Genomic DNA, 72,089 nt, shown 5'->3' with positions numbered 1-72,089 from the left:
TCAAGCATTTTTCAAAATGAAAATGAAAACATATACTCCCTCCGTCCAAAAATATAAGACATTTTTTAAAGAGTTAGATATTAAAAAATATAATATATTTTTAGTCTTTTAAGGTATAATTATTGCATTTTTTTTTCAAAAATGCCCTTATTGATAATGACTTTATATTTATTGTAGAATGTTTAATATGGGTAAATATGAAAAGATAGAGTTAGTTTGAAAGTAGATAACTACTTTATTGAGGCTAAAATTTAGTTAAAAATGTCTTATATTTTTAAAGGGAGGGAGTAGGATAACCCAACAAAATTCAAAAACAAATAATTTTGCAAAATATCCTCACATATATAGAAAGAATCAATGAATATTCTTTCTCCTTTGTAATTTGCGTTGGATTGGCACTCTACAATGCCATCCGACGCAAATATTTTTTTTATAAATTAAAATTGTTTTGAAAAACTATTTTTAATAACATAAATTAAAATTAAAATTAAAATTATGTTTTATATTTTCAAAATTTAATATATACTCATCTATTTAAAAATATACGGTATTTTTTGAAAAATTAAAAGTTGAATATTAAATGTCAAAAAAATGTAAGACGTTTTTAATGTTTAAATGTATAATTAATATGCTTTTTTAAAAAATTCTTGTAATAAATAAATTATTTTATATTTATTTTAAAATAAAATACTTTATTAGATAAGGATTGATGAAAGTCATAATCTGTGCACCTGTACAGATTATGTATGAATGAATGTTAAGCCAAAGAAATTCGTGACTTTTTCATTGATTAAAACAATGTTTCCACTGTGATTATATATACACCAAAACACCATAACAGAGACCAAATACACGGTCAGGTGTGCTCAACAAACTAACTAACTAACTAACTAACTATATTTATTCTCAACACTCCCCCTCAAGTTTTGAACTATGCAAATCAATAGTTCTCAACTTGGAAAGAAACCTATTATGAGACCCTTTTCCTAAAGCCTTAGTTAATACATCTGCTTCCTGATCAATTGAACGTACATGATGTAGAGAAATCTTTCTTTGCTGTAATTTTTCTCTCACAAAATGACAATCTATCTCTATGTGCTTGGTTCTTTCATGAAACACTGGATTCTTGGCTATATGGATTGCTGCCCTACTGTCACAGAAAACTTGTACAGGAGCTAAACTATGCAATCCCAAGTCCTTCATCAGTCCCAACACCTATATTATCTCAGAAACAGCAACACTTAAGGCTCTATACTCAGCTTCAGCTGAAGATTTTGATACAATACTCTGCTTCTTTGTTTTCCAGGAGATTAAGGAGTCTCCTAGCTTTAATAAATAACCAAAAATTGATCTTCTTGTAGTGTTACATGCTGCCCAATCTGAATCACAGAAGCAGTTCAACTTTGAATTGCCTTAGGAACTCAAGAGTATTCCCAAGCCTGGATTGTTCTTTAAGTACCTCAGCACATTCTTTGCTGCTGCCATATGTATTTTCATAGGGGTTTGCATAAATTGAGTCAAGTGATGCACAGAAAAAGAAATGTCAGGACGTGTCATTGTCAAATAGATTAACTTACCAATAAGTCTTCTATATTCTCCTGGGTCCTTTAACAGTTCCTCTTTCTTGTTCCTTCCTTCCTCATATGCTGTTAACCTCATATTATGTGCCATAGGAACCGACAATGGCTTGCAGCCACTCATCCCTGTTTCAAACAACAAATCCAACACATACTTTCTTTGATTCATGACAATGCCCTTATGGGATCTTGCCACTTCAATTCCCAGAAAATATTTTAACAAGCCAAGATCTTTAATTTTAAATTTGTTATGCAAAAAATTCTTGGTTTGTGTAATTCTATTTTCTGAGCTACCAGTGATCACTAGATCATCCACATAAACAAGGACTAAAACCACACCATCATGAAGTTTCTTAACAAATAATGAGTAATCATGCATGCTTTGACTAAAACCTCCCTCTTTTAAGGCTAAGGTCAGTTTATAATTCCACTGTCATGAGGCTTACTTTAAGCCATACAATGACTTATTTAGTTTACAAACTTTGACTTTACTTTCCCCCTTCCCAAGAAGACCCTGAGGTATCATCATATACACTTCCTCATTTAAGTCTCCCTGTAAAAATGCATTGTAGACATCCATCTGATGCAAACTCCAATTTTATTAGGCAGCTAAACATAGACCAGATCTAACAGTAACCATCTTAATAACAGGGGAAAATGTTTCCTGATAGTCCACTCCTTTCCTTTGAGAGTAACCCTTTGCTACTAACCTAGCCTTGTACCGCTTAACACTGCCATCAGATTTATATTTAATTTTGTACACCCATCCACAACCAATAGGCTTCTTTCCCTTTGGTAAGTCAACTATTTTCCAAGTGTTATTATCTTCTAATTCTTTGAGTTCTACATTCATAGCCTCAACCTATTTGTTATGTTTCACAACCTCTTCATACGTTTTCGGCTCTATATCAGAATCAATAGAAGATAAAAAGCATTTATGAGATGTAGAAATAGATTTATAGGAAACTTGCTGTTGCATGGGGTACTTGACATTATATGTGTCATAAGCAGAACAAACATAATCTTTAGACCAAACTGGAGGTTTCTTATTTCTAACAGGTCTAATTCTATGTTCTTCTTGATTATCAGCCTCAATTATGTCATCAATCTCTAATTCATGCAGCTCCTCTAGGTCATTCATATTAGGTAAATCATTCCTAATAAGTTTAGTATTATTAGAGTCATCTTTCACCCTCATTTGTTCAGGTTCATGCCAAAAAATATTATCAAAGATTTTAATATTACTAATCTGGTTACTCACAGCATAATCTTTATAAGGAAATTTATGTTCAATAAATCTCACGTGTCTGCTAATAAATATTCTGTTAGTTTTCAGATCGAGCAATATAAAACCCTTTTGATTAATAGGGTAACCTAGGAAAACACAAGGAATGGATCTAGATTGGAATTTATCTGAGGTATTTAAATCTGTAGCAAAAGCCAGGGAACCAAATATTCTCAAATTATTGTAATCAGGCAGTTTTCCATAAATGATCTCGTAAGGCGTCTTAAATTGTAAGACTCTAGAAGGCGTTCTATTTATTAAGTAGGCTGCTATTTTTATACAATCCCCCCAATATTGAATAGGCAGACCAGATTGAACAAAAAGACACCTAGAGACCTGAACCAAACTCCTATGTTTACGCTCAACTACCCCATTTTGTTGAGGTGTATAAGGACATGTGGCTTCATGTATAATTCCTTTTTCCCTAAGAATACTTCTTAGTTCATTATTTAAAAATTCTGTACCATTATCAGTTCTAATCCTTTTAATGTAAACATCAAATTGATTCTGAACATATGCAATGAAACTCTTAATGTTGGTCATAGTTTCAGACTTGTGCTGTAATAAAAATATCCAAGTAGCTCTAGAAAAATCATCAACAATAGTTAAGAAATATTGATGGCCTTGATGCGTGGGTACCTTATAAGGTCCCCACACATCCATATGTAACAATTCGAAACAGAAAGTGGACTTTATAGAGCTAACAGGGAAAGGCATTTTAGTTTGTTTAGATTGAATACAAGTCTCATAAGTCTTATTTTCTATATTCAAATGAACACCCCTTTTAAGTGAAGGCAAATGCCTCATTACAGGAAAAGAAAGGTGACCTAGTCTACAGTGCCACAGCCAAAGTTCACTTGATTCCTTTATTACATCAGAATTTTCAGCAGTATTTACGGCATGATCATTATCAGTCAGAATGTAAAGGCCTTGCACAATTTTACCAGTCGCTTTCATCCTGCCACCCTGAAGGTCCTATACTAAATAGAGGTCAGGATAAAAGGCAACCATGCAATGTTCTTCTTTAGTTAGCCTAAGAACATATATCAGATTAAAGAAAAGTTTAGGTGCATATAACACATCTCTTAGAGTTATGCCTCCAGATAGACAAACATTCCCTATGTGCGTTACTAAGACTCGCTGCCCATTAGGAATTTTAATGTTCTTGACAGGACTAGTATACTTCTCATAGGAATGAAAAAAATGCAAATCACTAACCATATGTGTGGTAGCACCAGAATCAAGTATCCAACTAGTCCTAGTTTTAAAAGAAGAAGAATTACGCAAACCTGTACCAGTGAGTGCATAGATGGTTGGCTTAGAATCCTTCCTTAACAGTTGCAATATTTGTTTATACTGTTCTTGAGTAAAGGTTGGCGCCACAGTTTGCCCTTCATCCACTCCATTAGTAGCCTCACCTTTTCCTTGATTAGCTTTAATCTCTTGAGACTGCTTATTCTTATTACCTTTGAAGTCAGCTGGATAGCCAATGATTTTATAGCAATTTCTTTAACGTGCCCACGTTTATGACAGTGAGCACATTCGAGTGAAGAGTTGCCACGTCCACGTCCTCTACCTCGGCCTTGCCCTCTACCCACAGCCATAGCAGCTCCTTCTATAGGTGAAGACTTATTTGACCCTACGATGAGTTTCTGAGCCTCATCTTCCATAATCATATTGTAGGCTTGGTTGACAGATGGAAGGGGAGTCATCAAGAGTATCTGACTCCTTGCTTGACTATAGGATTCACAGAGTCCCATCAAAAATTGCAAAAGACGTTGCTGTTACATTAGATCGAAATAAACTTTTAAAGTCTCACACTTATATGTTGGCCCCGCGATCAAGGAGGATTGTTCTTCCCAAAGCTCTTTCAGCCTTGTGTAATAGCTTGACACCGTGAGAGATCCCTGAACATGAGAGTTAATCTCACGGTGTATAGCAAATATGCGAGATCCAATAACCTTATCAAACCTTTCCTTGAGATCTGCCTAGACAAGAGATGCAATATGAGCATATGCCATTCCATTGGCTAATTCCTTTGAAACAGAGCTCAGCAACCAGGAAAGCACGATGGCATTATACCATTCCCATTGAGCATGAAGAGACGGATCTTAAGCTTCCTTCTTACAAGATCCATCAATAAACCCGAGTTTGTGTTTTCCGAGCAACGTAATCCGCATCGATCGACTCCATATGGTGTAGTTTTCAGGACTAGCAAGAACATGAGGCACGAGGGCTGATGCTTACGTATCGGAAGGATGAAGATATAGCTCATGAGTGAAATTGATAGGAGCAACAGCATTTCTTTCATCGCCGGGCATATCGAATATCTCTGTGATCTGTGAGAAGAAGAATTTCGAGAGGAAGAGGACGAAATATCTGGAAAGATGATGAAAGTTGTAGAACCTAGGGTAAATGAGAAGGATCGAGAATCGGGTAGATCGTTTCCTTAAGAGCTCAAAACGCACAGTTTTCACCCATTCTGTGCAGTGCATCGGGTCAACATACCGATGGATTCGGATTCTTGTTTTTCGGGTCCATTTCTTGAACTAGACACAGGTTCTTGGGCGATAGAATATCGTCTGTTGGAGAAGCTTCTTTATAGGTTTGCATTCTTGCATTTTTCGACCCATTTCTTGAGCTTCAGTTGTTGCAGATGGCTTTTTTCTGGCTCAAAGAATGACCTGGCTCTATGATACCATGATGAAAGTCATAATCTGTGCACCTGTACAGATTTTGTATGAATGAATGTTAAGCTAAAGAAATTCGTGACTTTTTCATTGATTAAAACAATGTTTCCACTGTGATTATATATACACCAAAACACCATAACAGAGACCAAATACACGGTCAGGTGTGCTCAACAAACTAACTAACTAACTAACTATATTTATTCTCAATAAGGATAAATATGAAAAAAATGGTATTATATAATTGACTATTTTATTGAGAACAAGATTCAATTAAAAATACCTTACATTTTTAAAATAAAATATTATTAATATTTTAGGAATATTCTAAAATAAATTTTGTGAAAATATATAAATTATTATTTATATTTATATATTCTAATAGCTAAAAAAATTCTAATATTATACTAGGAATAAAAAATATAATTAATAGAAGTTATTAAAGAATTTGAAAACTATAGTTATTTTCTCTTGTCTTTTAAAAATTAATAAAATTCAACTTTTATCCTTCTCTTCTATTTTTCTTAAACAACGTAAATTAATGTTCCTGTGCCTCGGGTATAAAATCTAATTATGGGTCAAGTGCTTTGTCTTTGTATTTGTTATTGCTCTTTGTTAAAGTGTCTAATTAATAATTTCCTTTTTAAATATGTCCCTCATTAAGATTAATTTAGAACAATATTTTTGGGAAATATTTAGCCATATTTTTGGAAAGAAGTTAAAACCTTGATGGGCCTCTTCCAAGCCTCATTGGTATAATGTTAGGCAAAAATGATTGTTGGGCCTTTTCACATCGGCCTTACGTCAATAGGACAAGTGTTCAGTCCTTGTTCAATTAAAGTTGTTCAATAGTTATCCATTGTAATACATCACTTTACCAAAGAAAACATCCATCAAACCCCAAATAAAATAAAGTTTGAAAAATTGACGTCTCCAGGCCGGGGGAAAAAAATTGACGTCTCATAATCAATATTAACACTAAAACACTTTAACCTAAATTAAACCCCTACTTCTCATTCAAAAGGAAAAAGAAAGAAAGAAAATTGAAGTGAGTATAGTTTGCATAGCACTCTTCAAAGGATTATGATATCCACTACTCTTGCCCCAAATCTGAAAAAGAAATCATCAAGCCATATCAATTCAACAATATAGAATGATTTGGACCAAATAGTTAATTTCAAATAGCAAATAAAGATATAAATGAACGGTAACAACAAATTCAATATGGAAAATGAATCCTTACCCTCAAGTTCATGGCAGCATTATTGATTGTGAGTTGTTATTGTGAAGCTTTTGGATTAGAAGATAGTACTAGTATGGCACACATCAAAAATCTTTCTTGCACATAAGACGCCAACCACAATCGTTGATGCTAAACTCTTTTTCAACCTCAATTTGCAATTCAAGTTGGCGGCAATGTCGCCAAAACTTGTGAGTATTGATCAAAGGAAAAAATGCTATGTAAAGATGAGGGATTGAATATGCTTTTCCCACATAAAATACATGATGTGGTTCCTCCAAGCTTTTATCTTCTTCAAGAGCTCTGAATCTCCAATAAAATTTGGATCTTGAGCAGTAATATAAAGCCTTCTTGCTTTTTACCACCAGGCACACAGCAATTCCCCACAATTCACTCTCATAGGAAAAATTAGGGTTATCTACTATTATAGATACACTTGCTCCAAATGGATCAATGTGACATTGTTGCTCTTTAAACACTGTAATTGGGATCTTATCTCCTGAAATATGCAGAAAAATGACTCCATGTAGGAGAAGACTACATGTCTACAAAAAAGGAAAAGTGTAGTTAAACATTAAATATATTGATGATTAATTCAAGACAAACAAGGAGACATACAAGTAACTTATGGTGAAAAATGAATTGAAGTTAAGAGAATCCTTTTTGAAGAGGTCAGGTTAGTTTTCTCTCCCAATCTTTTAGTCTAGTTGAATCCACACGCATACAAAGTAAAATTACTTTGTATGCCTCTGCGCGGGATAAAATCATTAGATTAGGGATTGTCCGAACCGCTTTGAAATACCTTATGGTAAAGTTAGAGTGAGAAAGAAAAGAGAGGTTTGGGCCCTGCTCTTATGGTCCTGACACACTCAACATGGGATTCATCACGCTCCTATCTTTCTCTAACTTTATTCTTCTAAAATACTTCAAAGAAGTCATATTCAAAATGAAGAAAATGAGAGAGAAGATATAACTTGTCCAGATGGATATGCCTCACACTTCTCTCCGTTTCATACTTCTTCACTGTCCCTCCATCACTGAATGAGATTTAAATCTGATATTATAGATGCATATATAAAGATAGAGAGATGGTGACAAACCTTATAGATAAGTAGTGATTCCAAGAGATGTTGCATGTCCAATAAGGGTTCAATAGAAGGGCAGCAACCAGCATATACTCTAATTAAATTAGGTGGAAGCTGAGGGAATGACTGAAGCTGAACACAATTACTCAAGTCAAATTGCTCAAGGTTAACAAGATTGGAGATGCAGCCAACAGGTAAGGAAGTAAAATTGTTTCCCCTCAGATTAAAATCCATCAATGATGATAAGCCGCTTAAGTCATTAGGGATTGCTCCATCGTACAGATTGCTAAAACTCAAATCCAGTTTTCTTAATGAAGAAAGGCCCGAGAAAGAATTGGGAAGCTTCAATCCCTTGGATACTGGATTCCCCAGAAACCGACCTATCAAATGACCAAAGTAGCCAAAAAAACTCCATGAATTCCAAGCTTGCCAGTTGCATCCATGGAGATATAGCTCCTTAAGATTTGTCAAATGAACAATGGAAGAGGGAACTTTTCTTATGTTAGTTCCACTCAGATCAAAGATGGAGAGACAATTCATGTTTTCTCCAAATTCAGGAAGCTTTTCAAGCTTTGAGCAACCATAGAGAGAAAACTCCGCCAGAGAATTTAATTCCAATTTCCTGGGAAGGATCACAAGATTTTGGCAACCTCTCAAACTCAACTTAACGAGGTTCTTGAGCTTCCCGAGAGACCCATGAACCTTAACTAGTTTTATGCAGTGTTCAAGAAACAATCTTTCAAGGTTTGGAACTCCTTTGAAATCTGGAGTTTCAGTTAGCTCCTTGGAAAAACTCAAGTCCATGAACTTCAACATTCCTAAAAACTGATCATAGATCAACAAAAAGAGAATATATCAGCTTCATCCAAATTCAGTGGTAAATTAAAGTAACTGATCTTTAATCACATAAAAAAGTGTGGAATGGAAATTACCGGTCTTCCATTCCAAAGTTCCTTGATTCTACTACGATGTAAGGTAAGGTCCACAAGTTGATATAGTTGGTCAATATTGCGTGGTAGAGTTTCCAAAGGATATTTCTCCCATTTGAGAACTTTTAGTGTAGTAGGAAGAGAATCGAGACCATGCAAAAGATGAACATTACTTAAGCAGAATAATCTAAGATTACTCATCTTTGAGAAGCAATTTGGGTGCCAATTTGCTTCAAATTGTTGCTTTAGGTTCAAAACTATACTTTGAACACTTTTGCTTCCCTGGTAATTAAACATGGGGAGAGGTTATTATAAGTCAAGCTTAAATTGAAGTATACATTTGGAAATAATGTATTAACTAGTTAATTATAAGTTTTAGCCCACATAAAAACCAGGCACTTACTGTATTCCCCCTAAAGACTTGATCAATCTGCTCCCAAGACCACGACCTACTGCGTCTGCCAGCATCACTCAGAGATTCTTGCAAAACAATGTTTTTTCCCATCTCTTGAAGAAAATCATGCATGTATACATGTTCTTGGCCATCCAATGAAATGCAAGTACTCAACAATGATTTTTCAATTAGAACTTGGATTCCAATTGTTGGATGAAGACCACAATTTTCAAATATTTTAATCACTTCAACTTTTTTCTCCCAATTAAAGAAGCATGCGATGTCTAAGAATATTGTTTTCAACTCTTTATCATCTAGCCCATCATAACTTATGCGAAGTGTCTTGAAAATATCTTTATGTAAATTTTGCTTTAACTTATCCAATGTGTCTCTCCATTCAGATTGACTTCTTTTACAAAGAAACGAGCCTAACACTTGGAGTGCTAAAGGAAGACCACCTGCATAATCAACCACCGTTTTGGACAATTCCCAATAACCTTGTTGAGGATAATCCATTTTGAAGGCATGCTTACACAAGAGATTGAGGGATTCACCTCTTCCTAACATCTTCATTTCATACTTCTCAAACTGATCATGTGCTATCAACAAGTGTATATCTCTCGTAGTTACTATTATTCTGCTTCCAGCACCAAACCAATCTTTATCTCCAACTAAATTCTGTAGTTGGCTTATATGACTTACATCATCAAGAACAATAAGAACTTTTTTATCACGTGAAAAGCTTCTTATCGCCTCAACTCCATCATGGGAGTCACTGATTTTAATGTTTTCTAATTGAAGACCAGAGAGAAACTTCTTTTGCAAGTAAACCAGACCATTACGTTCTGAATCCTCCCTTACATTGGCAAGAAAGCAACTAATTTCAAATTTGTCTCGGATTGTTTCATAAACAACTCTAGAAAGAGTCGTTTTGCCTATTCCGCCCATACCCCATATTCCTACAAAACATTTATGATTCAGCCCTATCTTCAAAAGAGAGACCATTGTGTCTACCTTTGATTGAAGTCCAACTAAATGAGCAAAATTTGAAGGCAATTTAACACGCAATTTGGTCCATATTGTTTCAGCAATATTTTTTACGATTCCTGCTTCATGCCTACATATTTCCGTGGACCAAGTTAGAAATAATAGTCGATTATGAAAATCACAATTAGTTAATATAGAGGATTGGTGAGCATATAAAAAATATGACTGCCATTAGCTGTGAAAAGGTATCTAAGAGGAGAAAACAAAGGAAGTTTTCTTTCCTATCGTGGCTCCCACAGCCTTCTAAAGAATGAGTTAGGATGTTTAATACCCAAACAACATGACAGTATATGGCCAAAGAATTTCAATGTTATCTGAAACGTCAAGAATTATTACCGTTCCTAAATTTCATTGGTATGCTTAAACACAATATATCGTGTTTTTTCGATAAAACAATATATCGGGTTTGAGTCTGAATAAATATAGAAAATCCTCCTGGAGAGTTATCTGGTTCTAACAATACTCGAATATGGCCAATAATATAGCTATATAAAAAACATAAAAAAAAATTGCAGTGGAATTTAAAAACTTACTTGTTTCTAGCATCCCAACCAGCGAAGTTTGCAACTTGTGTTAAAGCTCTTCTCCATCTTCTCACCTTACAAAGTGGAAATTTCCCTTCATGTTTCTCAAAAGCTTTCCTAATAATTCCCTTTTGGTGTCGCACATCAGACGGATCTACGCCATAAAAAACCGGGAAAACTGTCAAGTTTTCTTTGGATTCAACAATCTTGTGCAGTTCATCCAAACACCAAGACGAGAATGCATAGTCTTGGGACAGAACGACAATGGCAAACAGAGATTCCTCAATAGCTTTCATGAGATTCTCCGAAATAACCTGTCCTGATCCCTCAAGAGCTTGGTCGTCCCTGAAAGTGACAATCCCTTTTCGCTGCAACGCAGCGTACAGGTGGTCGGTGAAGTTTCTGCGAGTGTCTTCTCCTCTGAAGCTCAAGAAAACGTGATAGTTCAATCGAGCCGCCACGGTGGAGCAAGAACCACCAACAGTACTGGAGCTCATCAGCGCCATTGAAGAAGAATAGGAGATCAGTAATGGTGGTTATGGAAGATCAAGTAGCAGATATATAAATTATGAGCTATGATACAATATAATTTTCCTGTTTTATAATCCAATCCAAATGGCTATTAGTTACCCTTCGTCTTCTTTTCTCAGCGATGGCTGATTGAAGCTTTGACGAAAGGGAGAGACGGGTCCATTACTACATCGTTATCCTTTCTCAAGTCTGCTCTTCCGTCGGTGGGTGGTGGCAATCTAATAAATTAGATGTTAGGGACGGAGCAATGGAGGGAAAAGAAATAATAATGAAAAAATACATAAGTCCAACACTGTTGAAAATAATAAAAAAAAATTTGTATAAATCCTACACTTTTGAAAAGAACTTGCAAAATTTTTTTTTTTTTACAAAAACTTGCAAATATATTTACTTACCTAGTGTTACAAGGCAAATTTTTAAAAAGAATTATATTTAAAAAAATTAAATAATATTTTTATCCCTCAAGTGTTTACTCAAGAATATTTAATATTCTAAACTTATATTTAATATAATTTTTTTTAATATTTAAAAACAGTACATTGAACACTTTATCACTAAAAAAATTAACTTTAATTTTTAATTAATTTAAAAATTATATAAAAGGACATAAAAAATGATAGAAAGTGACTCAAAAGTATACATAAGTACTTTATTAAAATTAATATTAATTAATTTTTTAAAATAGGCTGATAATTTATAAATCTTTTTTCAAAAGTTATAAATTCAAGACTTATAAATTATCATATTATTTTAAAAATTTAACCCATATTAATTTTCTAATAAGATATTTATTTGTAATTTTATGTGTTTGTTTTTATAATCTTTGAGACAATTTTTTGTAATTTTATTAATAAACTAACAATTAAAATTAACTTTTTTAATGGTATGATGTTTAATACGTCATTTAAAGGAAAAAACTTGGACATTATGTAAGTTTTAGACATTATTACTCCTCCCTTTTTTTATATAAATTAAACGAATAGTTTAGAAATAAAAATATTTTTTAATTATTTTAAAAATATTTATTTAATTTATTAAAAATATAATTCAATTAAAAGCATATTATAATATTCAACAAAATGGGTCAATTGTATTTGGGACGGTGGGACGGTGGCATTAGGAGAATAGGAGCGGAGTTCAAAAGTCCACACCCGTATGTCCCAGAACGTTCTTTTCTTGACCATGATGCATTTTAGGAGTTGACTATGACTAACGTTTTCCTTTTCGATATAACTTTAAAAAATTATATTTGTTGGTAAAAAAAATCTTTAAAAAATTATATTTAGGCCAATAGGGCTGTGTAATTTTGGTAACAAAATTATATTCAAGGTTTTGCCTAACAGATTGAGGGGGTGTTGGCCAGAATTGTTACTCATAATCAAAGGGCATTTGTTTGTAGTAGATTGATTTAAGATAACTCGATTATTGCTCATGAAGCTTTCAACTATTTGAAGAACAAAAAGAAGGGAAATAGAGTGGAAATGGTGATGATAATTGATCTGCATAAAACTTATGATAGATTAGAGTGGAATTTTATTGAAAATGTGATGTGTAAGATGGGGTTTGGTGATAAGTGGATAAGGTGATAAGGTGGGTGATAAAGTGTTTGAGATCTGTTAGTCTTAATCTGTTAGTAGTTAGGAAGAGAATTGTAGACATTGATATGAAGAGAAGTGTAAGGCAAAGAGATCATTTATCTCTTTATCTCTTCATTATTGCTGTAAATGTTCTTTCAACAATGATTCAATGACATGTTAACTGTGACAAACATGGAGGTATTAAATTGGCTCAGAATTGTCCAACTTTGTCGCATTGTTTATTTGTCAATGATGCATTATTTTTCTTAAATGCCTCTAAGAAGAATTATAGTATTTTAAAACAAATTCTGGATGCTTATTGTTATGCTTCAGGACAAGCTCTTAATTTTGAAAAATCCTATATTTTCTTTTCTAATAATGTGACTAATGAGTTGAATTTTGTTGTTTATGATGCTTTGGGAATTAAGGCAACTGATGACTCAGGGAAATATTTAGGTTTACCTATGATCTGGGGTAGATTTAAATCTGAAGCATTGGCCCTTATGAAGTGTAAAATGAGTTTGAAGTTACAAGGATGAAAGAGGAGATTGTTATCTTTTGCAAGGAGAGAGGTGATGGTGAAGGCTATGGCCAATGCAATTCCAGTTTTCCTTATGACTTGTTTTAGGTTTCTTAAAAAGGTATGTAATGAATTGGAGAGATTGCTTTCTTTGTAAATTTTGGCAAGGCTAGAAACGGAGAAAGGGAGAAAAGTGGGGAAGGGAGAATTCATTGGAAGGCTTGGAATATGCTGTGTAAGCCTAAAGCTAAAGGGTGAGTTGGTTTTAAGGATTTTGAAACCTTTAATAGAACTCTTTTGGCAAAAAAAAAAAAATGGTTTGAAGGTTATTTCAAAATCCCTATGAGTATTGGTGCTAAATTTTGAAAGGGATTTATTTTTCCAAAAACATAGTTTATGAATGCTAAGAAGGATCGTAAGGTGTCTTTGGGTTGGTCAAGTATTTTGGAAGGAAGAAATTTATTGGCTCATAAGTTGTGTTAGAAAATTTTCAGTGGATCACAAGTTAAGATGTTTGGCAACAAGTGGCTTCTTGCTGCTAAAGGCTTCAGATCGAGTCAGAGAGATCTGATCGATGATGTGAAGGAGATGAAGGTTAGTGAATTTATAAGCAATGGTTCTTGGGATCTCTTTAGGATTCAAGTTGGTTAAGTATGGAAGAGCAAGAGTTGATTTAAAATGTTCGATCCTAAGTTCAGGTAGGGATGACAGATATATTTAGCTGGGTGGTAAGGATAGGGATTATTCTATCAAATGTAAGTACAGGGTGGCATTAGAGAACTTGAATTCTAGACTGATTAAGGATTTGAGTAACTCATGTAAGCCTTTTGGTAAATTATAGGAAGCTATTTGAGGTATTAAGTTGCCTTATAAAGTTGCTCACTTCTTATAGAGGGTAGCTAATAGAGCTTTAGCTACTAAAGAGGCTCTTTTTGAGAGGAAATGTGCAAGTAGTCTTGCATGCTTACTGTACATTGATCATGTTGAGATTGTTGATCATCTATTATTTTTGTGCCCTTAGGTGAAGCAAGTTTGGTTTGGCTCTCCTTTGTCTTTGAGGGTTGGTAAATGGAATGTTACAAGATTTGATAATTGGATGATATCTTGGTTTTTGTTTGATAAAGGATCTAATGTTAGAATTTTTTTGTAAGTAAGCCACTTTCAAATTCTTGACCAAATGTTAGAATTGTTTTGACCTTTTTAAGAAGCCATAACCTTAAAAGCAAATTTAATAGTAAAGCTTTCATTAGAGGAAGATCTCCAAACAATACCAACATCATTCCCTTAGGGATTGGGTGGTTGAACAAGTACAATGAGTCTTACCACCTTAGGAGAAAGGTGATGATTCAGTAGGCTAAAGTTCCATCCTGTTGCAGGAGAGAGATGGTTTTAAATCCTAAGATGTAGTAAAAAAGAGTAGAAGACAACAAATTCATGCATGTAAAGTATTTATGTAAATATAAAGTTACATGTAGGAATTCACTTATAACTTCAAGTTATTAGTAGCTATTTTTTTTAAACTTTTTTAAAAGAATATTTATATTCATGTACTCATAATTCATGCGTTGCAATCATATGCTGAGGGAGATAGGGATAAAAAATAGTTAATTCTATGGGAGGTTTGCACACCTATAATCTATATTAGGGGTGTTTAGCTTGGACCAGTTCCAATGTCTTATCCCAACTCGAAAATAATCAGGATAGAACTTTACAGGACGGGACAGGAAAGGGGTTCAAGATGAGACAGGACACAGAATTATCATCGAGATGTCCCATCTCGTCCCGAATATTATGTAGGTATTATTTTTTTATTTTAAATATATTAATTATATTAGTATAATTTATACTTATATTAATTATATCAATTATAATTTCAATACTTGTAATTTTTATTTAAAATTAAATTTTTTATATTGATAATTTTAATGATATGGAGTAAACATGGAGATATCTTTTTTATGATATATTAATTATATTATATAATTTATTCTTATATCTATCTATTTAATAACTTTTATTTATGACGTATTTCTTGCTTTATTTTCAGAAGAGTAATTGACTTAGTACATCTTTACTAAAGTAAAAGAATAATGATTTGATATTGTGCTTGACTTGCCTGTTGTTACTACTACTTATAGCTTAAAGATCACCTGTATTTGCTATTATAATGTGTAATTGTGATTAATGTAATTCAATAATTGACTTTAAATTGTTGTGATTTATATATTTGTGTTATTTTAATTTTAAACTTAATAAATTATATAATTTAAAAATCTAATAAATATTATTATCCAAATCTTTCTCTAATATTATTCGATTTATCAGGATGACGAGATGTCCCGATCTTATCCCGATCCTGTCCCGACTTCTAACGAGACGGGACACGGAATCAAAATTTAATCTCAATTTTTTTTTTTTTTTGGATGGGACATGAGATGAGAGTGTTTTGGTCCCATTTTGTTTTGTTTCATAAACACTCCTAATTTATATGCTTATTTTTTTATCCATAAAAAGGAGAAAAAAGTGCTTAGTGAATTTTTTATCGGAACAAGTGAATAAGTTCTCAAGGATAAATATCAGCACCAAAAACAGAGGTTGTCAAGGCTATGTGCATGGGCTCTATTGACATTTCTTGGACCAAGTGATGGGTTTGGATCATCTTTGGATGAAGTCCAATGAAAAGGTACTGTCGTCTAACAGTTTCAAACGGTGTCGTTGCCAATTGGTTCCGTCCGTTCGGATTTGGACAAAAGACATATGCATGTATGTGTATATTTTAAAAATAATTTTGAGTACTTATATTTTATTTAAGTTTTATTATAAATTATATATTTTTTTTATATTTTAGGTTCCTCATATCTAAAATAAAGTGCATCAATCTATAATAAAACTTGAATAAAGTGCAAGAAATGAAGTTATGTTTTTTCCTTCTTTTTTAATAAAAATACACCATATAATCTTTTTTTTTGTAAGTTTAGGTATAATTTAAGAATACTTTTTTATTTAAAAAATTGTAATTATCATAAATATATCATATCTGTTTAATTCATTAATTGATATAATTTAAGAATACTTTTTATTTTAATAAAATATAATTAAGTAAAAAAATAAATATTTTACAATGTAATAACCTGATCAAATTTATTCAAAATAAATTATTTTATCATTTGCAATAATTTAAAGATTAAAAATGATTTATTATCTGTTGCGGCTACATAATACACTTACAACAAAAATAATAACCTTTCAATCGAAGGGACACACACCATTATCATCGAGCGTAGTGTATGTTCAGATCAATGTTCAAAGCATCTAACCTAGTATATAATATATTCATAGCAAATCACGTCATCGATAAAGTCATGAGCAATACAAATACAATCATTGTTTTAAAAAAAAAAATGAGATTTATTTATTTTATACTTTATATTTTGATTTATCTTAAATGGCATCAATGAACCCATTTGGGTTATGATGAGTATATGGAACTTAAATCAGCAAAAGATGGGGAGTCTTGATCAAATTCAATTCATCATACTTAAATAGGTAAACTAATTTAATAATAACAATAATTAAAATACTTTCATAATATGACAGAAAACATACATGCATGAACTTCTTCAAATCAAAAATTAAATAAATTCACTTTCATGGTTAAAAAAAAAAAAGGTACATGCATGATTCTTGAATTTTTAAAAGTACATGCATATGGTGGGCCAATGACATTTAAATGTAATAATGATATTATAAATTCTGCAAAGTTAAAAGATAAAAGTATAAAAGACCTGAACATAATGTTCAATTACGAAACTATGTGCTGGTTAAAAAAAAAAAAATTACGAAAACATTGCACCTTTGTTCTTTTGATTTTTGAGATATAGTTTTAATTTTTTTTTATATACTCTCTCTTTTTAAAATATAAAATATTTTTAATTTTTTAAGCTATAATTATTTTTTAAAAATATTTTTATTAATAACGACTACATATTTATTATAAATTATTTAATAAAAATAAATATAAAAATAAAATTAATTCAAAAATAAATAATTATTTTATTAAAAGATAAAATTTAATTAAAAATATTTTATATTTTTTAATAAAAAAATAATTTTTTAAAGAATGATAGACATTGAAATAAGGCAACTGACAGAAGAGTACTGCCAAACAAAGTTGATGGGGACTTATGAACTTTTTCTTTTTCTTTTGCAAAATTATATATTTTTACTTTATAAAAAAATAATAAAAAATATAGTTGTTTAGAATTTAAATTGAAATGAAATTTTTAATAATATCAGATAAAAGTTATTCATTTTATCATTTCTACAAGTCACTTTAATTAAATTATTTTAAAATTAAATTAATTTTAAAATTTTGTCCATAAATTTAATAAAAGGGTAATTTGACATGTGGGAAGAATTTTTTTGAAATTAAAATATTGTACATCTTTTTAAAATTTAAAACTATTTTTAAAATTATACATCAAAAGTTAAAAATGATTTATATAAAAAACTAAGAAAAAATTTTAGAACAGGATGGAGGTAAAGGCAATGAGAGAAAAATGATTTCCATCTATAAGTTAGATCTTCTCAATTTTAATATTAAAGCATGAAGTTATCGTCAAATTTTATTATGCAATATTGACAAAAAAGGAAAGACACCGGCAATAATGGGTACAGTAATATTAGCCAAAAAAGAATCGAAATGGTGATGCGTGACGATGAGACTAACGTACCGCAGGGAAGGACACATCATAATTCAATTTTTTTCTTTTCTTTTTCTTTTACAGATTACCAGATCACAAAATAGAGTTTTTTTTTCTGGCAACAAAAATTACAATACTAACGTAGACATTATATTTATATTTTTTTATACATTATATTTATAATAGTGATTAAAAAATCAGATCAAATAGGTCTGATTGTTGACTGGGCTAGCTTTTGGCTTGATCAGCATATAGAAACCTTTTCTTGGAGCTAAGCCAGGTTGGATTATTTTTGGAACGACAGACAAATCGAGAACCGGAATAGGAATCGAATTCAGTTTTTAAAAAAATGAATTGTTCAAAAAAAAGCTTTTTTATTTTTTTATCAAATTTTTAATCATATAATGTTATATTGTATTATGTGACTTGTTAAGTTATGATAAATTTAAAATATTTAGTTTTATTTTTCAGTTAAGCAGTAATTTCGTATTTATTTCTTATATTTAAATTATTATATACATGTAATATTTTTTAATTTAATTATTATAACCATCAATTTAATCATTAGTCCAACTTAATTGAACCATATGAATCATGAATTTATTTGATGTTTTTTTATTCAATATTCAGTTTGATTTTGAAAATATATGCGTGCGACTTTGTATCAATTTTCCCGCGATAAATATACTTAGCTTTTATTTTTTTTGTGATAATTCAATTCTTTGTTAGTTTGCTGTTGTTGTTGTTGTAGTACTATTATTGAAAGCGAGAGCGCGACCCTGAGAAACACGAACAAAAATTCTTTCAGCCCATGCTCCGGAGTATAGTATATCTGGGAAACAATTAATAAATAATTTGATATTTTATACAAAATATTATCCGTGTTTTTTTGGATGGGCATTATAGATTTTCTAATCACACACGTTAATAAAAAATAATGATCCAAATAAAAAATAATGATCCAAACACCATGTAACGAGGAAGAAATGATTATAGTTGAAAATACAGATAGACCTGATCTTTATGAACTCGACCCTTAATCCTTAAAGGCCTAATGTAACACCCTCAAATTTACAAATTAACTTTTCTTAAATTATTAAAACATTATCATGGTAGAAAATTTTTTTATTTTTACCATGATACATCCAAGATATACCACAAGTCTTAAAATATCCCAAAAAGCAATTGGAACCATGAGGGACAGACATGATTCTCATGGCATGATATTCAAATCAGATCATAAATTAAGAGGGACAGACATAATCCTCTTGATCATATAAATACTTTTAATAAAACGATTAGAGTTTACATGCTTCTCAAAGAAGATATGTCCTAAGTTGGCACAAGATACATTGTATAATCCAAAATAAGAGGCAACGTAAAAGATGGTGTCTCATACACCATAGTTACACCTCTAGTGCTTTCTCGGCCGAACTCTCTCCTGTAAAAATATTAACCACGGGGAATTAGACTTAAAAGTCTTAGTAACCAAAAATTAATATGTAATGATGCATGCGGATGTAACTAATCATGCGATTGCTAAGTGGGCACACAAAAACATTTAACCGAACAATATTTCCAAACAAACTGAACAAGTATTTAATTTACATGATTGCACCTTATATCCTCCTTTCGCCATGCTCGGATGCCAAATCACCCGGCCAAAGGTGAGTTGGACCAAGTGACACGCCACTCATTGGGTTTAATGAGGGCTTACCACGTGGTAATAATTAACCGAACAGAAATTCTCATTAACACCATACATTAAAATACCCTGACAAGTCATGCATCATTCAAATATCCAAACAGGAATATATCCGAACAATAATATCTCATCATGATAAACAAAAATAAATTTTTTAAACCCACTTGGCAATAATTTCAAATAAGTATATACAGTATTTATTTTCAATAATTCATAATTTTTTCAAACAATAAAAACAACACATAACTATTCACAATACACCCATCACAACACATTAATAATGGTTACCTTGTGTCTTAAATAACAAGTTTCCCTTCACAACTCCTCTTTTACCACTATCTTTGTCAACACAATCTATATAGTTATTTCATAATACTATATATTAATTTTACATTAAAATACATAACTCTAATTTAAAGAGTTAGAAAGTTTTAGATCTATAATCCATATTAACATTAATTTAAGATTTATGCCTCATTTAACTTCCTAAATTCTTTTCTAAAATTTTCGTACCCTAATAAACTATTTTTAAGCCTCAAATCACTTCTAGTATCACAATTTCATCCTTCTATATTCTAAAAATTTATCCAAAAATAAATTAGAAATTTCAGAATTATCCTAAAGCCTCAAATCACCTTTCTATAACCTCAAAAAATACCTATTCATACTTAAATAAATATTTAATAATTAGAGGTTCATCCCTACATCTCAGATTTAACATAAATTCAACCATAAAGATCTAGAGTTTAACTCAAAAATTCTTAAACATGAGTTTCAACCTCAAAAAAAATATTCTATAATATTTATTATATCCCTAAGAGCTTTAAACCTATATTTTTAATCCATCATATTATCATATTAACTATCCTATAGAAAAATCCTAATCAAAATATTTACTCTATTCTACAAAATAATCATATCACTAGAAAGCTAATATTATTTTGAAAATAACTATAAAATTAATTTTATACTTAAATAATTTTTTTAAATGCTAATCTAAATATGAAAGTTGGAGCATACCTGAAGAAAAAGAAAATAATCTCCCCTTGCGAGAAGACGCTGAGCAACGTGAGAGGAAGAGAGAAAAATAATATAAAAATGGGATTGTGGGTCCCAAAATTATATTAAAAAAAACTATAGGTCTGAATTTAATTATTCAAACCTTTGGGCCATAAGTTGTAATTTTCTCTAAATTGCATCTTAGCTTCTCATGCTTCCTAACGCACACACCCCCTCCTTTTTATACATGAAGGCACCTCTTCTCTCTCCCTCATCTAACCAATGTGGGACTTAGAAACAACAACCTTCCACCCCCTTTTTTCCTTCTACATTCTCTTTTTTTTAAGACAAAAATTATTTATGTATTATATCTTAATTAAATATTGCTTATGTGGTTTTAAATTTAAATTTGTTAAATTCATAATTAAATACCTAATCATAATATTATTTCTAAATAACCTCAAATAATATAAATTCCTATTATTATCATTTTTTTCCTCAAAAACCTAAATTTCATAATTTCTTTATTATATAAAAATCAGGATATTACACCTAATCCTTTTAAACTCAGCTATTAAAAGTCTAAGCCCTTGAGTTCGGTTCTTTATTTTTAATCTCTTTTCTGAGGCCCCGGCCTTTATATTAAGGATTTAGGATCGGGCCCGGAAGTCCTATTCTAAAAAATTAAAATAAAATTAAACATTATAAATTAATTAAAATTTTTGAAATTAAAAAAATTAAAATCCTCATAATATTTTAAAAAATTAAACAACATATTTAGAAATCTAAACAACACACATTCATCAATCAAAACTCAAATCCTCCTCATCCTCATGATTTACAAATAAACATTAAATTTCTCAGATGTAAGTGCACTTATTGAAGATGGAGGTGAAAATTCAATGTTAATTACCTTTACAACTCCTTTTTCATTACCTACAATAAATATTAATCAAATTGTGTCATTATCAATCAAATATATGTATGTATGTGTGTGTGTGTGTATAAGATAATCAAGTTTATCAGCACTTGAAGGGTCACCTGGGCCGGACCCCTTTTTCACGGAGTTTATTAAGGTCAGGCCCTCAAGCCCAATTTCTTTTAAAAAAAATAATTCTTAAAGCTTGAACTCTTATTTAAATAAAGCCTTCAAGTCTGACCCTTCAAACTCAGCCTTTATTCTCTACGCTACAAAATGTTTATTCAAGTTTAAAAAAAAACAAGAAAATATGCTTCATTTCTTGATTCATGCCCAATCGCTGATTCCAATGTGTTATACTCCCTTCCTTCAAAAACATGCTCCCTCCATTTTTATTTGTAAGAAAAAAACCATTTCACACACTTTAAAAAATTGACTAACTATAGTAATTATGTCTAAAAATAAAAGAATTGGACTATAATACCATTCATTAATTGTTATTCAAGCCTTCATTTATTATTTTTTATGACTATGAATGATAAAATTACAAGAGGTAATCTAGAAAGTTTACAATAAATGCTTATTGAAAAATACAATTTTGCTTATAAAAAAGAAAGTTAAAAAGTAATAATTTCTTTTATGAATAAAAACGGAAGGAGTATAGCATTTTTAATCGAATATCACTATTTAATAAAGTAGTTACTTATTTTTAAAGTAATATTTTTTTTATATTTACTCCTATCAAATAAGATGTTTCACCCTAAAATAAATATAAATAATTTATTCATAGGGGCACTTAAAAAAAGGTAATAATTATATCTTAAAACATTAAAAATATTTTATATTTTTAACATTAAATCTTTTAAAAAATGTATTATATTTTTTAATGGAGGGAGTAGTTGAATATAAATGTATGCAAAATTTATTAGTAAATCAATGGTACTACTAATGTCAATATCAATATCAATATCAATAAAATCAATATCAATATTCAGTTTAAATGAAAATATTGCAAATCATTTTTGGAATACATGAAGGACGATTGATACATACTTTCACTGTATTTTATTTTTAGTTTTCTAAGTTTTATTTCTTTGTCTCAATTCATTTAGTTTGATTCATCCACAATATTTTTGTCCTTGTGGCGAGATTTATGTACTTAATTATATATATATATATATATATTTAATATACTTATATTTAATTAAATTATGATAAGTGAATATTTATAAGGTAATTAAATCAATAATATAAATTTATTATAGAATAAATAATTTATAAAAATATATATGTCGTGATTTAATTAAAATGAGTACATTAAGTATATAAGCCTAATTATATAAGTTTTTTACTCAGTCTTTTCATTTTAAAATGAAAAAAATGATAATAAAATCTATTTAAAATATATAAATAACAATTTAGTCTCTCAAAATATCATAATTTTCTTAAAGTCCTAAAGACTTTTTTGTCATCAAAAAATTTATATAAATTATCAAATTACCCTTGTTAAAAATAAATGATTCATAACTTTTATTCTTATATTCGCAACAATATAACAGTAAATAAAAAATTTAACATGTAAAGTTGTGATTTGCTGTTTTATTGTTGCAAATATAAAAAGAAAAGTTGTGAATCATTTATTTTTAACAAGGACAATTTGATCATTTATATAAATTCATTAATGACAAAAAAGGCCCTAAGTACTTCAAAAAATTATGGCATTTTGAGAGGTAAATTATAATTTATATATTTAGTAAAATTTTATTATCATTTTTTCTTTTAAAATTGTACAAAAAGACTAAGACTTGGCACAAATGAAATTAATTTTGTCCATGACTCCATGTGTACTCAACTTTTTTTAACTCCTTTATTGATAAGTATAAGAAAATATGTTGATATAGGAATATACTAGATGTCATTTAAAAAGTTAAGGGGAAACAAACTTTTTTTTCACATCTTAGGCTACACTAAACATACATGAGAGACAAATGAGAAAGAAGTTAGGGCAACGAATGAAATCTTAATCACCAAAAAAATGAAAGAATTAACAGAAATAAGTACATATTTTGTAAAATTAACTCTATTAATACCAAATCATAGCACTTATATGTATTTTTAAAATTAGAAAAGCTAAAATTATACTTATAAATTAAATAAAAATGATTGAAAATAACAAATAAAATTGTAGAGAGTAGAATGAAAATGTAATTAAATTTTTATTTTAATTTTAGCGAATAAAGAGACATAAAAGTCGTTGGGGAAAGCTGGAAGGGGTGGATTGCAGCGTCAGCACGTGCCTATCATCTGCTTCGCCCAACAGACACGTCCGTCCCTACAGCTCCACCAAATACAATAATAGCTGCACCAACGCGTCTCGTCTCGTCTCGTCTCTTCCAAACCCAACATTTCTTTTTTGTTTTTCATCTCGCAGGCAGCTCCACCTCCACCACTACCAGCCATGGCTTCTTCTCACTTCCTCACTCTCCGATCCTCCATCGCCAAACCCACCACCAGGTCCTTCCTCTTCAACCCCATCAAGGTCTCACCTTTTTTCTCTTTCTGCTTCAGTCATTCACTGCTCCTTTTATTTTGCCTTTCTGAATCTCTCTTCTTTCTTTCTGTCTTCTTCTTGGCTTGTGAATTCTGCAATACGCACTTGCTGAGAAATAATTGTTTGGGGAGACCCATTGTGGGGTTCTGGCTGATTAGCTATTTTTCAGTGTCTCCTGATGATTCCCACTTTTTGTTAACTTCTTGTTTTGTGAATAATCTTCTTCTGTTACTTTCACCTGAGCGGCAAATTTTTATTAGGGAAACCCAATTGTGGGGTTCTGGTAGTTTTTTTTTTTTTTTTCAAATAACTTGGGCCAAAGTTCTGTTTGGTATGACTTGTACTGTTGTTGTCGGTTGATTCTTAGCTGTGTTTCACTACCAAGGTTTTGTGAATTGAGGACTTTTTTTTTTTTTTAACTGCACAGTCCTGTGTTTGAAACTGAAAATTAACAGTGATTGAGAGTGGAAAATTAAAGGGAATCAAGTACACGCCAGAACCACAAGGCAAGAGAACTTTTGTGATCCTTAAGCTTCAATGTCATATATGCTCAATTGGGTCTGCGAATTTTCTTTTCTGTTAGGGTAATCCAAGCATCAAAACTAAGAAATCAAGAAGACCCCGCAAAATACAGCGTTGAGTTTGGAATCTGATATTAGATAGAGTGTCAGAACCAATTAAGAACATTGTTTGGAATGCTCATGATTCATTAAGTAAAGTAACTTTCTTTGTTCGGTATGCAATGAATGGACCTGTTTGTTTGGTATCAGAACTTTGGGCAATCAAGCAAAGGAAACCATCGTGTGGAAGAGAGGGCACCATCAACAGCTGAGGAATTCGAGAGAGTTGCAGAGGAGAAAGCAAGGGAAGCGAAACAAGGTGTTGCAAGCCAAACTACAGATGAGGCATTTGATGCAGCAGGGGAGGCTGCTTCCTCCAACGTTGGATCAGCGAAGAAGGGGTACAAGGAACATGAACATGGGACAGATTACCGCGGGACTGGAAATTAGGAAGCTGTTTGTGAAGCAGCAACAATAAGAAATAAGAGCCAGTTTTCTCTTTAGCATTTTTCTTGGAATCAAAACCCTTTTTATTACTCTTCAGTCTTCATACTTTCAGTTCATTTTCATATTAGAATCATTCTTAATCCAGTGTTGTACTGTTTTTCATGCTAATTGGTTGAGTTTATTGATCATGAGCCCAGTATAAAAAGTTACTAATAAGAAGAAGATTTAGGGGACTAAAGTTTCTTAAGAAGAATTTTGGTAGGTGAGAAGAGTCCTATAACCTTTCTCAGGCACAATCACATAATGTTTTGGACACAGTTCATAGTAATCTACGTTCAAGTTGGAGTTGGAATATTCTAATATCGGTCATGGTGTTTTGTGGAGGAGCTTTTATCACATAAATTATAGGTTCCTCGTATGTACATGTTTAAATATAAGGTTTTTTAAAAAAAAAAAATTCTCTGTTTCAAACATACAAAGCATTTTGATTAATGGTAGTGTTGAGGTTTTTCGTTCAAAAATGTATAAGGGTGTTTTACAAATTTATTTGTTTTTAATTATTTGTACTCCTATTAGAATATGATTTTATGTGAAAAAATATTATTTATTATTAAAAATTTATAAAATATTTTAATTATTGGAACATTAAATCAAAAAATTATTGGAACATGAGATTTTTTGAAAAAAAAAAATTCTTATATTTCAAAGCGAGAGAGCATTAATTTTTAAAATTTGTTAGTGAAATGGGGAGTTGAAAGGTGAAACGGAATGATAGACATTGGGTCCATTAAAGTTGTTCTTATCCATTATCCAACCAACTTCACGAGGGCGCGGGGCAAAAGACAGATGCAGGCCTTCGAATTTGACTGCCTAGATTCTGTTAAAATAACGTTTGATTCCCGTCTTCTTAGTATCGATTAATTTTAATCAATTTGATTGTTTTGGGTGAATCAGTTAAATGTGACCTGTAAATAAAAAAGGAGGAAAAATAATGAGATTATAAATTGATATCACATAAATGATTGGGGTATTATTTTCATAATTGTTTTCATTTCTCTCGGCATTTTTGCAACCAAACACATCCTTATTAAGAAATTGAAATGTATTGAGGATAAGATGCTCGAGAGGAAGTTTGAAAAATGCAGCAACATGTTATCCAGTGTCTTTTGCTTTTTAGTTTAAATGTTATCCTCGCGGCTTATGAGATAACGAAGGAAGAAGGTCAGTGTCTGTCAATTCGGACCGATTAATTTAATTGGGAAAATGAAAGCGACCACGAAGATGTAAGCCCCGTTTTGTTAGTCCACTTGGAACCATGTGAATGACTGTGTTTGATCGGCCATGTTATTATTGGGCCAGATATCGTTGGGCTCCACACTCGTCTCAGCCCCTCACCCATATGGGTGATCAACTTCTCTGGCTCCAAGGACGTCGTCGTTTCCGACGCTGCATTTCTGCAGATTGGGCCCGGGGACTTTCCTGAATCCGACTTAGAGTCGATGACCCACTCACATCACTTCGTGGCCTCAAGCTGCCGTGCGGTGCCGCCTGTGTCCATTATAAACCATTTTAAAACCATTCTATGAGAGATGTGGGACATAAAATTATCAGTTCAAGTTTCCTTCCCTTTTTTTCCCCTCGATTCAATGAAAATTTAGATGAATTAGATCTTAAAAGCTTATTACAAATTATCCATCAATAAAATTTTGAAATCAAAAGTTGGATTCAAAATTTGATCTCACAAACAATTTTGAGAATTATAAATCAATGTACAGTAAATCATCCATCATGCACGGGGTTTGAATCTAGCTGGAAATCAAATCTTTACCAATCAACCAATCTTTGTCAATACTTCATTTTCTTTTCTTTTGTTTTCCTCTTTTTTGGTTACAGGCTGGGAGTGCCATTATTAGCCATACAATACATAATCGAGTTTCGTATGATGGCAAAGGAACATAATTTTCATTTGTGATTATTAAAATATAATCTGAAAACATAAATTTTCCCTGGTCATTTTGATCTCGTGAAAATATATAGTAACCCTGTCACGTTTGGAGGAAATGTTCGCGCTGAAAATACACACACGCAGTGAAAGTAGTTGTCATGAGCAGTCCAATTAAATATGCAATTTGAGTTCGGTAGAAATAGCATTCCCAGAATTTCATTCATTAAAAAGGCCTCGTCTTCATGAGTGTGCAGAATCATCAGTACGAAATAGCCATTAAAGTTTCATGCTTTTCTTGCCGTCTTTCATATCTGCTTCAATTCTCCACAAGTCCGTTTCTTCCGCACCCTCCTATTTGTTTCAACTCATTCTCACACTGAAGCTTCATTTTATCTCGAGCAGTACTAAATTGAATTAGTTTTAACTTTTAACCAACCATGGTCGAACAAATTCACAAGTCACAAGAATTTCATATCTATTTAATTGAACTCGAAATCTCATACTTAAATGGTCATAGTCCCAATAATTATATTCAGACTTATTAACAATTGAATATGAATCAATCAATAATACCAAATATTAGATAATTATATTTTTTTTAAAAAAATAAAACTAAACGTGTTTTGTGTATATTTGTTCCCGCACATCCATGAGGGAAAATTTTTTGCTTACCTTAATATTTGGTTTGAGTGTAGATTAGTACAATCTATCATCCAATCTGGTTTAATGGATTCGTTTGGTTTTGTTATTTTTAACATTTGAAAAATGCTTTTTTACTTTTCAAAAATCAAATATTGTTTGATTTTTAATCTTTTTTCAAAAAATTTCATTTAAAAAGTCAGTTTCGGATGTTGTTGTATGTATTTTTGGCTAACTTAAAATAATGAAACTTTTAAAAAGTAAATTTAAAAAATAAGATGTTATTTGATCATACTATCCAAAATTTAATCTTTTTTATTTAAAAAATAGTTAATCCATTAAAAATAAAATTGTCATTTCAATAATAATAATTTGGTATTGAGTTTTTCGTATTATAAATTGAATAATTAATCATGTTAATTTTTAGCATTAGAGTATAATACAAATTATAAATCTTTATCACATTATTTTAAAATTACAAATTAAAAAAGTACAAATGACTATAGATCAAGTTTTAGCATTATAAATCAAATATTATGTTATTTAAAATCTTTATCATATTTTTAAATATTTTAAATATAGTACATTTATATAATAAAAATTACAAATCATCATAAATTAATGTCATTTTTGATAATTGTACATTTAAAAATAAATTTTACAATCATAATTTAAAATAACTTTCAATATATGAAATTGACTTTTAAAAAAATGTATCCAAACACAAATTTCATTACAACAATTAATTTTCATTAAACTAACTTTAACTAAATGAACCTTTATCAAATGAATTTTTAATAAACTAAAAACCAAACATACACTTAACATATCACCCTCTGTAATTTGTATGTACAAATAAAGGATAATCCAAGAAAATATCATATAAATGTTAGACAATATTTTCTTTCCGTTTACTTTTGGCTATTTCCGAGCTCTTTACAGAACACACTTTTCTAAACCATGCCTCTGAAAATTAAGCCACTTTTACTATTCAATGCTTTAACTGTTTTCCAAGTAATATTGGTATTTGCAATATTTGCACCAATGTATTCTAATGTCATCCCCCAATGCCATAATCTTAGCATAATTGACCCCAATTAATTATCACTAATCAAAGCCAAATAACCTCCTTCTTCATCCTTAAAAGCATCCTCTTCTTGGACTCTATTCAATCTAGCAAAAACCCCTACTAATGCGGCTGTATTGTAAGTACATGCTTCTGTCTGCACGTAATTCCCCCTCTCGTCCCTAAACCCGTCCGTACTGTTGGGCCCACCGACTAGGGCCCCAGTCAGTACATTGGGGTTAGGATCATGGCGTCCATACCAGTTATCGTACCCCTGCGTGCACCCAATAAAACCCATGTTTTCTTTGTATGATTCCATGGACGCGCCCCTATGGTGCACCCTCATAGGAAAGTGGGGCCCATATCCTACCAAGTAGCTTCTCTCGGTTGGATTAGAGCCCAGGATGTAGTCCACCTGTGATTTCGCGAAGGCTAGGATCTCCTGCGGAGAGACATCTCCTTTGTCGCAGTGGAGCCTCTGGCCGGCGGCTCGGAGATGATCAGAGTATACAGTGAGGAGCAACGACGCCGTTGAGACGTATTGCATGTTGTTCCACTGGCGGACGTACAGTAAGCCTCCTGGGGTGCGATGCACGTTAGTGGAGTTGTTTTGGCCGAGGCACGCGCAGAGATAGTGCTCTGCTTTTGAACGGTATTGTTGGAGAATGACTCGGCTTTGACCCTTGTGCTTTTCTCCTTCCATGAGGAGCTGAAAATGGAAAAAGAAAATTATGACTTTGCCTACGTATTTTAGAAAATAATAGCAACATTAAATGGGAGTTTAATAATGATTTCTAAATGTCATGTGTCGGTTTGAGAATAAACCCATGTATGAATGAAGTCTAATGGTAGTTGATGAATTTTCCGTTCAATTTTAACAGCTTCTATGACTGAGACATGTTCTTGAAGATTTAGAATTTTACAAGGTTGGAAATTAGGAATCTAAATGATGTTAAGGCTTATGAAATTATGAAAAATATAATATTAGCTATAAGTTTTTGTATTGTTAATAAAACATTTATGATTAATTACATTATTTATAAATTATGAATAATATTTTATTCGTTAAACTTTATGCAATTCAAAAAAAAATTCTCCAACTGTCACAGTTTATAAGATATATATGTTTTTAAAAGATTTATCATCTTAAAATATAAGATAATTTAATAAAATTAAAATAAGATTTAAATGATACTTTCATTATCTTTTCTTTCTATAATATTATTCGATAAATGAAGTATTGAAAGAATAATATTTTTAAAATTTTATATTTTTTAAAAAATTATGAAATATATTTTAATGAGATTGATTAGTATGTATAATTTTATGTAAAAAATATTTTATAATTTATAAATTAAGATAAAGAGATTACTTATTTTGTAAAAAAAAAGTAATAATGTAAAATAAAAAGAGTGCATAGTTACCATGGAAGCAATGGATTGAAGGCCAGCGTACTTGATATCCCAGCTAAATTCAGCGACGGCCCAAGTGGTCCCACCAAAGTCATAAGCATTCTGCAGAACATACTTTAAGTATTCTTCATTTTCAGTGGCCTTGTAGAGCCATATGGCTGCCCACAGTAACTCATCCCTGTACCCGCTCACGGACGAATAATACCCTTTAGCCACTCCGATGCTCTCATCATATTTCCCCCTGTACTTGTCCCCAAACTCAAATAACTGCGCCACATCATACCCAAACAAATAACATCAACAATAACTAATTAAACCTCACACAAGAAATTTTAAAATTGATCATTGGATTAAAAGTAATTAACTAAGAAATTAATTAATCATTCTCTGTGAGTTATGTAGAATAGCATCCTTGATTAACTATATAACTAACGTGCCTGTTGTGCATGCTGCAATAGTAGGTGGGAGTAATGTGGGTTTGTTCTCCTAAACACTATTGAGGCAGCCGCCATTGCCGCCGCTGTCTCTCCGGCAACCTCTGAGCCAGGGTTATCGGCGTCCAGCTTGTAAGCTCGTCGGGATGTTGTCATGTCCTCTGGCCTTTGCCAACAGTAATGATCGGTGCCGCCGTCGCCCACCTGAAAAATTGCCGCATTCCCATATAAAGATTAACCTTTTTTTTTTTCACAGGCCAGAAAAATCATTAATTATAAGTTGAATTATTCGTGAATTTGATTTAAAAAATCATAATTTGATAGTCTCATTTCACTTTTAGATTTTTGACTCAGTTGTTCAAATCAAACTCAGTGAACAATTCCATAATTTCTTTCATCCCCATGTGCCGCCGCGAGTGAGACACGCGCCAATCACGGTATCAAGGTGGGTCAGCACTGAAACCCATGGTGGATCCGCTGATCGCTCTGACATCTGAGTCTCATTGAGTCTATTTCTCCAGCGAACATGGAGGACGACTGAAGTACCACCTCCACCTTCCTAAACGGCGGCGCGTGGGCTGTGCATTCTATACGGCCGTCCTTGGCAAGCTTTTGTTACAGAATATATGGTAAACGTACGAGAATATAGATATATATATGTATATATATATCTATGATAACGAAATTACCTGCGCCCAGAGAACATGAGGGTGAGTGTGGGCCTTGATGAAATAATCAGTGCCCCACTTAATGGCCTCGAGAGCGTGAGAATACTCGCCGGCGCTGGCAATAAGGTCGCCGTATTCAATGACGCCCCAAGAGAGCAACGTGATGGTGAATGCCATGGGAAGCCCGAACTTGACATTATCTCCGGCATCATAGTACCCTCCGACCAAGTCCACCTACCCCAAAAGAGGACACAAAACATAAATGACGACCCAATAAAACACACACACAGAGGCGTTGTAGGGTAGCCTACCCCTTGTTCGAGGCCGTCGGTGAGGCCAGAATGGTGGCGCCAGGTGACCCTCTGGTTGTGAGGCAAGTGACCAGAACGCTGAGACTCGAAGTAGAGGAGGCTGAGAGAGAGAGCTTGCTTGTAGTCGAAGGAATAGCATGAAGCAGGAGAGAAGAAGGAGGTTGATGAGAGAAAGACGAGAAGAGCCTTAAGCCATGTTCTTAGGTACCAGAAATGCTTCAGAGCTCTGACTTCTTTCTTCTGATTCGCCTCCATTTTGATTCTGTTTCTCTGACTCTCTCTCTCTCTCTCTCTCTCTCTCTCTCTCTGTATTCGTTCTCTCCCCCTCTCTCTTCTCCCCATCTCTGGTATTTATACGTGAGGCTTTTCGTAAAGGAAAAGAAGGAGGGCGTGATCAGACGGGGGCATGTTCATGGGGAATCGGGATGCAGGCTCATTCTGATTGGTCTAATTTATGACCCTATTATGCACTCAGTTTTAAACGTAGGGGTCAACCTATAGTAAAAACTAACATATAATTAAAAAAAAAAAATTATCGTTGCAGGATGAAGGAGGCTCGGTTTTCTTTTTTCTTTTTTTTGAAAAGAAATTGATTCTTATAAATAATAAAAAAATTGAAATAGCTTATAATTAAGCTCAGCAACACTAAAATCTCACTCATAATATTAAATGTCCGATAATTATTTATATGTTGAAGGGAGAGGAGAAAATATAGAAAATGATGACATTATATGTATATTAGCATACTGTAATTTTTATTAGTTTTGGAAAAATAAGATCAGTTTTAGTCTAATATTTATTAGACTAAGAGGCGAATAAAGAGATGAGTGTGAAAATTACTCATAACCATGTGTGATTCACATTTCTCTTTATTCCTCTTTACAATCACACTTGAAATAAAAGTGCACTTGGGGAGATCCAATTTATTCATATATTCTCTTTTTTCCTCTTTACACTCACACTTGAGCTAAAAGCGCACTTGGGATGATCCAATTCATTCATACAAGAGGCATCAAGATTTTAATGTGATTTTTTTATTTTTTATAAAATATAAAAATACTCCCTTTAAACTATGATCCAAATTGTTCTTCAAAAGTTTTGCAAGATTTAAAATATAGGATATCAGATAGGCGTAATATGTTCTCCAATTACACCCTTATATTATTAAGTAATTGATGATGGTGTTTTGAAAAAAGTTAAATATTATATTTATTATATACAAAGGCAAAATAGCAAATTTTTAAAAATTAAAATTTTAATTAAATATAAATTAATTAACAATAACTTATAGTCGGGACTGTGTATATTTCAAGGCTCCTCCAAAAAAAAAAATCACTTATACATTTTATAACTTGTCATTATTTTTTTTTGTTAAGTATTGATGTTAATTAAATTTTTTTATTAAGAATTTATTTCTTGCTTACACCATATATAACCAGTCATCATCTTTACATTAAGCCTTAATGTTAATTACAACTTCTCGTTAAAAATTTGTTGCACCATATTTCATATTGTATCTATCACTTTTATTCCCAATATCAATTAACCATTATGTAATTAGAAGAGCTACATGCATATACTATATTAAAAGATTAAACTCTCATTTTCAAATACATATATTGTTTAGAGATTAATACTACTAGCATTTACTACCATTGAAAGAAATTTTCAAAATTAAAATTCCTTAAATTTAATTTAAGATCAGCCATATTACAAAATAAAGTAAATTTTTTAATTACAAAATTTAAACATGTGATTTTGCAGCTTAATAAGCTAAAAAGGTGACATAAAATAAATAAATGACAATATATTAAATCTCTTAAATATATTTGTCTTGTCTTCACTCAATCGCTGCTTATGTTGTGGTTTGGATGGAGTATATTGTTTGATTTTTATTATTAGGGCGGTGAGAAACAAGGGTGAAAGGAAGCTTTAACACCTGAACCATCAGAAAGGCAGTAATTGGACATCTGGATTGATACATTGGAATAATCAGAATCCAAAAGATTAATATCAGTGTGACCAATGAGAAATTAGTCTCATCAGGGGGTTCGGTAGAAAAATCAGGAAAGACTATTGATTGTGGACCACAAAAATTGTGAGCAAAATATTCTCTGTCGTTACACACACACACGCACACACACCAAATCAATAAAAGGTGATTAAATTATTAATTTTATTTAAAAATAAAATAAATTTCTAATTTTAATTTGAACTTTAAATAAAAAAATCAAATTTACATTATAATTTCTCATAATTAATGAGTTTTAAAAGGGATAATATTAAAAAAAATATAATTAATATCACACCAAATATCTTATTTAACGATTAAATAATTCTTCTAGAGAGTATATTATAATAGGGGCCGGATGATGGAGAGAGTACTTCATAGGTATCGATAAGAAATGGTTAAATTATTGATATCTAAAAAAAAAAAGAAATTAACTCGAGAAATGAATTTTTTTTCTCTGTTTTTAGTATAAGAGAGACTTTGAAAGCTTGTTTTGTTCTTAATATAAGGAAAAGTTAGAATGATTTATTTCGGCCCAATCTTCCCTTTGCTTATTTATTATGGTTAAATTCCTAAATAACAATTTATTATAATTATTAATAGTAAAGTTACATAGTTTTTTTTACAATTTTAAGAATATAACATTTTTAATAAGCATAAAATTAATTAATTTTTCCATGTATTAAGGACCAGAGAGAGTACCTCATCAAAATTAATGAGACAAATAAATTACCGATTCTGTCTGAAAAATAGATTTTTTGTAATTTACTATTATTAATGTATTATATTTAAAACTAATGAGAGTTAGGCTTAGAAAAAAATTACTCCCTCACAATTTGATTGATCAAATTTTAAATTCTCGTTAAAAGAAGTGCTCACATAAACATTTGGTATTTAACCATGTTTTGAACAATATTGCCTTTAATAAAAAGATATTTGTAAATAATCAAAAAACATATTATTTTTAAAAATATTTTCCCTCTCCCATGTAATCTTTTACTCCACCCATTGAAAATTATAAATGATTAAAATTGAAATAAAGTAATTAAAGAGATATATCTTTCTATATAAATTGACCTATAAAAAACATCATCTTTTTAAGAAAACAACTTACTAGAGGGGTATTTTTTTTATTACATATGAGCATCCTTCTATTAGATATAATTTTATTTAAAGTATGATTGAGTACTAAATATAAACACCTTTTTCAATTAGGGACTTGGATTCAGTGATGATACTTAATATAGGCACTGAATGTTGTATTATCTAAATCGTTAAAATCTTTATCAATGGTTGTGAACTTATACTCTACTTGAGATTAATGAGTAGTGAGTGAATTATCTAAATCGTTAATTTAGATTTTAATAGTTCAGATAATATAAGCACTCGATACCTATATTAAGTAGAGTAATTGAATCCAAATCTTTCAATAGAGGAGTATTTCATCATGTATAGGATGTATTTGGCGTATGATGTTTGAGCAAGTGTGGGACACCCATTGAAATTTGGCAATTGACATACACGTTTTTTTTTTTTTTGGGCAACAAGTGACATATATGCACATAATAAAATATTCGCCCGCAAGATTGAAATAGTTACAATTCACCCAGACAGAACAAAATATTTTTAATGAAATAGAGGAGATAGAATGAAAATAAGTATGAATTATATTGGTGTGTATGAGAAAAGGAATAAAATATTTTACCAAGTAATGTTTGGTATAATAACAAAATAGAGAGAAAAAGGTGAAAATAATTCAAACAAAAAACTAATAATATATTACAAAAAAACTAATAATATTAAAAGATATTTTAAATAAATATTAGATCTCTTCAATTTTGCTCCTCTCAGTTCAATTTACAAAATATTACACTGTTAAATTATAGCATTAAAGTGATTTAAAAGCTTAGGTTATTGCATATATTTTTTTTGCCATGTATAATTAAATAAGTTTGGTAGCTTGGTAAACATTGATTATTTAAGGTAGTCAAAGGTTATGAGATCATCCCAACCAGCTTGAAAAATTAATTCGTTTTTTTTTGTCATTGGGGTTGAAGATCCCCAGCCATTGTCGAAAGTGTTTCATTGACAGGTGACAATAGGGTTTTTTTTTTAAAAAAAAAAATGTGAGGAGTAGTTTCGTCTTTTTATCATAAATTTTAATTACATTTCATTTCCTTAATCTTGCAGTAATAGTTTAAATTTTTTAATTCTTATTTGATATTAAATATCTTTAAATGATATTTCCCCTCATCTTTTTCCCGGCATAACCAGCAGAGTCAAATAAATTTACACAAAAGGAGGAGATGAATTATCGAGAAACAATATGACGAGTGCTGACCAAGCAAGACCAAGAAGAAGAAACAGAGAGAGGCATTTAGGAAGCACGCATCAGAACCGGATTGAAACTAAATGATGAGCTTACCGACCAAGAGTGACATCGACGTTGTTCAAGTGTGACGCACGCAGTCGAACTTGGGTAGCCAGAGGGAAAATGTCAAACAATCGTTAGAAATTTTTGATTAACATGTCAAAATAATTTATGACATATCACAATCAGAATCCAACGGTGCAACACATTTTTTGTACTTCTGGAAGAAAGCTCATTTACTTAGCATCATTCGTGGATATTTTTGACCTTGAAACTCAATAATATGTTTGCCAAAACAACACATCACGGTATGTATCTTCACTGAACTTATATTTTCTTGATTTTAGGCAGTGATTTAAGACATATAATCAATTCCATTGAATTAATTAATGTTATTATTGCTCGGAACAGCTCTGTGAACTGGCTATTCCTCTCCTGTAATTTGCTCTTGAATCCGTGAGCATGTTTGATTTATAGAACAGTTTCAGGCTGAATTGTGCCCTCTTTCTGCACCACATGGTTTCTGCCGTACCATAGAGCATAAAACATGGGGAAAATAATAATTATGTATCTTAAAAATTTTAAAATGTTAAAATGCCGGAGCAGAACCATAGTTTTAATTTAAAATTAAAATACTTTTAATTATTGAAATAACTAATAAAATATCACTCATGAATTTAAGAAAAGTTTGTTGTGAATTTAAGAAAGCTCACCTGTAAATATATGAAAAGTCAATAGCAAGATTGTCAAACTCATAAGTCCAGATGAACTCATATTAAAGATATAAATTCATAATGTAAACTCGAATTATAAAAACGTAAAAATTTTCTTTTATTATTAAATAATTTAAAATAGGTATTTATACAGTTGAAATGAAATAATATAATAATAAATTTAGTTAAACATCACTCAAAAAATAATTTATATAAATATAGTCTAAACCTTATTAATTTCAATAGATTATTTTGCATTTAATAACTTATAAGATCTAAAATATTTTTTTGATATATTAAAATGAAAATATTAATTAAAGTCATACCTAACCTTGATAAATATAATAAAATTTATAAAAAGTATCAATATTCAACATTTCCTAATCACATCATAGAAATTTCAACATACTGCGTATATAATAATTTAGTTTAATTTTCACTAAAAAAAATTTATATTTTTAATATTATATTAATGCTTATACCCATTTGTTAACATTAGATTTTACATCGCTTGGGTATTTACTTGTAAAAGCATTGGAATCGTTTAGTAATAAAAACCATATATCATACATTTATTCCTTTCATTTAAAAATATAAGATATTTTTAATTAAATTTTATTTTTAATAAAGTAGTTACTTACTTTCAAACTAACTGTATTTTTTTATATTTACCCCTATTAAACACCTTACAATAAACATAAAGTCATTCATTAATAGGGATAATTTAAAAAAAAACAATGATTATACTTTAAAAAATTAAAAATGTCTTATATTTTTAAACATTTAATTTTTTTAAAAAATATTTTATATTTTTAAATGAAGGGAGTGTTATATATAAAAATATCAAAATTGAAATTCTTAAAATATATAAAAAAACTATTTATGAAAAATGCAGTATATAAGTTTGCTTGGTGAGGTGGCACACAAGTGGTGGGGCCATAGATCAAAATCCTCTCATTGTGCTTGGCTTTGCCAACGTCGGCCATAGTAAAGTGAATCGTACATTAAGCACAGATTTTGTGCGCGTTGCCAACGATTTTGTGCGAGTCAACAAGGCCCTGAGTTAAGATGCGAGCTGACACAAATTATTGGGTTGAAAACGTGAACTCACTGAATCAGTCATGCAAGTCGACTTGCGAGTTTAACAACACTAGTCAGTTGTGAATGGTTAATAGATAATAGTTTCATAAGCATATATATCATCACATATAAATTTAAAAATGAGCACTTGTAAATTTTTAAAATGTTAATTTTGAGTAAATGAAGAGACAATTTTGAGTATATTTAGAAATATAAAAGGATCCTTAAATTGTTGATTCATAATTAAAATTATTCACACTCATTGACATTCCACAAGTGATATTCATGAATTTACAACTCAGTATCCCTAAATGACAAATGATGTATACATTTATGAGATCCTTTATTCATTCACAACAAAATTTTTATTATTTTCGCAAGTGATGTTTCTAAAATTTACAAGTGATGATGCATAAATTTATAAAAATATATATATCTATTCACAAATAATTTTTCATTGATTAATAAGTAATATTACTTAAATTCACAACTAACTCTACTTATTTTAATAATTATTTATTACTTAATTATTTTTGGTGAACAAAAATTTAAGTGAATTGAGTTTTAAAGGCTCATCGAAGCCAAGGCATATCTACAAGATTAAAAAAATACTTATAAAGTACATATCATCCACTAACAAAATTTTTATATTAAAAAAAAATTTGATCTCACGAACTTATAAGTTATAAACTACTCTCCCCAATCTTATTTATAAATCATTTTTACTAACTTTATCAATACTAATACAAAAAAAATATAAAGAATAAAATTTAATAAAATTTTAAACATAACCCTCAAAAAGTAAATAAATTGTATAATATTATTTTTCTATTTCTCTCTCTCTCTCTCTTACTTTTTAAAGGTAATTTTGACATTTCATTTAAAACAAAATATCACCATCAATCTAATGACTTATAAAGTAAACCACTCCACCCTTATAGAAGGTGACTAATAAAGTAAACTAAAGAGAGCAACTTCTTATTAACTAGACCAATCTTTGTTAATTTTTATTATTCATTACTTAGTTACAAATAAATATCATTATCTTTTCATGACATTTTAATAATTTGAAAATTTTAATTATCATTCATGCCTTCAAAAGTTCTGTAGTTGTCATTTTTCCATGAACTAAAATCCGAGTAAAAAAAATCCTCAGTTTCTTCATGTGCTGGCCATGAGCACAAGTTTGATCCAAAACATACCGCCCTTGCCAAATTTCAAGTTATTAAAAAAGATGCTGCTTTTGACTTAAGTCGTATCCCCTATACCCCAGAGGGATGAAAACGATTCAATTGACATTTTACACAGTAAGATAATGATTCATTTGATACTTTATCATACACCAAAGCTTACGGGTGAAACTACTTCCAATTTTCCATAGAACTACAAAACATCAATCAACCACTAATCAGAATCACATTTTGCTAACTCTGAAGATTGTATAATCCATACATCAACATAGATATACACATAATCCGCACAACATGGCTCAACATCCAAGTTTAATCTTCAAGCCAACGACCCACGTTATTTTTAATTTAATATCCCGTCAAACCGTCTGGTGTGATTCGTTGAACGAAAGTAAAATCCATAACTCAGGAAGAATTCATCAACCGCTCTCTCTTTTCCCTGAATTTCTTCGTAATACCAACATATTCATATCACATTTTTCTGACCAAACGTAACCACTAAACCATCATCAAATTTGGCGTATTCACAAACAAGAGACATCAGCCATCATATCATTAAGGCAAGCTTAAATCACCAATCATCAATAAGCTAGCATGTCACAGGATCCTCCCTGAGGCACAAAAGATAGTAAATTGCAAACCACAAGTCATAAGATTTCACCAGTATGAAAGTAGAAGTCACTCAATAATATATTAACAAAGAAAGTATACACCCTACTAACTCAAGTAGCAAGAGCAGTATTCTAGTAGTAGGCTGATGGAAGATGCATCTTAGGCATCAACCTCAAGTTAAACTGAGTCTATGTCCATAATAATGCAAGAGCAGGAAAGATCTCCACAACCATTACGCAGCAGCACCTCCTGTTTGATGAAGCATGGCATCTATTTCATCCCCATCCTCCATTTCCAGCTGCACCCAATCAAAATGTATTGAGAAATAGTCCACAGTTATCAAAGTATGAACAGCATTGCCATGAAAATGTGAAGAGAAATACACACAGACCTCATCTGGAGTCTGCTCTGCTCGAAGGCGACGACCATCAAATAAAAAAGCAATGGAATTAAAATCCACTGATTGTCGGTCACAGTAAGCATTCATGAGCTTCTTCAGTTGCGTGCTTCTCTTGATCCTGAAGAAAACTTCATTCCCATCCTACAACATCAAATTCAGATTTGATGCTTATTTACATCTCTATTTCTAATCTCATAATGACAAAATGACATCACATAATAACTAAATTAACCAAATCCTGAGATCACGCAGATAGCAGTATCAAGAACATAAACATTTTGGCTGATTACTACCACTGCCGATCTTTTACACATAATGTAGTTCTTCTATGCTACAATAAAAAATAAATAAATAATTAAATGAAATGATCCATAGTTGCTAAAAGTTTTAAGCAAATCCTGTCAGATTTCCTCCTCTTTCTTTGCGGGGCAGTTGGTATTGACCAATGGCCAACCTACAACACAAATCAAATTACATACACCACAAACCAAATAGTCCATATGGCACCAAGCTTAAGTTGGAGCTCAGCTTGATGAACTTGAATTCAGACATATTGCCATTTCCACACTCCTCAAAAGAAATTACACATTGAACTCAAACATAGACGTACCTACCAATTAGTCTAACCACAAAGCCACACACTTCCACCAAAACTAAGTTCACATGTTGAGATTTTACCCTTCCTAACTAAATTCTCACTGATCTCTGCAACGCATTTGGAACTTAAATTAAAAAAAATAGCTTGGGGGTGGGCCTAGCATAAATTAGATCAATAGGCTGAATGGTTTTCCTTCTGATGCACAAAAACCATAGTCAAAGGTAAGAGGGGCCCCTAAGTCTCTAAATCACCTTTGGAAAAAGGCGCAAAAAAGGAACACACTCGAATGATACAAGACACTGAAGGAGGAAAAAAATACATTACACGAACAAAAATTAGATAAGTGTTTATTTTCTTCTTTTTTTTAAAAAAAGCAGATAATTTAACTATTAACATAATTATCACACCATAGAGGATACTAATAAGAATCATCATCATCAATACCACAGATATAAGTAAATAAACATAATTAATTATTAAGCCATCACTATAACATTACATAGTCTCGTATACTCGGTATAAAGTTACTGAGTTAACTTCACAGTTCAAAATATACATGTGGCAGCTGTCTTGCAAGCATGCTCCTTTTTTTTTCATTTTTCTTTCTTTTTCTGCTTTCTTTTTGCTCCCATTAGTAAAACATCAGAAAAATGACAGCACGTAACATTTTAAAACAACAATAAGTATTTCACCATATATAAATCCCTAAAGCTGAGGTGAACATCAACGATTGGGCATTGTTACTTCCTATTTTATGCTATTAATATTGTTAAGCATTATGTTAGGCTTATAAGCTAGCTCTTCGGTTTTTGGTTCCAAACAGAAAATGCATAAAAGCACGAAAGGCAAACACTGAAAAAGCCAAAAAATCAAATGCCGCATGCCTCAAAAGCAATTAGTATCAAATATGTCTTTATTATCATTAATCTCATTCCTTTTCTCAATGCCTTGCCCACAAACTCAAAACAAGTCACTGGAACCTAGAAGTAAACCCTTGGGCATCATACAACGACATTCAATACCTTTTTAAGTTCAAGTAAGAGAATAACTTGCTGCTTGCAAAATTATTTTTGTTACCTAATCTTTACTTTCATTTTGCATACCAAGAAAAATATAAATTCTTGTTAATAGAAATATTACTAGTATTTTTTTATTTTTTGCACCAAACAAACTATGAACACTTCACCAATAAATATATTACCCATATAATATTGTTCAATAAGCAAAAACTTCTCTTAAAAACCAGAGGCTCACAACTCAGTCTCATGCTAACCAGTTAAATTCTTCACACAATTCAGGAAAAAAAACAGATAATAGAATTCCTGCCTCATGATTCATTAGAGACAAACTCCGCAACTCATTCTCATCAAGAAGTAACTGACCGCAAAAGCACGGAGACATAATGTTCAAACAACTAAAAAATTGACTCTTCGAGAATTGTAGAGCCTATAAACGCAAGTCAGAGCAGGCCAGCAGGGAATTGTATAGTATTCCCCACTGGAAATCACTTAATCCACGAGCTGAGCGAATTATAATCCAATAATCAAGCATCGCACAAAGGTCGAACCAAAACCCACGAAAGATTAATGAGCAAAAACTGATATGCAAAATTTCTCAATTTCCACCAAAGCAAATTAATACAAAAGACTTCCAAGTTCGAAACTAGAGTATACAACCGTCACGCCATTTTACTAAGTCAAATCCCAGTCATGGATCCCCTGTTCCGAAGAGCCAGGGAAGATAAATAAAACAGTAACATCAACTAATTCCACTAAAAACGAACCCAAATAGAAACAAACCCTAGATTCCACTATCACCTCAAAACCCTCAGTTAGCATGCAAGGGGGGATGGCAAATCAAACTAGCATAAAAAGGATAAAGAACAAACCTGTCCCTTCACCTTAAGGTTGATATGTGCAGCCTGATCGGTGGGCTTCTTGTCCTCCTCGTTGGTGACGCCAGCCATCTTCTACTCACTTGGACTTCGAAAAAACCTCGTAAATCTACAACAAAAAACCTGATCGCTACCGATCACAGTCACAACAACGCCAATGTTCAGCACAAGCGGAGCTCCCAAATGGATTCTTCTGCAAATAGTCTCCACCGACAAGTTAAATAGCGGGATGGATGAGGAGGCCATAGGGCAGTGACGTTAGCGTGAGAAGAACGATGAAAATTGACGGTTCCGATTCTGTTGGAATGGATAAGATCGGACGGATGAGAAAACATGTGATTTCGGGTCCGTCAGGGGGGAATCCGTATCGCCGTTTCTTAGTAAGTCGATCAGGATGACAGGATCTAAACTAATTTGAAAAAGATTTACTCGCTCCGGATCAAAATATAAAATATTTTTAATTATAATTTAAGTATTAATAAAATTTAATTATATTTTTGTTTTCATTTAAAAATATTACAGGTTTTTTTTATCTTTTTCCCACATGCTAGTAATAAATTAAATGAGAGAGATGATAGTTTTTAATAAAATATTATAACATGAGAAAACGTGATTTCTCTCATAGACCAACAAAATTTTAGCAATTATAAGAAGTGAAAAAATATAATAAATACTACATAAATTAGGTTAATAAATATAAGGTTAAAATAAAAAAATTTAAAACCTACTAATTATCTTATATTTTGAACCAAGATAAGTTAAGAAAAAATGTCTACCAATTTAAATAGGAGGGAGTAAGTTTTTATTTTTTGGGACGATGAAAAATATAAATTGTTATTGTAGATAATTTCATATCTGATGAGCATGTTTTATATAACTTTTTGTTTTTATTTTATTTCTTTAAATTAACCAAAATATGATAAACATATCATGCATTAAACAAATGTGTGATGTCAAATAATTTTTTTTTACACTCTTTCTGTTTAAAAATATAAAATATTTTTAATTAAATCTAAATTTTTAATAAAATAATTACTTATTTTTAAATTAATTTTATTTTTATATATTTATCTCTATTTAATAGGATATTTTTCAAAATAAATAAAACTGCTAATTTAAGTTAAGCCCAACAAACTAACCCAAACTCACTAAAAAAATTTAAGACTAAACCCAAAAAAATAATAATTTTTTAATATTTAAGTTATTCAAGTGGTTCAAATTAACATGAATATAAGAGTATAAAAAATGTAAAATATAAACTAATTTTTTAAGTTTATATTATTTTATACTAAAATACCATATATTTAAGCGTATTACTCTAGTAACTTTTTAAAAAAATTAAAAATATTTATATTTTTAAATTTTTATTAATTTTAATCACTAAAATATTTTAAAATAATATTTAAAATATATTTTTTATATTTTAAGACCTAATTTTTTTTAAAAAAATTGAATCCTACACATTATTTGAGTACCCAAAAAAGTATTTCATCTTTTTATAAAATAAATAATTAATTTTAAAGTAAAAAAAAGTTTTAAAAAAATTTAAAAATAAAATTCAAGCAAGTAGGAATTTTAAATTTACAACTAGATAAACATAATAAATAAAACAATATTATTAAATAATTATTTAATTATCTTTCATGTCAGACTTAATTAAAAATTAAGAATATACTAGAATAATTATTATTTTTATGTAAGGGTTAATCAATATAAAAATTTAAAAAAATTAACATTTTACTCATAATTAAATAATTTTATTTTATATAATATAATGATGGTTTTTTTTTATTCTTAAAAATAAAAAATATAATTTATCTAAATGTTATTAAAAATTTTAAACTAATTAGGCAATACTTTTAAGTTAGTGGTCTAGTCATAATTAAATTAAAATCAACTTAATCATAATTAAAATAATATAATTTAATTAAAATACATAAAATATGTGTGTATATATATATATATATAAATGATATTTGATATTGATGTGAAAAGAAACAAGGGAAAATGACACTTATAGACCTTGTAAAGACATCAATAATTATTAACAACCTTAAAATATTAAAATGCCAGAAAAGGATTACTCTCTCAGTTAAAAAATAAAGGTATTTTTTAAAGAGATGAATGTTCGAAAGTGTAAGGTATTTTTAGTCTTTTGAGATGTAATCATTATCTTTTTTTTAAGTGCCCTATTAATGGTGACTTTATATTTATTATAGGGTAGTTAATAGAGATAAATATGAAAAGATATAGTTAGTTTGAATATAGGTAAGAATTTTAATAGGGAGTGAGATTCGGTTAAAAATATTTTTTAATGGAGGGAAGTATGATCTTTATTTACAATTAAAGTATCTTCAATTATTGAAATAATTAATAGATAATCTATCACACTTTCTCCAAGTATTATCCAAAAATCATACAATTCAAACAAACTAAGTGTGATTAAGGAGTTGATCCTAAAACCAACTTAAGAAATAAACTATTTAAAACACCAAACAATCTACACAATAGCAAAACACACATTTAAATTAATTAATTTTTTTAGAAAAGTCTAAAGAATTATGGTATAGCACACAAAAGCAAACTAGGCAAATAGGGACATTTAATCTACTGTCATGACAATACTCTCAGGCAAACTTCCGGGAGGTTCTTTTGATTGAAGTGATTTTAAATCTCACATGTCACTTCTAATGTGTATTAATAGTTTTAAAATTTTAAAAAGATTCAACGATCGGATTAAAATTTAAACATATTACAAATTTGGTTATTTTTATTGTTATGACAGCACATTCAAACCAACTTTCGAAATGCACCATTTTGTCATTCGACTTTCGATTAGAGCAAATCCAAAGCCCACATGTCACATTCAAAGGGTGTAAGTGTACCAAATTTTAAAAAGATCCAATGATTAGATTAGAATTTAGACACTCTACAAGATTGGATAAAGTTACTGTCATGACAGCATTTCTGGACCAACTATTGGAGTGTACAATTTCATCATCTAACCTCTAATCAGAACGATTCCAGAGATCACATATCACTTTTAAAGATTACTATTAGTATGCCAAATTTTGAAAAGATCTAACAGACAGATTGAAATTCGTGAATGTTGCAAATTCAACCACTTTGCTATCACGACAGCACCTTTGAATCAACTTTTGAAGTGTACTGTTTCTTTGTTTGGTGTCCGATCGATATAATTCCAAAGCCCACACGAAACTTATAAAAAGTGTTACTTGTAGCCTAAATTTTAGAAAAATCTAATGGTTGGATTGAGATTTGGACACTCAGATATAAAAGTACAATTTTTTATTAAAATTGACCAAATCTCATCCCAAGTAGAGCTAGAAAAATGGGCCAACTCTTGATAGGCTCGAGCCTAAAAGGGCCAGGCTTAAAAAGCTCCATTTTCTTTTGAGGTACCAAATTATAAGGCCCGGCCCTTGAGATGGCGGGCTTCAAGCCCTATTATTTTTTTATTATCAAATTAAATATTAATACTCCATTTCATTACACAACTCAAAAATCTCATACCAATATATAAATCAAGCGTACAACCATATCAATAAATAAAATAACAACAATCAAAATAAAGCATAAACACAAATAAAGTGATAGCATCATAATGACCAAATGAGATAAACCGTAAACACAAGTCTAACTAAGAGCAAAACTAAGAATAAGGAAAGAACAAGCAAAGGAAAATCAGACTATTGTTCTATTGGAGCAAGAGGAGGACTTGAGAGATGCTATCGTTTAAGTCTTTGAGCTTAGTGAAGCATTGTCACAAATGAAAGAGCACAATGAAGCATGGTCGCAAATAGAGAAGCACCGTTAGAATTTGGGAGATGCTATCAATAAAGAGAAATGATGAGAGATGAGCACAACTCACATGAACAAGAGATAAATCATAGAGGGGTAGAATCGGTGAAATGTAATTTGAAGAGTTAAGTTAAGGGATTTAAAGTTAGCTATTTTTTTTAAAGTTTTTTCTCCCTTGCATGTATAAATAGATCATGCTTAAACATTTTTTTCAAGTCCAAGTGTCTATCAAAAGTTAATAATTTAAATAAAAAATATTTAAATATAAAAAAAAGTTATACAGGCTTAAATGGGCTGGCCTTTGGCCCTTTAGGGCTAGCCCATTTGTTTTTTAGGCCATTAAGACCAACCTATTTAAGCTCGAATTACATTTAAAGGGTCTTAATTTCAAGCTCGGCTTTTCAATTAAACGGGCCAGCCCAACAAGGTGGCCCTATATTCCCGACTATAATCCTAAGGGTTATAAACTTGTGGGAACACTTTGAACACATTAAATAGAACTAAGAGTACCTAATAGAACATTCAAATGAAGAAAAACTCTCATATATCAAAATTTGACCATCCAAGTGTCATTTTTCAAAATGAACCCTAAACCTCTAAATGTACAAATCATACAAGAGTGGTTAAAAATCAATTGAAATATCATGTATTTATATAAATACATATGCTAAACATTTTTACTTGGTTTAGAGATCCTCGTGGGGCCCACGCACCTACTCTCTCTATTCAAGATATATGTTTGCCTTTAACATACAATTTGCAATGCAACCATTTTGCAATTGCATGTAGAATCACACATATTCATATATATACACCAAAATAAACATTTGCTTGTAATGAAAACTTAGTCTATCAAATGAATCCATCAAAACCACATGCCATAACCAAGTTTCTTAAACAAAAAGTCTACAAGTAGCAAAAATGCATATACAAGCACACAATCTACATATATGCACATATATGTATAGTCACATTCCATTGGCACCCTTACATAAATACATTACAATATACTTGCTCAAAAGAAAGGGGTTGTAAATCTTTACAATTCACAAACAAACTCCTAGCTCAGCTCTTTTTCCCCTTTACTACTGGATCCTTTACTTGTAAATATTGTAAAGAAAGAGTGAGATAACCACAGTCTCAATAATAAAGAAATCAATATTCCTTATTACAAGGAAAGTCATAGTCAAGTAAATAAATAATAGATTCAAAATAACATATAATTAACTAATTAAAATGCTTGAATGTATGAGATAGGTCGATATGACTTTTCTTGACTAACAGAATGCACCTTGACACTCTTTAACTTGTAGGTAAACCTTACACCCACTGTATCTCTACAGGTACAAAATATAAACTAAGGTGTGATTTGATCCACCGAATCGTTTGTGCCCCTTTGATGTGAATCTTGAGCAGTCGAAACTAACTCCCTCCTAAAGCCAGCCTGACTTACTCTCCACGTGAGGGCTACCTTGACTTAGGCACTTAACCTCACACTTTGTATGCCGGATTCTCTCCCCCACTAAGATGTGTCGAACACTCAATCCACTAACTATTTTAGTATACTGAGCCCACAATATGAAAAGCAACATTGAAGTATTAACAATGAGCCATAAAATATCACAAGACTGCATCTCTCTATTGGTGAACTCCCACTGAGATCATGCCTCCTCCCCTTTTGTACCTTTCTTGATTATTAACCACTTCAACACTTAAGGTAGTATAACACTCATAATTCATCTCTTAAGCAGTTCCTTAGCCTATCTAAGGTACTAAACCTAGCTACACTTCCCTAAGTGTAAATCCTTATTTTTTATTATCACAATGCATGCTAATAATTTTATTTCCATAAGTAACATCATTATTAAATAGATAGTAAACATAAAGGCATTATTATTAAAACAATACCCTATAAACCCTTTTAAAACACATTTTATTTGCATTCAATTGTTTAAAACATGTAATGCATGCTAGATAATATTATCTACTCAAAAATAGCTAAATAAAGCAATAAAAAATATAAACTTTCCTGTTACCTCAATCCTTTGGTACCAAAAGGGTTCCTCTTGTATAAAATAAGACTTGACTTATTCATTAACTTCTCAATAAGTTCCACCAATAATTCCTTACAATATATAAGTGATCCATATCACTTTTCATAGCAAATAACATTAATAAAGACTATAACTCATATCATATAACTTGGGTCAATGAGTCATAATCCATCCCAATGGTCCATATATTAAACCAAATATTCACATAATACCACTTAACCACCAAAACCATTTATTAGCTACCATTAAACCAATTTTCAATTTATATAATTTTGAATCAATTAAAAATATTTACTTAGTGTCACCAACTTTCACTATTAGCCCTTCTAATAAAAACCAAATCTTAATTTAAATTTTATTGGGCTCAAATAGAAAAATTATAATTAAATTAATAGGCTTAAATCATTGAAGAGCAAAACCCAACCTCTTGGGTTTGACTTTTGTCTTAAAACTTTATTTTTCATCCAGATGCCCATTCAAAACACTAGAGCATCATATAGAAATTCAAAACAACCTTCCTAGGATTCAAGGAAACTAAAGCTTATAAGAAAAAAAGCCCTTGGGATCCAAATTTAAAAATTTTATTTTCCAAAATTTACGAAAATCTAGAGGGAAGGCAGAGAATTAAAGTAGGGAGTTTATCTACCGTGTAGTTGAGCTCATAACGGCAGCAAAGCCTTCTGGATTCGAGCTCTAGCTTCCTTCTCTTGCTTCCTCTTCTTCACCATCACTCTCCTCTTTCATTTTGTTCTTGCGTTTTGTTTCTTTTGTTTGTCCATTTCTTTTCTACGTGCTCTTATTTGAAAAAAAAATTGAACTAAAAAGTTTGGGAAAATTACAAATGAGGGCCCAATATTTTTTAATTATAGCACAAATTTTGGGTCAACTTTGATAATTTTTTTATAATTAAAAATAAAATAAAATAAACTTTTGCTTAAAAAAATTTGAATTCAGGATCTCTATCATACTATCTTAATTTTAATTTAATTATAAATATTTTATTTTATTTTTTTAAATAAATTTGAGTCTTAAAATTTTAGAATATTACAAAATCATTCATAAATTTTAGAAAAGTTAGTTATAAATTTAAGAAAGATTACTTGTGAATATATAAAAAGTTAATTTTGAATGGGTAGATAATTTCATGTATACATTGTTACTTGTGAATTTAAGAAGAATTATTTATAAATTTCATGAAAGTTACTTGTAGATACATAGAATGTTTAATTGTGAATGAATATTTAAAAATATGAAATAGTCCATAAGGGCTTGTTTGGTTTCTATTTTTAAAAATGGTTTTTTTTAAAATAAAAAAATTTAAAAATTTATTTAGATAAGTGTTTTAAATTTAATACACACACATACATATATATTATAAAGAATACAATGTCAAAGCATGGTAGATCTATAGTGCTTTGAACAATGCTTTCTTTTTTTAAAAAAAATTAATTAATGGATGATTTTGCTCTGAAAAAAATTATTGTGGGACCCCTGTTAAAAAAAGTAGTGCTAGACCACTTTATTGAAATGATATCTGATTAAAAATACTTTAAATTTAAAAAAGAGGGAGTATGTATTTAATTTTTTTAAAAATACTAAATAAATCAACTTGTATAACTAATAAATTTAAAACATGAATAAAAATTAAAAAAATATATCAAGAATTTTATGTTACTCCAACATATATAACTTGATTATCAACTAATGATTGAATAAATAAAAATAAAAACTTAAAAGTAAAAAGTCTATTTACATTTTGTAACTCTTAATTATTAATTTTAAGATAAATTCATATATATTTTAAAAATAAAAAAAGTCTTTGTGATTAAGATAAAAAAAAAGGGAAAAGCAATAATGTTTACTTTAAGCATACCAAAATAATTTTTAATATTTATATTTATTTTTTAAATTAAAACATTCCTATGTATTATATGGGGTATAAATCTAGTTGTTTTAAAAGTTGGTCTAATTTTTTATTTTTACAAAAAAAAAATATAAGCATTTTAAAGTTGTTTTTTTGTTGTGTTTTTGTTTTCATTTTTAAAATGTATTACATTTGATTATGAAAAAATATAATTATATTAATTAATTATTATCACAAACCGCTACCTTTGACCATGAGTGATTATCATTATCGATCAATTTTTAATTATAAAAATACCTTTTAAATTAATACAACCAACAAATTTTCTTTTTCTTTTTTTAAAAAAGTTTTAAAAGCTATATTACAAAATAGTTTTTAAAAACAAAAAGTAAACATGTCTTAAATCATTATTATTCAATTAAGAATATTTATGTTAGTTTATAAGGGATATTTCATATGATCACAAAAAAAATATTTTTTAAATTCACAATTGATTATTTATAAATTTTTGAGATTATCCATTTATTTATAATTGAATTTTATAAATTAAGTATTGACCTTTTTAAAATTCTCAAGTAACAATACATAAATTCATAAAATTATCTATCCATTTACAATTAACTTTTCATTAATTTACAGGTCAAATTGCTTAAATTATAATAAATTTTACTTAAATTCATAAGTCACATTACATCATTTATTTTAATGATTATTTATTTTTAATTTACAAATAAAATTCATATCCTTTCATAACATTTCAATAATTCAAAATATCCAATTATCATTAATGCCTTTATAAGATTTTTAACATTTTCTTATTTCTTATTTCTTATTTCTTAAGTGATGCTTGTTGGTCATACCCTTCTTATTATCGGCCAGCAACCAAAAGTTGCGAGGAAAATAATGCTCGCATGTTGCTTGGATATATATATATATATATATATATATATATTTCATTTTACTAAACCAAAGGTATTGTCGAGTTGCTTGCTTTCTCATGGCTTTCTAATTTCCTCAATACTTAATAACCGTTAGAAATCAGATAAAAAATTATGGCAACATTATTGAAAAAGTCATCTGATTTTTTTTCCTTTTATCGAGCATCATCAAAGCCCAATAGTCAATACTCAATTGGAGTTAACTCTTCTAAAAGTTTTTTTCAATTCAATTTGGATATTTAATGTTTAAATAATCATAATCCCTTTTTTTTTTATGAAAACCAATCAATTTCATTTGTAAAATTGTCAACCTTTTCGACAATGAGGCGACAGCCAAATCTCATGCTTGTCCCAAATATGACTGATTTAAATCCCTATGAAATTGGGTAAACTCACCAAGTGAAGTCAACAACCATGTCTAGCAATAGCGGTGATTCAAATAGGTTGGACTCAATTCAAATCGAGTTTAAAAGTTAAAATATCTTATCTTTTAAAAAAAATTCATATAATCAAACACATCTCTAACTTTTTTCAACAAGTTCGAGCAACCCTGTCTAATTTGGCCAAAATTATTGACTCTACGTACATATGACGCCAAAAATTCTAGTGCTTAAACTTATTCAAATCGGACTTAAAATATTCTATCTTTTTAAAAAGTTCCATATAGCTAAACCTAATCCTAACTTGTTTTAAAACAGGTTCAGACTTGAATTACCAGCTCCATCTAGCCAATTCCTAAGCACCATGTATCATATTTTCCAAAAATAAATAAATTTCTACGCCCTACGACGTCTACACAAGAGATCTCTTACCAAACAAAACCAGTTAACAGCTCACAAAGTTGGCATATATACATATCCAAGCATAAGAATTCAGCATCCACGATATCCTTCATCACAAGGATGAGAAGGCAAGCTTAAACAAGCATTTCATCCGCTGCTCGCAGAGACACAAAAGATAATAAAAATTACGCATCCCATAAGTTATCAGATTTCACCAGTACAATACTAGAAACCAGTTAGTAATTATATTGACAAGGAAAACATATTCACTACAAACTCAAGAAGCAAGAGCTGTATTATAGTAGTAGGCTGATTGAAGAAGCGTCTTACGCAACAGCACCTCCTGTTTGATGAAGCATGGCATCTATTTCGTCCCCATCCTCCATTTCCAGCTGCACCCAATCAAATTTTAATGAGAAAAATCTATAATATAGTCAATAGTTATCAAGATATGAGCGGCATTTACATGAACATGAGAAGGCAAAGGAATACACACAGACCTCATCCGGAGTCTGCTCTGCTCGAAGGCGACGACCATCGAATAGAAATGCAATGGAATTAAAATCCACTGATTGTCGGTCACAGTAAGCATTCATGAGCTTCTTCAGTTGAGTGCTTCTCTTAATCCTGAAGAAGACTTCATTCCCATCCTACAACATCAAAGTGGGAGGAAAAATGATGCTAATTTTACATGACGCAACCAAATCCTGACTCCCAAGAACACACAGGAAGCAATATCAAGAACGGTGACATTTTGGCAATGACAACTACCATGGATAGACACGATCCATTATTACATGTTTTGCTTGAGAGGAGTAAAACATTAGGTGGTTGATATTTGATAAACATGATTCCAAGAATTGAACCAGATCTGCACATCTTGACACAGACCCAACGCCAGACCTTTTCTTCCCTTTTTTCTCTTGTGTGTTAGCATTGACAAATCACAAATCAAATAACATGAACCACAAACCAAATAGCCCATATGGCACCAAGCTAGGTTTGAGCTGAGCTTGATGAGATTACATTCAGACACACTGCTATCTCCCTAATCCCAAAACATAAAATTACACTTCAAAGTACATAATTACCAATTAGCTTAACCCCATAGCTATGCTCCCTTCAAAGCCAAGTTCACAATTAGAGCTTTTACCCTTCTCAACAAAAATTATGACTAATCTATGCGCAGCATTTGGTACTTCAATTCAAACATTACAGTGGGACAAAATTAGATTAGAAGATGAAAAGTCAATTTCGAACATCCTCTAGAAGATTAAAGGCCTAAGTTTGTTTTCCTTATGATAAACAAAAACCATAGTCAAAAGCGAGAGGTGCTCCAAAGATGATAAACCTCTTAATCAACTCAAAGAAGTGCAAAGAAGGTGCACACCCAAGCGAAACAAGAGGACAAAATAGAAAGGAAATATGTCAAATAAACAAGAATAGATAAATGTAAATTTAAAACCAGCAAACATATAAATTAACCATTCAAACATAATCATTATCAAACCTTAAACGATAACGGTCATCAATAACACTAACATCACTACACAAGCATAATAATCATTTAGTCATGACCATAATGACATTAAATACACTTATATAAAGTCATTACTTATACTATATGTCAAAGTATAAAAGTTACCTGGTTAACTTTACAGTTCAAAAAATAGGTGTAGCAGTCGTGTTATGTGCATTCCATTGTTTTCATGCCCATTATCAAATAACTAAATAATATTTTAATCTAACTATTTTACCATACAATAATCCCTAGAGTGTGCCTTTTTGTTTCCAAACACACAAAGGCGCCTCAATGAGGTCCCCCAAACAAAACGACCAAGGCACTTGCCTAGCAAGTATACAGTATCAGTTATGTCTTCTTTATCATTAATCATAAGGTATAATCTCTTTTTCAAAGCCTTAACCATAGTCAAAGCTCAAAATAAATTACAGAAATCTAGGGGTAGTAAACTTTTGAAATTGTTTAATCTTCGTGGCTTGATGCTATAGAGAGAACGTAATGACAACTTGCTGTAGTAGGAAGACGAGGAACAACTGTTCAGCAAAAAGGAGAAAACAAGAGGAGAAATGCATGGTAACTATTGTAGGACGTGTTATATTATAACATCATTTGCTGACCGACCCCATTTTGGAGGGACGGAAAAAATTTAATTCATAATTACTAAGGATAGTTTGGGTCTGTTGGGAGACCATTTCTCGCCATTCCACTTACCCCTAAACCCTCCCCCCCGACCCCGCCCCCAACCCAAAAAAAAAAAAAAAAATTCTTGCCAACTAATGGTCTAACACCAGTCCGTTCTGTTTCCTCCCTAAGAAACCCCCAAATTTACCGTACGCAAAAACCTCGCTGAACTCAGAGCTCACGCCAAACAGTTAAATTCTCAGCACAATCCGTAAAAAATGGATAATATTCTGCCTCATAATTCATGAGACACAAACCCCACAATTCACTCTCGTCAAGATGTAATTGACAATAAAAGCACACAGACACATTGATCAAACAGTTAAAAAATTGTCCCTTTGCGAATTATAGAGCCTACATGCGTCTGCGTACAGAGTAGGGAATTCTATCAATAGTATATACCCCACTGGAAACCACTAGTCGCACTCATGGATGTCCAGTTCCAAAGAATCAGGTGGGATTGCTAAAATAGTAGAGTCTAATGATTCCACTTAAAACGGCCCTAAATAGAAAAAGAAAACCCTGGATTCCACTGCCGCCCCCAAAACCCTCGGTTAGCATGCCAAGGGAAAGGAAAATCAAGCTTGCATAAAAAGGATCAAGCACAAACCTGTCCCTTAACCTTGAGGTTGATATGCGCGGCCTGATCAGTGGGCTTCTTATCCTCCTCGTTCGAGACGCCTGACATCTTCTACTCACTCGGACTTCAAAAACCAACGGAACTCTCCAACAACAAACCGGATCGCCTCCGATCACAGTCACCGCAACAACGACGTTCGGTGCGAACGGAGTTCACTGATGGCCTATTCTGTGAGCTCCCTGCGCCGGCGGAGTTAAATAGAGGGATGGATGAGGGTCTACAGCAGGAATACGGGTTGAGCCCGCAACTAACTCATTTAACCTTAACCTGCCAAATCCAACGAGTTGAATTGAAAATATGGGCCCATTTCAAAATAAGTTGGGTTAGCTCAGCCCACAAAAGTGACAGGCTAGAACGTGCTGGCAGCTAGCCCATTTTTTAATTTTTTTTAATTACAATATATTTTGTATAAATCTATTATAATTCAAATCTATAATTTATGATTCCTAATTTTTTTTACATTTAAAAGATAATGTAAATTTATAATTTGCAAATGAAATTTTTACTCTGCTTTGTAAATCTATGATTTATTAGTTTTTAAAAAAAAATATTTTGAGCATATATTATTTGTTAATCTAAGAAGATTTATTGATTGAAATCACAATATAAATTTGTTAAGAAAACTAATATGGATTCATGTTTTCTTTTTTAGTGAAAAAGATAACTCTAGAGAAAAAGATGATTAATAGTAAAAATATAGTAGAATTTTTTTAATATTTTAACTTCCTTTTTCTATTTTATTCATAATTCATAGGAACGAGGTAAAAATAATATCAAAATTACATTTAAATTTTTTTGTGATACCAAAAAATATTTTTAATTCTAATTATTTTTATTTTATCGATTTCATTCTCATTTGTTTTTTTAATTTTTTTTATTATTCAAGCTTACTTTCAATGGGACATCTAAGTTAAAAAAGTTTGGCTTCTAAACTTTTTTTGAAGTGCCACTGCCTTTCAAGAATGCACGACAGAAAATTTCAAATTTTGATAAACATTAGAAAAATTGGATTCGAAGCAATGACCCTAAAATATAAAAACAGCCCATTTGACCAAAATAACGGTATGAGTATATTTTTGAGTGGCAATAAAATAAAGGTTATTGGGTGAAATTTGTCTAACAATGATTTAATTTGAATATAAATAATATGTTAATTATAAATTTTAAATCTTAAAAAAAAAAAGAAATCAAAATTACCAACCTACAAACTCATCAACCTGCCAAGTTGAATTAAGTTATCCTAACTTATTAGAAAATAAGCTAGCCCAATTCAACCTATCAAAATTATAAATTGCGTAGGCTAGCTCGCAAGTTCACTTATAATTCATTTATCCAACTCTCAATTAAAAGAGGACATTGAGGCTAGCATGGGAAGAATAAGATATAATAAATTCATCGTTTCATATTTTTGAAATGTTTGTTCTGGGGTGATTTTTTTATTTATTCTTTTAAATGAATATTTATAGTACAATTGAAAATAATTACTGCCTTCACACAAACATGAATTCGAGCTTTCATCATTAAACGGTCATAATTTTTTTCACTGAAATCAATAGCTGTTGGTGGATTTTTTATTTTGATGACATAAATATATAATTCTTTAAAAGATACGGGGTATGAATTAATGAATTAAATTTTTATATATAAAGTCATATGTATGCTCTGTTTTGAAATTTATACTACTTATTATATTTTTTACCGAAAATTAGTATCAGAATAATAAAAGTTTATTTTTGAACGGGATTTGTCGGTCCAGAAAAAAAAAACCTGGACGGAATCTTGAAAAATAAATAACTGAGAGATTAAAAACAATTTTTTACAAAAAGAAAAAAAAAAACTGAGAGGCTGAAAACAATATTATGGCCGGTAAGACGGACATACCAACCAATTCAGTGGGCCTGAATTTCGGACCAAATCAAGCATGGTGTGACCCATGGATTTCTATTTTAATTTTATGTCTCTTTCTTGTAGAGAAATGTGTTTTCTTTTTTTGGAATAAAAAAAACTATTTTTCTTTAGATTTATAAGAAGCCCAGCTCAAAAGAAAGTTATTCAATACCCACCCAGAAAAAAAAAAAAAAAGAGCCTTCTTGGACAACAAAAGGTTAGAAGCGCCAAAGCCATGAGAGAGTGTAAAGGTATGTTTGAATTAGAATTTAAGACACAGATTAAAATAAATGGAGGTTTGTAAATTAAAAGTTAGGATAAAAGTCAACAAAAATAACGTAATTTATGTTTGAATATTTATTTATTAAAAAGCCCTACAGAAGCTAGAATCGCGTTTTTTTAACTTCTATGTAGATGAGCAAGGATCAAAAGCTCTTTTGATTTTTTTGTTATCCAAGCATCTTTTCTAACTTTCCAGTGAGCTTTCAAGACCCAATGTTCAAGCCACTTAAATCTCAGTTTGAATATTATCCAAACATATCCTAGGCCATTTAACATTTATCATTCATGCTAACTTCAATTAAAAAAAAAAGGCTTGTTAGTGATTAATTTTGTGATAAAGATGGGATATGGGTGGGCAATAAATAAGGCTTAAATAAAGAGGGGAAATATGAAATGAAAATAATAATGTGAAAAAAGCAATAAAGTCAATAATAGAGATGTAGAAGTAAAAGCCCCACGCTACGTTCGCCTTGTGCACACGCCACTCATATTGTAGACATTTGCCTGTCTTCACTGCCAACACAAAGATGCTTCCTTAGCCAAATACTCAACACAAACTAGACCTAATCATTTTGTCCTGCGTCTTTATATTAAGATTATTCATCATGCTACAATCCACACACTTTATATATATAATTATAATTATAATTATGATAATATGCTTGTTATTTCAAACGGGACTTATTATTATGTTTTTTTTCCCCTCCAATTGTGTGAATTTCGTAAGTGACAAATTTCCAATTGCCAAATGTATTTTCTGTCGCGTCAAAATGAATAGTTTCACATGTCAAGTAGGGCCCATCAATTATAGGTAATTGAGTTTAGCTCAAATAAGTTTAGGCTGTCCAAATTACTGACTCAATCAACAATCTGATATATTTAAATATCTTCCTGTAATGTATAATTGGGACATAAAGATAACACTTGAAAAATCATTTGCAAAACAAATTAGCTTTCTGACAAAGTTTGCCTAAAGAATAATTCTATTCATCAACCTATTAGCCTAATGTTAGGTTAAGTAGCCACCATCTAAGAATTTTAAATCTTAGACCCTGGTTACCAACTATGACCCGAAGTATCCCCATACCAAATTGTAATTTTTGATTCATTATTATTTTTCTTTGTGGGTTACTTGGATTAGGTTGAAATATGCCCCTTTTAGAAAACCGACAAGAAGTTCTATTTTTCATTCTTTGCTTATTGTTTTTTTTTTTGGTAAAAAGAAAAAAATACTCATAAAATAGTTAATCAAGAAAAATCAATATCTTAAAGTGAGAAAAAAGATAAAAATATTCATAACATTACATAAACGAATACAACAGTGATTAAATTATTAATTTTGACCTAACACCATTAATTTTGATCGTTAAATGCTAACTATACTTGTTATGTATCAGTTTTTGTTGATGTAGACTAATAAAAAGACAAAAATATTCACAAATTCATAGGCTAATAGCAAAAATACCTACAATGTTATCAGAATTTATGCAAAAGTGACAAACCTATCAAAGCCTTTAAATGTTGATTGTTTAGCTGATACATAAGCAATATTTGACTATTTTTTTTACTAATGTAGATAAAAAATATTCGCAGATGAACTTTTACGGATATTGATCAATCATCATTTAAGTACCCATAATGTTACTTTAGAAGGTGCAATAATAATCAATCCATCAAAATATATACCACATGATTTTTTCCATCGTCACGTCTCTTGCCCCCTTCCTTCCTCCCTTTCTACTCGTTTTTCTTGTATGCAAAATTTGAGATTTAACAGAGTGAGATAGGTTGTATACAATTGAAAATTGAGATTGAGCACACCTCCCATGCTGCTGCCCACCTTAAGAATATTGTCACATCCTTAAGTAATTTCATGCATGATAGGTTCAAAATTTACAAATGGTTTTTGCCACTGTTACAAAAAAAAAATGATTTAATTTGATATTTGGTCAAAACGATATTTTTTTCACATGATATTCATACAATGACTGATTGACCTCTAGATAATTTCATCTGAGAATATTATTTATCTATATTAAAGAAAAATAGTTAACTTTTGCTTAGGTGTCAACTAAACTGTCAACATTTAAAAACTTTGATAGATTGGTCACTTTTACACCAACTCTGGTAACATTATAGGTATTTTTGCTCGTGACCTATAATTTCATAGGTATTTTTGCCCCTTTATTAGCTCACATCAGCAAAGACTAACACATAACATGCACAGTCAACATTTAACAGTCAAAGTTAACAGCGTTTTTAAAGATTTGATTACTTTTGCACTCACTCATATAACGTTATGGGTATTTTTATCCTTTTTCTTGCATTATAATACTAGATACCCTTGACTAACTATTTTATAGGTATTTTTACCCCTTTATCCTTATTTTTTTTAATGTTTCTTTTTGGATTGAAAGCATAGTAATATAATACCCATTGTCATAGTTTGGTATGGCAATGAACGATTATTTGTGGGGGAAAAAAGACAATCGACTATTATCACCATAGGAATCAATAAATAGTGTTAATTTTTTTTTACTTCTTTCAAAATTTGAAATTGTGGTCCAATTAAAACCAAATTACTAATTGAAGTCAAATCACCTCTCTTTAACTTGGGTCATTGAACAATTTAGTCTACAATTGTGTTTAAAACCCTAACTTGTATTTTTTTACAATGTTTTCTCTAAATTTTTTAAAATGATGTAACGTAATTACTACTATTAATAAAAATTAATTTTGAACAAACTAAAAAATAATATAAACCAATTGAAAATATTACAAAAAATAAAAAAAAATTATAAATAAAGACCCAATACATTGTATCGTTTTTAAAAATTGAGAATGATTGCTATAAAAAAATAAATTTAAAATTTTATATACTTCTAAACCTACAATTATGTTATTTAACACTTTTAGCTTATATTTATTGGCACTGGTATTTGAAACCATTACCAATAAATTTTTATCGGGTAAGTAAAATCGGTCACTTCAAGTAAAAAGAAACTTCAATTATCTGCTCCCAAGTCAAGAGGGTAATCTGAAATTTCCATGTTTACTTCTTCCCAGTTATTACCAACCACTCTTTTTTATTGGTTTTTATTAAAAAGTAGACATTGTTTTATATGTAATTATAATAAAAAAGTAATTATTAATTAATTATTTTTAAATTTTATGATATCTTTCTTGATTTTTATTTTATAAAAATAATTTATTATTATATTATTTAAAAACTTTATAATATTTTCGTGTATCCTACCTCTTTAAAATACTCTCTCTCATCTATCGCATTATATTATTTTCAAAAGTTACTTTGAAATAATCAAAAATATGTTTTCTTAGGATTCTAATTATTTTTAAAAATTTAAACAAACATCTTAAAAATTCACAAAATATTTTTTTTTTAAAAAAGTAAATTTTTCATGAAATAAGTTAAAACAAATAGCCCAAATTTTCAATTAAGTCTTGGAATTACTCATCTACACATTAAGTCATTGTTTGATGGGCATTCATTCTCAAATGAAAAGATCACTTGATTCTACTCAGAATCATGGGTACAAGGTGCTTGAGGAACCTCCTAGAGATCGCTTGGAGTGGCTATGTCGAGATCCTGTTTCTTCTTCTAATTAGTTGATTCTGTCTAGGTTTTGCCCAGCTTGTTCATTAAAAAAAAAAAAAAAAGATCATCTCATGATCAACGGCTAGTTAAAAAAAGATCATCTCTTAATAATTGAGGCCTTACTTGCAACAATTCTTTCTAGGCTAATTAACTTTTGCTAGTTTTCACTTTTCGCGTTATGTTTTAGAAATCTCTGGTCGTTTTCATTTGGTATTCAAATTTGAACTCAACATTTGAAAGAACTGAATCATGACTTTCCAAAAGCAACTCAGGTTTTGGTAGTGTGTTGGGTGAACAGATCTGAACTGCTAAGCCGACCTCCCTCAACAAAAACTCGAGCTGCTGAGATTGACATTGAGGATCATATTCACACAGACACGATCCCCAATTCAACTTTGTTGTTATTGCTGCTGTCGTAGGAAGTTGACCTAATAAAAGCTTTTAAACTCATTATCCCCTCTTTGTTTCTTGCTTTCTTCGACTTCTTCCACATCAATGTCATCCACATCAAACCACAAGGTCAACCTCTGAGATTTATTTGTTTGTCACTCTGTCACCAAATCTATCTGTATCTCTCTATTCATTTCAAGGCAAGCCGGTTTTGTTACATTTTTTATTGATTAATTAAGCTAATTGACATGATCACATTCGTTATGATATATAAATGTAATCAAGCCCAGTGATTAGAGAAATCAACGGCACATTGTTTTGATCGCATAAACATAATCACCTTTCAAGTCAATTTCTTTACATCTCAATCAATTTTAATCCCTTGATTTAGTTGCCAAATGACATTTTCTTTATTTTTTATTTATTCACATGCTTATTCATTTATTTGAATTACCGTACAATTTGTACGGAGGATTGTAACGAGTCTGATGACATCTCAGCTAGAGTTGGTTAGCCAAAAAGGGACAGAGGAAATGCTGCAAATTGAAGTAACATCAAAGCAGTAAAACAAGGTGAAGATATAAATACGTTCAAAAATAAATAAAGATAAAATATAAAATAAGTTGAAGAATTTAAATTTTGGTTATTTATGTTCTAGATATAAAATTTATGCCAAACCATTTAGTTTTTTTTCCAACGCCAAGATTATTAATTTATAAACCATCAATAATTCCATTTATTATCTCAGTATTTATCTAATATATAGTAGAAAATATGTTTGTTAAGTTTATAACATTATCATCAATACATGTCACTGTTTATCGCATGATGCGTCGAAAGAAAATAGTGCATATCACATGTTCTGGTTTTTAAGAAAACAACATATCACATGTTTGCCTACAATAATGTTAAACCAATTTCCCGGGGTTAACATGAAACATCAACATATCTGGCAAAAAAAATGACGTTTAAACAAAATTGATTTATAATATTGATAATGATACTAAAATTCTTTAATTAAACGCAATAATCGTATCACTAAATTATTATTTGCGTTTTAAAAACATACAATTCGTTTTTAAAGTTTTGACATGAATTTTTTTTGATATCATTGAGGAATTTTCATCTTGAGATGTAGAAATTTAGAATATCTAAAAACATATCTCTGATCACGATAAAACTTCTTTTTATACCACATGCAGGACCTTAGAGAGAAATATGAGGGAAGTAGAGGGACAGTTTTTCAATCATATATTCAAAATGCCGAAGCTCCTCCGATATTTCATTATAGGATTCTTATCATGTTTGGTACCATTGAATTGATAGATAAAATTAAAAAGAAAATTTTAATTTAGGCATGTTTGGTATGTAAGAATTATAATTTTTAAAAATTTTAATTTTGTTAGAAATGCTAAAATACAATTTCATTATAATGACCGTGGAATTGCTTTAATTATCTGGAATTTATTTGGTGAATCCTACTACCTTCATCTTCATGTCTACTTACGAGAGAGGAGATCTTTTTAATTTGAAAAAATAATAATAAAAGACTACTAAAAAAAATTTATATTAGTTAAGTACTGGTTGTTGTTAAAATTTAAATAAAAAAAACCTTGAATGGACTATTATTAAAAGCTGAATAAATACTTGATAAAAGATTAACTTGAATCAACAAGTATCTATTCTAATTTTGACAACAGATAATCATTTATTAATATAAATTTTCTCCAATGATTTTTAATTGATATTTTCCTTTTAATTTTGAGAAAAAAGGGTAATTTAATTTTTTCATATTTTAAGTATATGTGCTAATGAAAATTATATTAGGATTTTATTTTCATACCAAACACACTTTTATAATTTAATTTTATTCTGATTCCATAAAAAAAATCTTCAATCATATCAAACAAGACCTAATTGTTTTCTCTTCAAGAAACCATTGCCACCATAATTTTTTAATAAAATAAATATTTATTTAATTTAAGTTGGTCCTTTGCTCACTTAACCAGTTAACTCAATTCACAAGGGTGTAATCCAATAACATAAGATGATGATAAACTCAAAACACTCTGATCATATCAAAAAATTGAAATTACAACTTTAAGTACTACTTATTACTTATTTTTATTATTTGAAGGAGAAAATTTAATGTTTAAATCTCACTGTCGTTACTATATATAATGGATGTATAAATATTTCCTCCAGAATTTTTTATTAATTTTTGTTTCAATGCTTTCTCTTTAAAGAAAATATTAAAATAGTTCAATTATTAACGATGATCAAAATATTACCCTCTAATGGACGGATATTAAAATAGCATGAATTATATTTTGCTCAACAATTAAGGTCACATTTTGTTTGCTTACGTTATCACATTTTCATATATAATATAGTCGTGAAAAAAAAAATCATATACAGACATAATGCATCGTTGTCCTCCAACAAAAATCTATATAATACATCAACTTCAACTTTACTGGATCAGAAGTTTGTGGTATAGCCAATCGCAATATTATTGCTGAAAATGACAATTTGATGTTTAACCCATAACAATGTTTAATATCTATATAAAACAGATCAATTGCATATTCAGATAAAAGAAATAAAATATAAGATTCTACCGTCGGCCAAATTATATATATATATATATATATAAGACTGCCTAAAATAATAATAAAAACTAAATCTAAAAGGAAAAAATTTAAGTCCACATCTTCTTTATCATTAGTTTTTTTAAAAATACAACTGTAGTTGTTAGAATTTTTTTTAGCTGCACATCGTGTGATAAAATTTTTGCTATTGAAATTAAAATTTTCTTTAGGAAGATTGAAGTTTTATTAATTTGAATGTGAAACTGAAAAGTGAAAATTACAAATAAGAAGAAAAAATAATTTATGAGGGAGGAGGCCATCAAAATTAATGCTAAGTACGGCCTTGAGTTTTGATATTCACCATTTCATACATATCAATTATCAATCATGCAATTAAGAGCCCTATTGAATTTTTTGCGTGGATGTATTGAGTCTAAAGCTGCAAAATATTAGTTCAAATTTATGTGTTTGATGTTAACATTTTCAATAAAATTACATTAATTAAAATTTTGTGTAGTCGAGCATTAAGCGATTAATTAAGTTTTTAGGTCTATGGAATATATTTTTTGGATGACAGGTCTGTAGAATATTTAATGTATAATATTTTTTTGTGTCCTTATGGAAAGCTAACAAATTAAAATAATATTTATTTACAGCTAGAAACACCAATTTGCGGCTATGTAGTTTTTTTCTTAAAAAAAAAAACTTGCCACTAGGTTAATTAATTTATTTCGTGACAGATTTTAGAGTTCAAGTGCCATGTCCATCTTAACCCTTGGCATCATTACATCACCAATATATCAAATACCAATTATAAAATGAAGTGCCGGCCGAAAAAAATACTACAATAAAAATTTTACAGTGTCATAAAAAATAAAAAATAAAAAGGCTTAGTGAGGTCCAATGTCCTTCAAGTAGCTTTTGGAGCGATTCAGTATTACACAAATATAGTACTTTAAACAATTATTAAAAAACAATAAATATTGTACAAAATAATATTAACAACAACGATAAAAACCTAGGTAAAGTACGTAGAAGGGGCTGATTTCCTTTAGGTAAGTTGAAAACTTATATGTAAAAATAATCATGTTAAGAGAGTTAATTTTAAATTATGGGTCTCATTATACCATAACTCAAATTTCATAAATGAAAAATTCATTCAATTGCACCAAATAAATTTCACACTTAAGGAGAGAGGGGTTCCTCCCTTTATTTTATCTTTTCTCCTTTTTCTAATCCCACTATTGATTTGATTTTATTTAATGAATTTCTTTTAATTATAAATTTGATGGATGGTGAGATTGAGAAAAGAAGGGGAAATGAGAGAAAAGAAGGAGAGGAACACCTCTTCCCACACTTAACCAGATAGGAGGGGGAGAGAGAGACGATATGATTTTGTATTCAAGTTTTGCAGGTACCAAAAAAAAAAAAATCATGGTAAAAACACTTCAATGAAAAGTAGATCCCGTGCATGTTATTTCCTCGATCATAATTTATAAGATATTCTTCAATAAAATTTATTAAGTACACTTTATCACATTTGTTTTTCAAAATATAAATATAAATTTTAAAATAATATCTTTCATTTAATAATTTATTTATAAAATAATATTTTAGAGAGAATATATATAAAAGATTATATTAAAAAATATCATTAATAAAATATTTTTTGATTAGATTATTTTATATTTTGAGGAGTTGAATCTTTATAAAAATATTTTATAATTTTAAATGAAGGGTGTATTGAATTACGAGCTGATCTAGCTAGTTCAAAAATTTGTTTTGTTTCTAGTTGTCAGATCACCTCAATTTTCCTTGTTTCCCTCGTTTGTTTGTTTTTTTTTTTCCTCCAGATTACCCATATTGCTTGGACACAATGTGTGGAATCTAATAGGGATAGTTTCTAATACCGGAAAAAAAAAAAAACAGAGAGGAATACTGTCGAATGTGGATAATTAATAACATTCTTTCGTTCATAAACACTAAATAAAGGTAAAATGAGAAAATTATGATACAAATTAAATATTATAATTATAACTTAAAATACAAGAACAAAAAATTCTTTTCTCTTTCTCTGCTTTAAACTCCCTCCCATCCTATTTGTTAATCGCATCCCAAACGATTACTTTGGTATTTCTGTACACAACTTCAAAAACACCCTTTTACATATTTAAAAAGAAGTACTCCCTCCATTCAAAAATATAAAATATTTTTTAGGAGTTAGATATTTAAAATATAAGATATTTTTAATCTTTTAAAGTATAATAATTGTCTTTTTTCTAAAGTGTCATTATTGATGATGATTTTATATTTATTATAGGGTGTTTAATAAGGATAAATATAAAAAAATAGAATTAGTTTGAAAGTAGATAATTACTTTATTAAGAGATAAAATTCAATTAAAAATATTTTATATTTTTTAACAGATGGAGTATATTATTTCAATTATTAAAATAACTCTTTCTGTATATGTCAAATCACTTTTATTTAAATTCAAAGATAAAAATGAAAAGTTGTTTAATTTTAAGACAATTTTACTACTTTAACTGGCCTGTCATGATCTTGATGAATTAGTTAAAAGTGATTTAAAATATAAGGGTGAGAGAGAATATGAATTAGCTAGTTAAGTAATTCCTATATGCATGTAAGTTCAAATTATAAGGGTAAAATAAAGAAAACAGGACAAACATTTCAGAACATTTTAAAACACAAGCGCTCCCATATGGACGTCATTATAGTGCTTGGCCCTTTAAAATGAAATATACAATAGGCCAATAAAGAGTGTCCATTGTGGTTGAAACTTGAAGAAATGGCTAAATTATTGTCATCCTCTATGATCATCGATTGTCGACCAAGAGAGAAAATCCACAGATAATCATCATTCACTCGCCCACCGCCTCTATCCTATCTCCATTTTCATCACTTTCAAACCCATTAATTCTTTCTTCTTCTTCATCAGTTGCTAACCACACTTCATTTCAATTCTCTCTCTCTCTCTCTATATATATATATATATATATTATCGCAGAAGTCTTGTGTTTTCATTTGATTTCAGATATTGCATATTAATTTCTTCATTTCATATCTCAAGAAGACGTACCGCATTCGAACTCACGTCCTTCGTATATATGATTATTGTCGACAATGTTATTATATTCATGTCATGCATGAGTGCATCATCCCAAATTTCAGATTTTTCGGTGACGATTATTATTTGTTAATCATACCCATGGAAACTTGAAGTTATAATTAAATTAATATTTTAAACTTAAAATTGATATAATGCTCCAAGAGAATATTTATAAATTTTAACAACGCTGATGGTTCACCTAACACTGCTTTAGATATTAGGATAAATCTAACATTTCACAATATTACCGATTGAATCGCCCTTCTTTGTTGATTTTTGAATCGCTCTTCTGATTGCATTTTCACTTGACTTGAATTAACTCTACAAAAATTCAGCACAGTTAAAATGTTTTCGCTTTTACGTGCATTTTGATGTTTTTGTTTTAGAATTAAAATTAGAATCTTAAAACATAAAAAAAAATTATGATTATCAATATCAAGTCTAAGCTCTGCACACCAAATTTCTGGCCATTACTGTAAACAGTTATTTTCGTGATCACTTTATGATTATCTTTTATTATTAATAATGAAATACAAAATGTTCATTATAAGGTCATTGCTTATTATCCTTCTGGCTCCTCGCTGAACACGTCGTCGAAGCCTTGTTAGTTTTACGGTTTATCCAATTAGAAAAATATATCTATAGAATGTTTATATTAGAAAATTATTAATTAGGTTTAAACATCAAACTCTAAAGAGTCGCAATTTGGCCACCTAATAACATAAAGACAAAGGATCAAAAGAATGGTTCTAATTATGAAGAAAACAATATTAACAGTTCCCAACAAATTCTTAGGTCCATTCCTCCATTATCGTCGTCCCACTACCATAACCTACTCTTTCGCCGTCTACGTTACTATTTTTTTAATATAAAAATTGGAAAAAATAATTAATTAATTAATTCCATCTGTTTCTCCATATAAAATTAACATCATCATCGTCAGAAGTAACTGCTCCCAGCATCTCCTCCTGAATTGCTCTGTTTTTTCTCTCTGAAACAGAGCATGACAATGGCGGCTTCACTCGTCTTCTCTCTCTTCCTCTTTCTTCTCTCCTTTTCTGCTTCTTCAGGTGCCTTTACAGTCTTTTGTGAAATTTGATTTCACAGAACAGGTTCGTTTTTTTTTCTTGCCTCTGTATTTACTTCTTCGATTCGTTTCTCTGTTTTTGCAGGAGCGGGTTCCATCGGAATTAACTACGGAAGGGTGGCCAACGACCTTCCTCCGCCGGCCAAGGTAGTGCAGCTGCTCAAAGCCAACGGTATTACTAGGGTCAAGCTTTACGACGCCGACTCCGACGTCCTCACAGCTCTAGCCAACTCCGGCATTCAAGTCGTCGTGGCTCTCCCCAACGAGCTCCTCTCCTCCGCCGCAGCTGACCAGTCTTTCACAGACCAATGGGTCCAAGCCAACATCTCCCGCTACCACCCCGCCACTCAGTTCGAAGCCATTGCCGTCGGAAATGAAGTCTTTGTCGACCCTAATAACACAACCAGATTTCTTGTCCCCGCCATGAAAAACGTCCAAGCTTCCCTCGCGAAACACAACCTCGACATCAAAATCTCGTCACCGATCGCCCTCTCGGCGCTTCAGTCTTCATACCCGCCTTCATCCGGAGCCTTCAAGTCGGAATTGATCGAACCCGTGATCAAACCCATGTTGGATTTCCTCCGACAATCCGGATCATACCTCATGGTGAACGCGTACCCGTTTTTCGCCTACGAAGCAAACTCTAACACAGTCTCTTTGGACTACGCACTGTTCAAACAGAACCCGGGGGTCGTGGATTCGGGTAACGGGTTGCGATACATGAGTCTCCTCGAAGCTCAAATCGACGCCGTTTACGCGGCCATGTCAGCTCTTCAATACGACGATGTAAAGATAGTGGTGTCCGAGACTGGTTGGCCGTCTCAGGGGGATTCCAATGAGGTCGGAGCTGGCGTGGACAATGCGGCGTCGTATAATGGAAACTTGGTACGGCGCGTTTTGACGGGCAGTGGGACCCCCTTGAGGCAGAAGGACCCACTCAACGTCTTCTTGTTCGCTTTGTTCAACGAAAACCAGAAATCAGGTCCGACGTCGGAGAGGAACTACGGTCTGTTCTATCCCAGCGAGCAGAAGGTGTATAACATTCCACTCACGGAGGCGGATGCGTCAAAGGCTCCGTCTAATGTGAGCAAGAGTCAGACTCCGGTGGCCAAAGCTCCGGCGGGGACTCCGTCTCAAGGCCAGACGTGGTGTGTGGCGAACAGCAGATCTGCGGAGGCGAAGCTGCAGACGGCGCTTGATTATGCGTGCGGGGAAGGAGGGGCTGATTGCCGTCCGATTCAACCGGGTGCCACGTGTTACAATCCGAACACGCTGGAAGCGCATGCTTCGTACGCGTTTAACAGTTATTACCAGAAGAAGTCACGTGGCACTGGCACGTGCGATTTTGGCGGGACCGCCTACGTCGTCACGCAGCCTCCTAGTAAGTGTCGTATCTCTTGTAGCTTACGTAGTATAGTTGAAACGAGTAAACGACCATGTCGGTTTTATATAAAAGTTTTATAGAATAATAATAAAATAAATATTAAGAATTGAATTTATGATTGCAGAGTTTGGCAACTGCGACTTCCCCACGGGATACTGAAGGGATCAAAACAGGTGAGAGATTGGAGCGTGATGGGAAATTGAATTCAGTTCATAGTATATGTCATTGATATTATTGACACTCATTTTAGACCGTGTCCCTAGTGATACGGACATTTTTTTATCTTCATAAATGATATGGTATGGTATAGATTTTAGCCTGGTTATTGTGCTTCATATGGTATAATATATTTATTTTTCATTAGAGACGTCTAAATAAGTTGATATATAGTAACGGGTCCATCTTCAGACCATAAACACCACCATCTAGATTTTGTTCTTGTTTAGATTTGAAGTGTTATTTTGTATTTATTATAATAAAAATTAAAAAATTTAATAATTTTTTAATTATCAATCTAATTTTAATTAAAATTTGTATATATCGACAATTCAAATATATTGTTTAAATTTAAAATTTTTAATTTGTAATTTTTAAATATCAACAATTCAAAGTACATTATATTTACTGATCATTATATGAAAATTATAAAAATTTTAATATTAAATTGAATTATTCATATTAAATGTAAAACAAACTGATGATTACATTTTTTATATTTTTTATAATTTTATTATAATAAATATAAAACAATATTTTAAGTCTGAATAATTCATATCAAAATCCGAATGATAGCACTCAAGTTGGGTCCGGATAATAACACGTTTGTAGGCGCTACGCGAGAGCGCAGTCATCGATTGGATGACCAACTTTATCTGCTTGTTAGTTGTTCATGTGAAGAAACGATGTCGTTTCGTAGACCCTCCGCTAATGTTTTTTCTGGAAATTGGAATGCACCTTGAATTCCCAACCTACCGTTGTGGAGCTAAAGGAATTTAACGGGGCCCAGATTCATAAAGATGGATCGCTAGTCGTTGTAGAATCCTTTCAAGCAACAAACTCTTCCACTAAATATTTAACAACTCTTATTGATGGAACCAAGCGGTGATTTATGATAACATTATTAATTCCTATGAGAATTGCATTTTAAGCCTTAGAACTAACATGCTTGCATTAAAGGTCCAATAAAATTGGAATAATTATATAATCCTAAAACCTCTCTTGTAATTAAGTTTTTGTGAAAAGACGGAATTTTCACATCGTGAAATATACAGCAAGACATTCATAAATACATTTAAAGTCCATATATTAACAATAAAACTTCTGTTTATTTCACATGATACACATAATTTATACTTGTGGAATGGTAGGAAATTTATAAGTTGCTTGAATAATATTTACAACATAAATTTTATAAAAAATATTTAAAATTTACTTATTGATAAAAAAAATTTTATTTATTTTACATGGTGCATGTGATTTATACTTGTAAAGAAAATTTACAAGTAACCTGAATTATATTTATAATAAAAATTTTGTAAATAATATTCGAAGTCTATTTATTGACAACAAATCATTCATTTATTTGATATAATCTATGTGGTTCATATTTATTGAAAGGGAAAAAAATTTACAAATTATTCAAATAAAATTTATCATAAAACATTCATAAATAACTATCAAAATATATTTATTTTCAAGTTAGGATCGGTCGGTGTTCACCTCTAGACCTTCCTCATGCGTGAATGATCAATCCAGTATGTTCTGACTTTCGTTAATCATTGCTTACAGCCATGCCTGGACATAAATGGGCCTCTGGCCCAATATCTTGAGGATCTTCAGTTTCTTTTGCTTTTCCTTTCAAATAAAGATAAAATCATTATTTATTAATTAAAATATATTTTTAATTCTGTAATTTTATATAAAATTTTATTTTAATTTTTTAATTTTATAAAATATCTTCTCAATATTTTAAATATAATACCATTAATTTTAAATAATTATTTTTTCATATCGGTCATTGTTATTTTTAAAGCATTAAACTTAATATGTCAATATTTTAAAATATTTTGTTAAGATTTAAAAGTTCAATATAAAAAAATTTTGTAATAAAACTAACAGTGTTAAAATTAAAGAATTGAAATAAAATTTTATGAAATTAAAGAACCAAAATGAGATATTGTGTAAAGTTGAAAATTTAGAATATGCTTTAGCCTTGTTTGTTTAACTATGAAAAATGCTGCAAAAGATGATGGACTGAAATGAAAATTAAAATTAAAATTTGAGAGAGATCGATAATATCTCCAAACATAATGAATTAAAAGTTACTTTATTTCAAAGTAAAATATATAGATATAGGTATAGTCACTATTTGATGCATGAGACTTGTTCTGAGTTTGAATATCTTATATTTAATGCAAAGACCTTCTAAAGAATAATATAAGCACCTTTGTAGTAGATTAGTCACTGTTTGCATAGTATGGAAATCAGTTAACCCGCTCTATTAAGCCAGTAAACAGCTAAACAAAGATTTTGACTGATTTAATAAAATAATTTATTTATAACTAATTCAATCATTGTTTAATTAATAATTTTGATTATTAACTTGATTAATTAAATAATCGAATTGGTTTTCAATAGCTTGACTATTTGAGACGTGAGGCTCGTTCCAAATTTTGCAATCTTTTTAACGAAAAAGCCCGTACTTGTGTGTGATCTGGGGCTTGGGGCAATGTTATTATTTTTTTTTGTTTTTTGTTTTGTGAAATCGAGCATGCTAATTTTGAGTTGAAGCC

At 30.5% G+C, this 72,089-nt stretch overlaps 6 protein-coding genes and 1 long non-coding RNA gene across 11 annotated transcripts; 2 read left to right on the top strand and 5 right to left on the bottom strand.

Annotated features, from left to right (window-relative positions):
• Window positions 1–757: 757 nt before the first annotated feature.
• On the bottom strand, window positions 758–5,810 carry LOC129317051 (uncharacterized). The gene is made up of 2 exons (XR_008594903.1): window positions 4,152–5,810; window positions 758–1,703 (listed from the first exon to the last, which is right to left on the bottom strand). It is a non-coding gene; the product is annotated as an uncharacterized LOC129317051 (long non-coding RNA).
• A 514-nt stretch (window positions 5,811–6,324) lies between these two features.
• LOC129318799 (disease resistance protein Roq1-like) lies at window positions 6,325–11,539 on the bottom strand. 4 transcript variants are annotated; one of them, XM_054963756.1, is made up of 8 exons: window positions 11,402–11,539; window positions 11,086–11,257; window positions 10,781–10,925; window positions 9,210–10,317; window positions 8,810–9,088; window positions 7,893–8,702; window positions 6,796–7,337; window positions 6,325–6,662 (listed from the first exon to the last, which is right to left on the bottom strand). In XM_054963756.1, exons 4-7 carry the CDS (start codon window positions 10,203–10,205, stop codon window positions 6,879–6,881), a joined length of 2,544 nt encoding a protein of 847 aa, XP_054819731.1. In that variant the 5' UTR covers window positions 10,206–10,317; window positions 10,781–10,925; window positions 11,086–11,257; window positions 11,402–11,539; the 3' UTR covers window positions 6,325–6,662; window positions 6,796–6,878. The 4 variants fall into 4 exon arrangements, with proteins under 4 accessions (XP_054819731.1, XP_054819729.1, XP_054819728.1 ...); XM_054963754.1 differs by having other exon boundaries at window positions 10,781–11,257; XM_054963753.1 differs by having other exon boundaries at window positions 10,781–11,505.
• Window positions 11,540–24,091: 12,552 nt separating this feature from the next.
• On the top strand, window positions 24,092–25,471 carry LOC129318780 (uncharacterized). Its single transcript, XM_054963731.1, has 2 exons — window positions 24,092–24,264; window positions 25,047–25,471. Exons 1-2 carry the CDS (start codon window positions 24,184–24,186, stop codon window positions 25,284–25,286), a joined length of 321 nt encoding a protein of 106 aa, XP_054819706.1. The 5' UTR covers window positions 24,092–24,183; the 3' UTR covers window positions 25,287–25,471.
• A 3,316-nt stretch (window positions 25,472–28,787) lies between these two features.
• LOC129319018 (endoglucanase 11-like) lies at window positions 28,788–32,053 on the bottom strand. 2 transcript variants are annotated; one of them, XM_054964048.1, is made up of 5 exons: window positions 31,759–32,053; window positions 31,469–31,681; window positions 30,783–30,983; window positions 30,358–30,612; window positions 28,788–29,642 (listed from the first exon to the last, which is right to left on the bottom strand). In XM_054964048.1, exons 1-5 carry the CDS (start codon window positions 32,011–32,013, stop codon window positions 28,965–28,967), a joined length of 1,602 nt encoding a protein of 533 aa, XP_054820023.1. In that variant the 5' UTR covers window positions 32,014–32,053; the 3' UTR covers window positions 28,788–28,964. The 2 variants fall into 2 exon arrangements, with proteins under 2 accessions (XP_054820023.1, XP_054820024.1); XM_054964049.1 differs by having other exon boundaries at window positions 29,237–29,642; window positions 30,389–30,612.
• A 7,593-nt stretch (window positions 32,054–39,646) lies between these two features.
• LOC129318726 (small ubiquitin-related modifier 2) lies at window positions 39,647–42,831 on the bottom strand. Its single transcript, XM_054963653.1, has 3 exons — window positions 42,622–42,831; window positions 40,127–40,276; window positions 39,647–40,033 (listed from the first exon to the last, which is right to left on the bottom strand). Exons 1-3 carry the CDS (start codon window positions 42,697–42,699, stop codon window positions 39,968–39,970), a joined length of 294 nt encoding a protein of 97 aa, XP_054819628.1. The 5' UTR covers window positions 42,700–42,831; the 3' UTR covers window positions 39,647–39,967.
• A 9,299-nt stretch (window positions 42,832–52,130) lies between these two features.
• Window positions 52,131–55,123, bottom strand: LOC129317019 (small ubiquitin-related modifier 2-like). The gene is made up of 3 exons (XM_054961323.1): window positions 54,901–55,123; window positions 52,588–52,737; window positions 52,131–52,479 (listed from the first exon to the last, which is right to left on the bottom strand). Exons 1-3 carry the CDS (start codon window positions 54,976–54,978, stop codon window positions 52,414–52,416), a joined length of 294 nt encoding a protein of 97 aa, XP_054817298.1. The 5' UTR covers window positions 54,979–55,123; the 3' UTR covers window positions 52,131–52,413.
• Window positions 55,124–67,736: 12,613 nt separating this feature from the next.
• Window positions 67,737–69,622, top strand: LOC129318477 (glucan endo-1,3-beta-glucosidase 13-like). Its single transcript, XM_054963267.1, has 3 exons — window positions 67,737–67,896; window positions 67,999–69,294; window positions 69,422–69,622. Exons 1-3 carry the CDS (start codon window positions 67,830–67,832, stop codon window positions 69,454–69,456), a joined length of 1,398 nt encoding a protein of 465 aa, XP_054819242.1. The 5' UTR covers window positions 67,737–67,829; the 3' UTR covers window positions 69,457–69,622.
• The last annotated feature ends 2,467 nt before the right edge of the window (window positions 69,623–72,089 follow it).

The sequence above is a fragment of the Prosopis cineraria genome, unplaced genomic scaffold (assembly GCF_029017545.1).
Source record: "Prosopis cineraria cultivar Desert tree isolate PC_DT_omini unplaced genomic scaffold, ASM2901754v1 PC8, whole genome shotgun sequence".
NCBI lineage: Eukaryota > Viridiplantae > Streptophyta > Magnoliopsida > Fabales > Fabaceae > Prosopis > Prosopis cineraria.
This window is presented reverse-complemented; position numbering and strand designations above follow the sequence as displayed.

Excerpts from the sequence above, each read along its gene's own strand:
- LOC129319018 (XM_054964048.1), bottom strand. The coding sequence starts at position 32,013 with ATGGAGGCGAATCAGAAGAAAGAAGTCAGAGCTCTGAAGCATTTCTGG. Across the intron at positions 31,682-31,758 it reads CCGACGGCCTCGAACAAGGG|GTGGACTTGGTCGGAGGGTA; the intron begins GTAGGCTACCCT and ends CTTTTGGGGTAG. Across the intron at positions 30,984-31,468 it reads CTCATGTTCTCTGGGCGCAG|GTGGGCGACGGCGGCACCGA; the intron begins GTAATTTCGTTA and ends GCAATTTTTCAG.
- LOC129318780 (XM_054963731.1), top strand. The coding sequence starts at position 24,184 with ATGGCTTCTTCTCACTTCCTCACTCTCCGATCCTCCATCGCCAAACCC. Across the intron at positions 24,265-25,046 it reads TCCTCTTCAACCCCATCAAG|AACTTTGGGCAATCAAGCAA; the intron begins GTCTCACCTTTT and ends GTTTGGTATCAG.
- LOC129318799 (XM_054963753.1), bottom strand. The coding sequence starts at position 11,277 with ATGGCGCTGATGAGCTCCAGTACTGTTGGTGGTTCTTGCTCCACCGTG. Across the intron at positions 9,089-9,209 it reads AAGTCTTTAGGGGGAATACA|GGAAGCAAAAGTGTTCAAAG; the intron begins GTAAGTGCCTGG and ends TTTAATTACCAG. Across the intron at positions 8,703-8,809 it reads AACTTTGGAATGGAAGACCG|TTTTTAGGAATGTTGAAGTT; the intron begins GTAATTTCCATT and ends ATCTATGATCAG.
- LOC129317019 (XM_054961323.1), bottom strand. The coding sequence starts at position 54,978 with ATGTCAGGCGTCTCGAACGAGGAGGATAAGAAGCCCACTGATCAGGCC. Across the intron at positions 52,738-54,900 it reads ACCTCAAGGTTAAGGGACAG|GATGGGAATGAAGTCTTCTT; the intron begins GTTTGTGCTTGA and ends TTGATGTTGTAG. Across the intron at positions 52,480-52,587 it reads CAGAGCAGACTCCGGATGAG|CTGGAAATGGAGGATGGGGA; the intron begins GTCTGTGTGTAT and ends GATTGGGTGCAG.
- LOC129318726 (XM_054963653.1), bottom strand. The coding sequence starts at position 42,699 with ATGGCTGGCGTCACCAACGAGGAGGACAAGAAGCCCACCGATCAGGCT. Across the intron at positions 40,277-42,621 it reads ACCTTAAGGTGAAGGGACAG|GATGGGAATGAAGTTTTCTT; the intron begins GTTTGTTCTTTA and ends TTGATGTTGTAG. Across the intron at positions 40,034-40,126 it reads CAGAGCAGACTCCAGATGAG|CTGGAAATGGAGGATGGGGA; the intron begins GTCTGTGTGTAT and ends GATTGGGTGCAG.
- LOC129318477 (XM_054963267.1), top strand. The coding sequence starts at position 67,830 with ATGACAATGGCGGCTTCACTCGTCTTCTCTCTCTTCCTCTTTCTTCTC. Across the intron at positions 67,897-67,998 it reads CTCCTTTTCTGCTTCTTCAG|GAGCGGGTTCCATCGGAATT; the intron begins GTGCCTTTACAG and ends CTGTTTTTGCAG. Across the intron at positions 69,295-69,421 it reads CGTCGTCACGCAGCCTCCTA|AGTTTGGCAACTGCGACTTC; the intron begins GTAAGTGTCGTA and ends TTATGATTGCAG.